Below are 72,089 nucleotides of genomic sequence, written 5' to 3'. Positions count from 1 at the left end.
GTAGTAAGAATTGCATGAAAACATCACACTCGCCCAGCTGAACAGATGATGGGTTTACTCCTAGCCATTCATGTACCACCTTCTGAAGAGAGGACGTTCCCTTCTGGAGGGTGTGACCAGGAGCTACAAAGAGGAGAGAGCTCCCTGTGCGTGAACTGACTGCAGCTCACTGAAGAGGCTTCCGTGATCGTGTGCGATCTGAACGGTTGTCCATATGATGCAAGTGTTTTATTGGTTTGTTGGTTTTTAATTATATATAAAAAATATCTGCTCATGGTTCAAAAATATAAAGATTTCTACAAAGCTTACTAGAAAAGAACGGTAGCCCAACATCCTCTCTTATTTCTCACAGCAACCAATTTCAGTTTTGGGGGCTGGTTCTTCTGTGTATTTGTTTCTGTTTTTTTAAATAAAATGGTTATATTGCTACTTTTTGACTTCTCAGATGTAGGCAAACCTATGGACTAGCCACTCTGGAGAACAGTGGACTAGCCACTCTCTTTCAGCCCAGTGTTCAACCATCTACAAGCACCCTAACTGTCCTCCTTCCTCCTAACAGAGTTAATTTTGGTTGTATCAATATTCTTTGTTTCTGTTGTTATGATTATGTAAACACTAATCACAGCTGAGGCAAGCAGTATATTAAGATGATTTTTTCCTTTCCTGTATATTTTATTGTCCCTGTTTTAAATAATTATCTCCCTTTCAATTGCTTAGTTATCTATACTTTCCATAAATTTAACCCCAAACACTCTGCTCATTGTCTAAATCTTCTCTCCGCCATTTCAGGTGTATCAGGTAGCTTGTCAGTTTTGTCGTTCTGAAGAACGCCTCTGGAGCCTTCTGACCTGCACCAACACACGTTGGCCATGCTCTGTACCTGGTCACCAGCATCCCGGGAGCCCAACCTCTCTGATGCATTGCAACCCCTGCTTTTGATTCATGACCCTTCCTTTCTGAAGGAGTATATTGTTCAGTACTTCCTGAGAAAGGATTCTTGAGAGGTAAATACTAAGAACTTGCAAGTCTGAATATATGTTTTTACTAATCTCATTCTTAATTAACAGTTGGGCTGGGTATAGAATTCCAGGTTCAAGAACACTTTCCTTCGGGATTTTGAAGGTATTTTTCTATTGTCTTCCAGCTTCCATTGTTTGGTTAAGAACTCCAAACATTTCCAACTTTTTTGCTGTATGTTGACCTGTTTGCTCTCTGAAAGCTAGAAGGACTTTCTCTTTGTTCCCAGTGTGATGTTCACGTAATATTAGACACATATTTAAGACTTAATAAATATGCAGTTTTTACTTGCTGGGCACTGTGCTACATGCTGGGGATTCCCAGAAAACAGGACAGACTCCAGACAGCACTCAGACTTCAAAGAGGTGCAGTCTAGGGAGAATCAGAGATGCTGCTTTCTAACGCAGACATTTGCTACGGATTTAGACAAATCCTCTAGAGGATGAGCTAGGAATCAGCAGAGATCTTTGGCTCCTTTGCATCTGCAAAGACCATTTCCTGTTCAACACATACACTTGCATGAAAACCAGTGCCAAGTCTGAAATAGGGAAATATAGATCAACTATCCAGCCATGAAGCAAGGCTTGGCAAGCAGATTATAACAAGAGAGTTTCCTAATATCAAGAAGGGAAAGGATACAAAAAACCTTTGCCTTTATCTTATGACAATAAGACACAAATATCATTAGATATCATTTGTATCTAAGACAAATTTGATAGAAATGAGAGAAAAAAACTGGTAGGATACAATTCTGGAAGGTTTCTCCTCTTTATCAATCATTCACTGATACTTTCTTCCAGAGTTAAGTACCAAAATAACCAGGAAGGCTTCTTCTTCATTACTCCATTATTAGAATAAGCATCTGCTGATGCCAATAGGAAGCAAAGTTGTAAACACCTAGCCACATAGAACAGAACATAGAACAGAACTCTGTAGTCATCTCTGTCTCCATTGCCAAAGCTTCCAGAGATATTAACAAATCCGGGGGGGACATAATGCCAGAACATTTAGACCACCTGTGACTCATGAGCTTGTCCGCCAGTAGTAATTTTTTCCAAGATAAAAATAGGAGATGAGGTTGGGGAAACATGAAATTCAGAATTTAAGGATGGGGGGAAGAAAATGATAGAAATAAAAGTGTAGAAAGAGAAAAGTCTGAGGTTAACCTGAAACAGTCCACCTTTGCTTGGGATGTGGAGAAAGCAAAATGCAGCATCAACAGAGAACCAGGATTTCAGACGTTCACTGTGGCACTCGGTTATTAAGGCTAATCAGAAGGTCACACATATCAGAATCATCAAAAGGGCTTTACTTAGGACAACAAATGCCTGGGACCTACCCCAGATATACCCTGTCAGAGATCTTTTTAATAAGCTCCCCAGATGATCCAGGTGCCTACGAAAGTTTGGCAACCACTACTTGACATTGACCTCAGAGTGAGAAGGAGCAGTAACTGTAATACGCCACCTGCTTGGAGGGGAACAGCAGATGGAGGGAGTTTCCATATTGGATTTGTGGCTCATATCCAAAACAAGGTAGGTAACCAGCATCTAGTCTTTCTTTCTTTGTCTCTTATCTCTCCCCATCCACAGGTAGACTTCAGGATGCCATGCTGTTATTCTTTCCCAGTTTAAGACTGCTTATGTGCACGTGTGTGTCTCTGTGCGTGCATGCCTATATGTGTGCATATGTTTGATGAGGTACCATTGGAACTGGGAGAAAACCCTCTTAGTCTTTAGTGAACAAGAATAGGACTTTTACTTAATGGAAGAAGGCAATTTATAACTTTCTATTCATTTTCTATTCTACTCATTTAGAAAACTCAGAAGATTTTGAGTTGGGTTTGTGGGGGCAGGACAAGGTTGACTTAAAACGATTTAACAACCTGAAAAACGTTCGCTCTGGCTACCGGTCCTCTACATCACATGGTAAATAAACCACTGTCCTCCCTCCCCAAAGCCTAGGGAACTGGAGATCCAGGTGGACTGTAGCCCACCAGCCATGCTGATTCTCTGGGTGAGGTGGGCCCTGAAACTGGATCCATGGGGACAAATTCTGCAATAATATTAGCTCTGACTTGTAATTCCTCCTCTCACCATACAGCTGAGCCTAAGAAGAGAGGAAACTATGAGGTTCGCATCCCAGCTCTGCCCACAGTCAGGCCAGTGCACTGATTGGAAGTGACAGAAATCCAATTCAAACTAGCTTAATCAAAAGAGAGAATCCATCCCTATGTAACTGGGAAGGCTAGGGATCAAGCTAGCCTGACTATTTTGGGAAATGAGTATTCTGGGTCTCCTCCTCTCTCCTTCTTTTCTCCATGTGGCTGCATTCCCTTGAAACAGAAGTAGATGGTTTCCTTCAGGCATTGGGGGTGGGATGGCGGCTGCAGCAGATGCAGGCTTACTTCACTCAGCCTGACAACTCCACAAGAAAGAGAGAACACACAGCTTCTCGGGGTCATTTATAAAATCCCAGGGAAGACCTCTCATTGGCTAGACTGGGGTCACTTGCCCATTGTAGGACCAACCATTATGGCCAGAAGGAACAGAGAACTGGCCAGTCCTTGAAGATGTGGATGGGGTGGTTATGGGATGGAGACTTCAATCAGAAGTCCCACAGGGTAGGGAGAGGCAATTCCCCAAATTAAGAGGTGACAGCTGCAGAGGAAGAAGCAAAGAAACACTGAGCAGATACAAGCATCCATTATTGTCATCTGCCAGCTTGTGACTTTGGCAAATTAATTAATTCCTCTGTGCCACATGCGGTTGTTATGAGCATTAAATAAGATAAATGATACCAAGCCCTTAGCATGTAGTGATAATCAATACACAGTTACTATTACTGCCAACCAAATTCCTTCTAAGAATTTACAAACCATGCAAGTATATGAGCATAATTAAACCCAATTTTATTTATATGATCGAAAATCCCCAGGAATTCTAGTTTAAGCATTTTATAAAATAGCGTGGTGAGAAGACTAGCAACTACCTTGAAAGCTAAATTGCAAGTAAATAGGTAAATTGGCCTATTGTCCAGTAGAATTGTTGCGTATCACAGGCAGATTGCAGATTTTAAGAAATGAAACCTGGAGAAAGCTCCTTGCACTAATGAGTCTAACAGTCCTATATCACAGATTAGGGCACTGGCTTTGTGAGAGGCGGGCGAATCGAGCCCTAGAACCAGGCTTGGCCCTCAAGCAGGACTGCTGGCTCCCAGCTGCTTCCCCCACTTCAATCTCATGGGCGGCTTGGCCAGGACAGGAGAGCAGACACAAGGGCCTCAGGGCAGCCACTCAGTTCCTTTCAGAGGAGCCGCCTCATCCATACCGATGGTGAAGATCAGTGAAGACAAAAGGCATCTGCAAGCTCCCCAGGCCCTGCAGCTGTCAGCCTCACGACAGCCAATTCCACGGAGAGACTGCCTGAACGGCTCCCCTCGTCTGCAGCACACTCTCCAGGACTCTCCAGGACAGTGAGCCGGTGCCCATGGGCTGGGCGCCTCCCTGTGTAGGATGTGCTCCCTGCCGGCTGCTCTCCCAGGGCTCCACCTCCACCACCCACTGGCTCCTGGCTCCTCAGCCCTGAAGGAAGGCAAACGTGCTGTCTGCTCGTCTGCCACAGCCTCTCCTGCCCGCCTGCCTGTCCCTCCCTAAGGTCTTGTCAACTTCGACCATGTTCCCTAAGTTTACTAACCTCGTTTTATTCTGACTAATCTTTTCCTCCCAAAAAGCAGAGCCCCATCTTCATTCCCTCCTGGATCAATTCAGTGCACACAAGAGAAAATATGTATTGTACATATGCAGTGCAGCAAAGGACACAGACAAGGAGACTGATTTGGATTAAGTGGGTCTACAAATCAGCTAAAGGTACACCGCCCTTCCCCGAAAGACCACCCTTCTACAGCTATTGGGTACCTCCGATTATAAAGCCACCCTCTTGCAGTTCAGTCTTGATCACCTGGTGGGGGGGGGTCACCTGAACACCCCCAATGCCAGGTGGGAGCAATTTTCCCAGGTGCTCAAGGTCGCTGGCTCCTTTCTCAATTTGGCGGTGTAACAACCTAGGAGGAGAAAACCTAACACTGAAAAAGAAATGAAACAGATCCTAAACCTCCCTTGGACACCGCAAGCATCCATCAGCAGTTATTCTGCTAACATCATAGCTGCAGAGTTGGCCAAATTAGATGAGGTGTGTGTTGGAGAATATCATTAATTATTTTCATGGATTCTAGAATAAGAACTACCTGAGTCTGAATCCTGGTCCTAGAACTTACTAGTTATATAACCTTGGGGAAATTAAGCATTTCCCCCCCCTAAATCTCAATTTCAGATTTATAAAACAGGGATAACGTGTCCCAGGGACATTATTTCATAGTATTAAATGAGATAAATAAAGTGCAATGCATGGCATATAGGAAGCACCTAGAACATGTAGTAGCTGGTAGCTCTACTAAGTGACAGAAGGACATGCAAGGTGCCACGTATGGGACACATCAGAGGGCGCACAAGCTGCACAGGGCAATGCTGCATCGGGAATCATCAGGACCTTAACATGGGACTGCTCCCTACAAGGTACAGGAAGAGACTTCCAATCAGAGGCACTGAAGGATTTGGAAATTCATGTTATTATTAATATACTAAATATTTTAAAATAGTGAATACACAAAAAAATAAAAGAAAATGCAGTCCAGATGCCCCAGGAGGGTTTGTGGTGAGGGACTGTTTATGACTAAACACCTGAGGTTAGCCACTCTGAGATGGGCCTTCTACCCGATGGTGAGAATTCAGACTTAATTCTGTGGGTGATCGGGAGCCATTAAGGGTGACACGTGGTCAAAACTGATGTCCCCTCAGTGTTCTTTAATGATGCTTGGGACTCCGGGATTCCCTCTCTAGGTCTGTATACAAACAATAGAAGGTTCTCTGAAAGAAGTTTCTCCATCTTAATGGTTACCTTAATTATGTCTCTTTGAGTTCACACTCTTTTTAAAAGTCCTCTTGTCATTATAACCATGGTGATGTGGTTGGCCTTTTTCCTCAGTGAGTGTAGTTGTTCCATTTCCATTTGAGAATAGTGTTAACAATAACATCTGGAGGGGGAAAGGATCTGCTCCATCCCAGGGAGATGAACAGTCAGGAGCAGGAGGTGGGAGAATTACTAATGGCTTGACCACAGGCACCTCCCCCAGGTATACCTGGGGGCCTGTGTAGATTCAGTGAACCACTGCCTTTAAAAATCTCCTAGTGGTTGTGAACTTTGAAATCAGTTATGTTTGGGTTTGAATCCCTTCACTGTCACTGCCATGCTGTGTCACCCTGGACAGATCACTTAACCACTCTGAGACTAAGTTTATGAAAATTGTCATAATAATGTCAATGTTATAGGACTATTGTTAAATTAAATGAAATTATTAAATTTTACATGTTCTGGGTATATAATCGGAGCTTGAGAAAGGGTGCTTATTATGAAAGGACCTTACATTTTTATTAGAGATGCAATCCACTGGGCATTTTGTTCATGATGGGTGTCCTGGTATAAAGCAAATGCCACATCAAGACATTTTATATCATTAAAAACCTTAATAATTGGATAACTGCCTACTACTCTGTAACATAGGGAGACTAGTTTTCAGGGAATAGAACTCAGGGCAGGTAAGATTTGAGGGTGGGATGTGGTGATGTCAGTGTGGAGGTCGGAGGACATCAGACCCTAGAGGAAGCATAGAGCCTGGAGGAAGTTTCAAAGGGATGAAGGTGACAAAGAAAGGAGAGATGAGCTGTATGGGGGTGGTGGGGAGGGTCACGAGAAGAAAAGGCCCCATCACAGCTGTCTGAGCTCCCCTCAAGGCCCAGGGTCACAGCCCACTTCTGGGACAGTCAGATAAGCACAGTCATCAGGATGAAAAAAGATAGAAATGAGCAACTGTCCACACCAATTCATATGGAGAGTGGCTGCTGGCCAGCCGCTCTCCAAATCACCTCTGTTCTTTTCATACTGTTGGAGGAGAGGTCAGCCCCACTGTTACTAAAAGCTTCTATTTTGTGCCGACAAGTACAATTTTCATGCACTTATAATACTGATGGGGAGACAGGATATATGAGAGTTGAGTGATGTTATGATACTTATCTTTCTAAGGATGGAAGGGGCTAACTTACAATATTATAAAGCAAGGGTTGAATTACTGGCTATTCTTCAGGAAAGAAGGAAGTCATAAAATAATTTGCTGTGTAAAAGAAAATTTATTTTCTAGAATGAATAGTGTTTTGAGACTCCCCAAAATGTTAACAACAAGGCTGGGAAAGGGAAGAATTCACAATACACTGGTTTGTTGATAGATACACTTTTTTGTAAGTTGTGCTGTATCTCAATAAAAAGTTCACATAAAAAATTACTTAGATGTCCTGTTACCCTGGTATGAACTACTAGCAGTTTCTGTTAACAGACAAGGAAATTCTCGCTGAGGCACAAGCAGCTCACAGACTGAACTATTTTAGGGAACCCCCTAATTCAGACACAAAGCTGAGGTATAGATAAAAATAGCTTCAGCAAACATAATTTTATTAAATGGTTTCTGTGCTCGAAGATTTGCCTGTTCCTTCAAGTTGTCTGTCCACATGAAGGCATCTAAGTAAACCTTAGGTTGCTTTAAAATAGCACATCCTGCCGAGAGCGATTATCCATGAGGTGTGGGAGAACACTCGCCCAGCTTGGAGCCTGTGTCCTATTTAATCACCCTGTTTCAGATGTGATTAAAAAGAAATCCATGCTTAGCCAAGAAAAAAGGCTCAAGAAAGTGCCAAGGTCTTCGTAAAAACACACTGATGCAATCCTTTGCCTGAATATGCAAAGCCAGTTGGTGCCAGTTTCGACTGTAATTCAGAGAAGTCAGTCTTTGAGATTAAAGCCTGTCTGTGGAACTAGCCTCAGCCTGCAGGCACGCACGCGCACGCACACACACACACATGCACACACACGCACACACACACAGAGGCATCAAGTGTCTATTAAGGATATTGCATGATGCCAGGTCTGGAAAGAGAACTGCCACTCACTGCCTATATCAGAACTGTGATCCTCAGGACACATGAGTCTAGGTGAAACTAGGTCAGCCAGGTTCTTATGGGATTAACACTGGATATTCATAAAAAGTATCTCCAGAATGAAACTGACATGATATTATATAGCCATTCAAGCTTCTGCCCCTTCTCTGATTATTTTATTTGCTGCAACTTAGCACTTTATATGGATAATTTGTGCATTTCTACATATAACTATGTTTTTATTTTATGTAAGGCAAATTTTATTATACATCATACACTTAACTATTATAGGACCCAAAATCAATAGACTTAAATCCCAGATTGTAGTTCAAATAAAAGAGCAGTTTGTCAAAGAAATACAACTCTTTTCAGACTTTCTGCTAGCTTATTTTCTTCCTAAATTTTGTAAACTATCCTTTTCCCATCTTCTGTTTTATTCAAATCTACCTTAGCCCTAAATCATGCCAACACACACACACACACACACACACACACACACACACACACAAAACTTTCCTTCCCAAATTAATGACTGTTAAATATATATTTGGTTCCTGGCACACAGCTCCTGAAACCCTTGTGATCTCTGGAGTGATAAGAGTGTCTTTAGTATGCTAATTAGATGAGTGGTGGCTGGGGGCCACGAGATAGATCCAGGATGGGGGTTGGTGGCCAGAAAGACCGAGGCATGATTAAAGGGTTGGAACTTTTAGTCCCGTCACCCCACCCCCAAGAGATTGAGTTCAATGATTTAATCAGCCATGTCTATGTACTGAAACCTCAGTAAAAACCCCACCATGATGAGGCTCGGAGAGCTTCTGGTTGGTGGGCACATGGAGGCGCTGGGAGGGTGGAGCACCCAGGGTGGGCACGGAGGCTCCGCATGCCTCTGCCCTCTCACCTTCCCCCCATGCATCTCCTCCACGTGGCTGCTCCTGACTTGCATCCTCTATAATCAACTGATAATAGCAAGTGAAGTACTTTTCTGAGTTCTGTGAGCTGTTCTAGCAAATTATCGAAACTGAAAGGAGAAGGCTGGAGGATCCCCAGACTTTGTAGCCAAGTTGGATAGAAGATGGGTACCCTGGGCAGTACGACAGGCATCTGAAGTGGGGCAGTCTTGTGGGACTAAGTCTGTAACCTGTGGGATGTGGGCTAAACCCGGGTAGTTTCAGAGCTGAGTTGAATTGCAGGACATCCAGTTAGCGTCCAGAGAGCTGGACAACTGGCTATTGTTGTGGAAAACCCACACATTGGGTGTCAGAAGGGCTGTGGACTGTAAAAACAGTTCAGCAACTGTAACTTTTTCAACCCCTTCTCATCATGGGGTCTTCACCCCAAAACAGTCAGCCCCAGCTTTTCAGTATAGTCAGTCTTTTCCTCTGTTCACGTGTTTTCCCTTTTATATAGCATCATAAGTTTATCTCTTATTCTTGATTTTACTAATAACTAACAATAATAGAAATAGAAAAAAAACAGAAAGCTAATAGAAACTGGTAACTTACTACATACCACACACTATGTTATGTGTTTTATAAAAACTACCTTTAGTTAAGCTTCAAAAAAGTCCTTCAAGGTGGATATAATTATCTCATTTTACAAATGAAAAAATGCTGTTTTATCATCAGTCCACTGGCCTGACTGCCTCTTCACAAACGGGCTGAGGGGGCAGAACTAGGTTCACTTGCTCTCCTTCCTCACCATCCAGTCCCTCCTCAGTCCCTGCCTCTACACTCATCCTCCTCTTACAGAAGATCCCCAGCCATATCCTCATCATCAGCCCAATACCGGCTCTTTGGCTACCATCCTCTACAATTTCTTATCCTGTTTTGAATTGTGAACCCCTGTCACCCCCTTGATTCTCCACTTTCTCTGGGCTCCTTCTTGCCTCTCTGATCTTTCCCCCACCTCCTCAGGTGTCTTCTTCTATCTGCTCCTTAATGGTATGCATTTCCAAAGGCTCCTTCTTTCTCTTCTCTTTTTCAACCTTTTTTGAACATTCTCAACAACCTCCAAGGCTCTGAGACTCATCTATACCACCAGCCCTAATGGCTCTCCTGAAATCCAGACCATATTTTCATCTGCCTGCAAGATACAGGCATATGGATTATTTCGTAGGCACATCAGATTCCACATGTACCAACTTTCCCTCCAGCCTGTTTTAACAATGCATTTCTGACATGATTAATAACATCACCAACCACAGAGCTGCCAAGGTAGACATCTCCATGTAATCATTTACTTCTTCCTTTTGCCAGATATCCTAATTACAACACATCACCAATCCTGTAAATGGTCCATCACTTCATTCTGTCATTCTTATTCCCACTGCCCTTGTTCTAATTCAAGCCTCCAATATCTCTCACCAAAATAACTACTCGAATGCCCCAAAACTTCTGATTTCCCATCTTAGTTAACCTTTATATCACCACCCCCAAAGACCTGTTTATCTCATGCCTCTTGTTTTATTTATTTATTTTTTGGCTGCACAGTGCACCATAGGGGATCTTAGTTTCACAACCAGGGATCCAACCCATGCCCCATGCATTGGGAGCATGGAGTCTTAACCACTGGACTGCAAGGGAAATCCCTCATGTCTCTTGTTTTAAAACCTCCTATATATCACCCTTACTTACAGAAGAAAATTGAAGCGATCTAATACGGTATTCAAGATTCCTTGCATTTTGCTCAAAGTCCAGATTTTTACCAATATTTCTGTGACTCCTGCCCTATTTACCTTATTGTGTAACTAAAACAGATTTTGAAGCTGGTCATCTCTCATATTAGACTTCCTTGCCTAGAATTCATTCAACTGACTATAGATAACATTCTGAGACAAGAATCCCTCAAAATCATAATTTAATGACTTGTGAATATCAGCATCACTTTCTTACTGCAACCTCTAAGAAACTAAAAGGAAAAGCCTCTTAAGAAGTCTTTTAAAACATATAGGTAGTTTCTACCCTTGTTATCATCTACTGTTTTTATTTGGGTAAAAACACATACCTTAGGGAAGCAACCTTTGTTGTACTTCAGGTAACTTATATGAAGGGTACTGACTCTTTGCTTCTAAGGGGATGTGAGGTCAGCTGGTTCCTGCAAGGCATCCTCCAGATGGTGAATGGGGGCACTAAAATCGATTAATGAGAATGGACCTTATCTTGTGACCTTAACAATGTCTTTGTATATACTTGAAAACTGTAATAGGAGAAAGTGCTTGATGCCAATAATACCACATGGCTAGAATGATGTGCTCCCCCTTCAAAGTACTGAGTTTCCATGTGAGAGAACAGAAATAAAAATGGAATTGGGGGTGTGTTAGTCAGGGTTCTCCAGAGAAACAGAACCAATAGGAAATATATATTTGGAGATTTATTATAGGAATTTGCTCACATGATTATGGAGGCCAAGAAGGCTTCCTCTGCGAACTGGAGACCAAGGAAAGCCAGAGGTGTAATTCAATTTGAGTCTGAAGGCCTGAGAACCAGGAGCTCTGGTGCGTGAGGGCAGGAGAAGATGGATGTCTCTGCTCAGCTCAAGGAAAGAGCAAATTTAACCCTCCTCTGCCTTTTTGTTCTATTTGGGTCCTCAACTGACTAGATGATGCTCACCAGCTTTGGTGAGGGTGATCTCCTTTACTCAGTCTGCTAATTCTAATGCTAATATCTTCCAGAACCTTCCTCACAGGCACACCTAGAAAGAATGTTTTACCAGCTGTCTGGTATCCCTTGCCTGGTCAAGTTGACACATATAATTAACCATCAGAGGGGGTAATAGAGTATCCATTTCATAAAAAATAAGAATTTGTACAACTTACTAAACACACAACAAAACAAACAAAAAGATTTAAATGACTTAATTGAAATTTTTCCTTCCACCTAGAAATTTTACCAGTATTCCTTCTTTCGTGTTACTAAGAAAATAAAATCATAAATTTGTTTTGGCTGAATGGTGTGATTAGGTGATTCTTTGAAGAGATGTATTTCCATACATTAAGGAGGAGAGACTGCTTTTCAACATTTCATGATCAAAAACTCTTTCAACATCTCCGTATGTGAAAGGGAGGCTCAGCCCTAGCATCAGCACATTGGGCATCTCTAGAATAGGATGTGAGCTTGTAAGCAGAGGGCAGAGAGGCAGAAAATACAAAATTCTTCCAGCGAGACTTCAAAACGGACATTTATATTTTAACATAAGCATGTCACCTGTTCACAGTAGATATTTAAAAATTACTGAAGTCCCTAGAAGACAACATTCAGGAGGAGCTTCCTGAAGGCTGGCTCCTACCAAACTCGCTCTGGCCCTCCATGTTGGCAACAGTTGGCATGGCATGTGAATTAGGCAAAGCATTTGACCTCACCAAGATCCAATGGGCATAATGTTGAGCAGACGGGGGCTGACCAAGACCTAGTGGGCCGAGTAGAGGCCATCCAACAAACAAGCATTCGGGAAGGGACTCAGGCAAGGGCAACAAGACTCCCCTCTGAGAGTGGAGCGGAGGAGGAGGGAGCGAAAGAGAGTCCAGAGTGTGCAGCTGCAGTAGGGCTCCAGCTGAAACAGCTGTCAGGGTTTAAGGCAGAGGCCAGGTGACAGGAAGACAAAGCAGAACCCGATCGTTGGTGTCCTTGGAACGGAGTCAAAATGGGCACAACAGAGGGGAATCACGCACACCACTGACCCACGATGCTTTCCCTTGCAACTCCCTCTGATGGGTGTGCTCTGAGTCCAAGATGTGCTCTGAGTCTTCCTGGGAAAGACAAGGGCAGGAAGTCAAGCAGGGAGTTTTAACACCGCCATTCTTAATCAAGATTTCCCTTTGCCTGCTGCTTTCTGGCTTATATTTTCCCCAAACCAGGAAATATAATTAAGGGCTTTGGTTTACAGCCTCTTTCCTTTTACAGTTTGTGAGCCCAAAAGCTAGAAATGAATAAACCTAAATGGTAACAATGTCCACAAAAAAATAAATTTACTAAAAAAAGTAGATAACATCGACGGGAAGGTGAAAATAAGATTTGCCACCATAAACTGCTCTCCAGGTACTGTTTGGAGCTATTATATGACACCAGTCCCAAGCACCTTCCAGGTATCGCTGTGAGGGATAGCTGCAGAATGAGTTACGTTTTCCTCTGAAATATGACTTCACTACTACAATGGTGTTTGCAGGAAAGGCGTTCAGGGAGATCTCTATCTTTTGTTTTCCAACTAGAATTTATTTCCAATTCTATCTTCAAAGTTTCCAAGTGAAGGGTTGTTAAGAATAGTATTTTGCCATGAAGAGAAACCCTTGAATTATAAGGGAAATTTAAGGAAGTGGAATATAATTTTCCTTCCACCTATTATTAATTTTTGCTGATTCATCCAATACTCCTCTCTGCAATGGAAGAAGTGACATTTCCACTGTGACATAAGGATCCCCCTGTGGAGTCTGGAATCTAATTTTGATAGTTTTTCTAATGACTATTAGTCATTATTTCTCCATTTTTTCTGCCAACCTTATCATGGTGAAATACTCCATTCGAGAACTCTCTCCCCCATACCTTTGCAACTTGTATTATGTTTGGATTATTTCCCTTTGCTGATAATATTGCCAAATTCTCAGAGATCATCTACATGTTTTGGCAATGTGAGAAGAGGTTGAAACTGCCATTGTTTTTGCCCTAACTGGCTGAGTCAGCCGATGGGAATTCTGATTATATGCTCTTAGGCCAAGATGTGAAGCTGGTTTCGAAAACTTTTGGAAATATCAATCCAAGAACATTTCTTTCCTGTTTATGTGTATCAGTCATTTTATTTCCTACTGAGAATTATTTATATCATTCAGCGTTTCCAAGTACAGAAGAACATGACTTTGAAATCCCATGGTTTCTGGAAATCTTTCAGAAAGGAAAAGGAGATGAAATGAACCAGTAATCAGGCAGACTTTGCTTCTTTGCTCCCTTCTTTGCTCTTTGAAAAGCAAGCACTTTGTCTTTTTTTTTCTGTTACAACCCTTCCTTCTCCCTCTAACTTGTTGATATTTCATATATTATGATTCTTCTCTCATAAGTTTACACATGATCGGGACACTGGTTGAAAGACTACAGTCTTAATATACTATGTACTCAATACAGCATGGGAAGTTATCAAAAATACACCACATACAAATATATATGTGAGTCTGCATATATATGAAGGCGGGGGCAGAAGGAGAGAGAGAGAGGAAACTATTGTTGACTTAGGGATTGACTGTCCCTCAGACGAAAGCAGAACATTAATGAAGATTATCCTTCTCTCCTATGTTTATACAACTCTGGATTCTACTTAAATTGAAGAAATAGCCATCAATTTATCCACTCATTCTCTACACAATTCTTGAGCCCCTGGTAAGATCAGACACTATTCTGGACTCCAGGGCTGCCATGATGAGTAAGCAGAGCAGTCTCACTCATGGAGCTTCCATTAGAAGGGAGGAAGATGGACAATACACAAATGAAAACTTTAATGTCAGAAGGTGAAACCAGCGCACCGCAATGAAGAGTAACCCCCACTCTCCACAACTAGAGAAAGCCTGTGCACAGCAACAAAGACCCAACGGAGCCAAAAAAAAAAAAAAAAAAAGCAACAGACGAAAACTATGGGACTTCCCTGGCAGTCCAGTGGTTAAGACTCTTCGCTTCCAGCAAAGGGGTTGTGAGTTCAATCCCCGGTCAGGGATCATTTCACTGAGCATAATACACTCCAAGTCCATCCATTAAAAAAAAAAAAAAAAAAGGGCTTCCCTGGTGGCGCAGTGGCTGAGAGTCTGCCTGCTAATGCAGGGGACACGGGTTCGAGCCCTGGTCTGGGAAGATCCCACATGCCACGGAGCGACTAGGCCCGTGAGCCACAACTGCTGAGCCTGCGCGTCTGGAGCCTGTGCTCCGCAACAAGAGAGGCCGCGATAGTGAGAGGCCCGTGCACCGCGATGAAGAGTGGCCCCCGCTCGCCGCAACTGGAGAAAGCCCTCGCACAGAAACGAAGACCCAACACAGCCATAAATAAATAAATAAATAAATAAAATTAAAAAAAAAAAATTTTAAATAAAAAAAAAAAAAGGAGAGAGGTGGCATGACTAAAACAGACTGATACAAAGATGAAGAAGATTCAGCAGGCTACCTTAGATTGTCATCTGGAAGGGCCTCTCTGAGAGGTGACATGTAACCGGCCTGACAAGAGTCAGCCATGTGACTCATTTAAAGGCCCTAAACCAAGAACAAGCTTGAGCTGTTTGAGAAACATCAAAAAGTCCACTGTGAATGGGGTAGGAGTGGATACTAAGGTAGCAGGGGGTGGTGGAAAAAGAACACAGGTGGGTAATGGTGGGAACCCCATCATATGGGCTTAAGTCAGAGTAAGCAGAAGCCATTGGCAGGATATGAGAAGAGGGTGATGCTATATGATTATACTTTTTCATAGCTCACCCTTGCTGTTGTGTGGAGAATGGTATAGAAGGGATAAGAATGGAGAAAGAAGACCATATAGAAAGCTTAATGTGGTTGTTCAGGCAAAGATGGTAGTGTGACAGCAGGAAAGACGGAAGGAAGTAGGATCTGAGATGGGTTCTGGAAGCATGTTGCTTCCAACTTTTTAGCTTCAGCAACTGTAGTTAAACAATTTTTTAGCTTCAGCAACTGTAGTTATTGATGTGTTTTCTGAGATGGGGAGGATAGAGAGAGAAGATAACATTCTGTTAAGTTTAAGATGCTGATAGACATCTACGTGGATTTGCCAAATAGGCAACTGGATAAAAGTGTGTGGGGAGAGGTTAGGACTGGAGTCAGAAATTTGAGAGTCAGAGATTAGAAGACATTTGATCCTGCCCAAAGTGTCTATTGAGACATTTGGGTCTTGCCAAAAGATCCTTGAAATTTGGTCCCATCAAAAATGTCCATGAGCATATTTGGTCCATGACAAATGGTTTTTGATATTTGGGCCTATCAAAAATGTCCACACTTAGAAAACGTCCCTGGGTTCAAATAGCCCATAACTTTATTTATACTTTCGGTTTATAGGATTAATACATAAAAATATTATCATGCTTTACTGTCCAATAATTGCGTTGTGGCTATATTGCCAATAAAAATCTTTCTTGCCTCGGTAGCCTATGTGGTAACAGCACGTGGGGTTAGGTAGATGGATAGGGGTCAAATCTTCCAGTAGCGTGGGATTTATAACAACTACGTGTACTGAGAAGAGTCCTACAGTCAGAGAAATGCACAAAGGACAAGCTAAGGATGTGACGTCCCAACACATGGTGCATGAAGATGTCTCTGAGCATTTAGTTGGATGTGGCTGGGTGGTTCCATAAGGGCGGAGTACGACAGGAGGGGCTTGGTCAAGCTGCTACAGAAAACAGGCAGCTAACTCGGTGGTGTAATTATTAACACAGCGCCTTGCAGGAGTGAGAACTGGTGTGGCTCCCTAACACCACCGTAGTAGACGGGTGTAACACCTGCCATGAGGGGAACACCACTCATCTAACTAAACCCCTTAAAACTATCCCATTGCCCAGGGTTAATGTGCAATGCTTCCCTTGAATCGAAGTCCAGAGGTACGATTGCAATAGATGGCAAGAAGCGTCTGCCCCAATTTGGAGAGGTTTTAGTGGGTGTGACTCCCACACTTACTTGCCAACCAGGGAGGATTACCCTGCCCTTGGCTGGTGCCTACTTACTGGCTGATCCAGTAGACATTAGTAAGGTCTCCCCCACCAGTAAACCAGCAACCATTGGTCAGATGGCTACAAAATAAAATAAAATAGCCCTCTTCTGTTGCTTGGCAATATGACATATTTATTTGAAAATTCTCAGCCAATGTGGCAGAAATAGTATACTCACAAAAAGAAAAGCCAATGCTATGTTATAATGGTTTTTGTTACCATTTCCATTCCGTTAATGCAGATAGGAGTAAAAGGTACTGGTGCTGTGAAAACAGGAGAAACTGCATGCCCAATGTACAACTGGTCAGGATTCGGATAACATTACCGTCATTCAAGATGGGACAGAAAAACATCAGCACAACGTTGGTGTTGAAGGAGAAGTAAAGAAGATCCTGAATAAGTTAAAATGATACGCAGAAGAACCAAATGCAACACCATCACAGGTACTTCAAAGAACTCTCCATGTAACTCGTAATGAAGAGGTCCTACTAATGCTAAATTCATTCAAGAGGCAAGTTAAGTAAAATTCAAAACAGACTTTGACCTCCAAACCAAACTTCATCGTATGGAATTAAAATTCCAGAAGAGGGCTTCCCTGGTGGCGCAGTGGTTGAGAATCTGCCTGCTAATGCAGGGGACACGGGTTCGAGCCCTGGTCTGGGAAGATCCCACATGCCACGGAGCAACTAAGCCCGTGAGCCACAACTACTGAGCCTGCGCATCTGGAGCTTGTGCTCTGCAACAAGAGAGGCCACGACAGTGAGAGGCCCGCGCACCGCGATGAAGAGTGGCCCCTGCTCGCCGCAACTAGAGAAAGCCCTCGCACAGAAACGAAGACCCAACACAGCAATAAATAAATAAATAAATAAATAAGCTTTCATTAAAAAAAAAAAAAAATTTCCAGAAGAGTATGAAGTGACTAGATTCGAAGAACCAGTCCTTATGCTTGATTCCAGTGCTCAAGATGACAAAAGAATTCTTATTTACACAACTTATGAAATACTGGATATCGAAGTGCCAGTACCACATTAATCAGTGATAGCACCTTCAAGAATGCACCAACACAGTTCACTCAATCATTACTGTGCCTGGTGAACTACTGGGTTATACTACGTGGCTGATTTATGCACTAACAATGAAAAGGCAAGAAGAAACTTACAGATATATATATGAGAAAGTGCCTGAATTTGCACAGGAAAGAAATCTAGACATTAACCTTTCATTGTGCGTGGTAGATTTCAAGATTGCAAATATGAATGTGATTCAACTACTCCTACCAAATGCTCAAGTAAAAGGATGCTTGTTTCACTTTTCACAATCACTGTGTCGAAAAATATCCTCTTTGTGTCTAACACTCCTGTATGTGGCAATGGAAAGTAACGCCCCTGAGTGTGCATCCATGTTGTTGGAACTTCCGTTTGGAGGATGTAAATGAAATTTTGACTATGTTGTGGAGAATGCAGAACAAAATTTAGATGACCTAATGGATTATGTTGAGAGAGTAAAGGCGTGGCAAAGGCAGAAGACCAGGAGCTCCAAGATTTCCACCAGGAATTTGGAATGTTTGTACATCAGTACTGAATGGTGATCACAGGATGAACAATGCAGTGGAAGGCTGGCACAGCAAATTTCAAAAGCAGACGGCAGTGCACCACCTTTCAATTTGGAGATTTACTGAAGTGTTAATAAACGAACAGTGAAGTAGTGAAAAAATTATCTCACCCAGGTTCTTGTCACCCACTCAAATACAGCCACCAACTTCACCACAATACTGACAAAATCAAGTTCATATAACCAAAATTGTTAACAGATACAACCAATATAAAGCCAATAATCAGGTCGATATACACTTGAGAGCAACTGCTCATCAACTTAAGCGTAAGCCTGCTGAACTTCATGCCGAGGAAGAGCAAGAATAAATGTGAAATCCATAGTTCATCGTGAAGTACAATAAAAATAATGTAAATAAAATTCTAATGAAATTAAATGTTTGTATCATTTAATGTATCATGGACCAAATGTCTCAGTGGACATTTGGGACAGGACCAAACGTCCTGCAAGGGAGTCAAACTTCTGGAGTATTTAAAGCTATAGAATTAGATGAAATTATAAATGGTAAATGGAGATAAACAGAGATTCCAGATCCAAGACCCGAGATGCTCCAACATTTACAGTGGAGGTGGGAGGAAACAGTGCAACAGAGACAAAGTTGAGATCTGAAAGGCGGGAGGCAAGAGAATATATGTGTGAAGGAGGAAGCGGACAGTCATGTTGAATGTTTCAGAGATTAAGAAAAACAAGGCTGGAAAAGTGACCGCTGCCTACAAATTGGTGCTGTTGAACTTGCCACAGAAGGCAGTGGACTGGAGGAGCAGGGATGGAAATGGGAGAGGAAGAGAGAGGAACTTGGGTATGGTGTTGAGAAACCTCACAGGCAAGGGAGTAGCTGGAGATGTTCTGGGATCCCAGAGTTTGCTTTGTTTTGAAAACTGTGATATTAGGTGTGTTTATTTACATGCCTCACCAGTCAGTTTTTTTCATGCCATGTTTGAGTCTCTTTTTGCAAATTTTAATAGCATAAGATAAGGTGGTGGTGATAAATGTGGTGTTTTAATGTATATTTCACACAGAAAGCAGAGACTGCTGCAGCCCAATCAAAAAGGAGAGTGGGAAACTGTGATTTTGTATAGTAGTCAGTGGGAACACATCTTTTCTAAGAAAGAAATCATCCTTGGGCCAAAGAGCTAAGATTTAAACAGAGTCCCAAACTGTGTAGGTGCTTCCGGAGAGAGTCACCTGCTAATTTAATTGCAGAATGATGATCTGGTTAACAAAATCTACGAAAACCGCTTCTCAGCAGACATGGCTTCATGCCAGCTTTAGTCCAGAAGATCATGCTCATTTGAAGATGTAAACTGGCCTTGGGAAGATGCTCAGACACAAAATCTCAAAGTCTGGCCCCCAAGCAGATCTGCAGTTATATGTTTAGGACATTCTTTGAAAGCCATGTGTTTCCTTCTTAGACTAAAATCATTCAACTGCTGAATTTCTTATGGAGAATTCTGAATCTTTGTAGCTGACTTGCAAAATGTGGAGATGTCATGCCTCTTCAGCAGCAATCTATAATAATCTAATAATAATGTGATAAAGTGGATGCATAATAATCTAGAACAATTTCAAACTGCTTCATTCTTCCTATAAGCGAAATTTTTCTTCAATAATACGTCCATGTGATTAAGGCCAGTAGATCAGCTCCTCAGTCTTTACACAGGGAAATACTAAGTGAGCACGACTGTGCAGGTGGGACAGGGCAATGATGCGGGGGGCCAGTGTGAAACAACCAGCTCTGGTGAGGTAGAGGGATCCCTGATTTATAGTGCTTGCCAATTTCCACAATGTAAAATTCCCCCCCCATGGCCAATTTCAGTCTCCTGATTTCACACTACCCAGTGAAGGGAGATTTGGTCGTAAATGTCCACAGTCAGTCCTGCAAAGTCTGTGGGGGCCAGTTCAGCATTGGATGGGGCAGAGGCCAGGCAGATGGGAGTGGTTGCCAAAGAAACAATACCCTGGCCTCCCATGCCTGGCAAAGTTGCAAGTATCTTACTGAGCAAGAGCTAATGGTGCCTTGTTTCTTTAAAAAGCAAGGTTTTCATAATGACTGGTGCACTCACGGAAGTCCACCAAAGGAATGGAGAGAAAATATGAGCCCACGCTGGAAAGCATTCTTAGATGTGAAAGAAAGCCTAATGTGGGTTCCTTTTTTTTTTTTTTTTTTTTTTATTTATTTTTGGCTGCGTTGGGTCTTCGGTTCGTGCGAGGGCTTTCTCCAGTTGCGGCAAGCGGGGGCCACTCTTCATCGCGGTGCGGGGACCGCTCTTCATCGCGGTGCGCGGGCCTTTCTCTATCGCGGCCCCTCCCGTTGCGGGGCACAGGCTCCAGACACGCAGGCTCAGCAATTGTGGCTCACGGGCCCAGCCGCCCCGCGGCATGTGGGATCCTCCCAGACCAGGGCTCGAACCCGTGTCCCCTGCATTAGCAGGCAGACTCCCAACCACTGCGCCACCAGGGAAGCCCGGGTTCCTTGTTTTAAAAAAAAAAAAGCAAATTTAGCACAAAAGCAACTGATAGTTCCTAGAATATTTATTTTCAGGCATTCCATTTAGATATGAACCTTGCTGTATACCTTTCTCTAGTGAAAGATAGTTACAATACAACCTCACTGTTCCTCTCTTCAGAAAATGATTCTAATAAAATCACAAACCTGGAGCATCTTGGTCTGCACATGGTCGTTGACACAACATGTGCCTGCAAGACACGAAAGTCTACGAAGCCAGACAAATATAAATAGAACTTATCTGCAAAGATTTGCACACACCCTGATCCACCCCTCTGTGCAATTCTGGATGTGAATCCAACATTCGCAGACAGGAAATCCTTTCCTGTATCTGACCTCTGTGTCTCACTTTTTCACATTCAATTAACTCCCTTTGTCTTGCCCTAAATGAGAGTATAATCCTGCCACCTTTTCATATAATTAAAGATATTGAAAAACCTTATTACTTCAGACCCCACTAATTTACAAATTGTGATCATTCCAACAAGGCCTGCACTGCAAAAAATAATTAGATAAGCACATAAATAGAATAAACAGGATTATAGGTATATCACTAAACCTGCTTGGGAAAATTGTTTCTAAGCACTTGAGAAGCTTTCATTATAAATCTGTCCAAAGTGATGGGCTTTCTACAAAACAAGCCCATGGTACACACTGTGGATAAGAGCGTCTGAATGGGGCTCAGGCCCTTAACTCAGGGAGAGAGGCTCTTTTAAGAGCTCTGGAGAATATTTCTCAGGAAATTTGAGAGTGGGCTAGGAGGTTGGGGGCTAGGAGGCACTGAAGGCAATCGGAGTGCATCTACTGAAACATGTTTTAAAAATCAGGTCTTTTGTGACTATGCAATTACTTCTCTTTCCTGTTATTTTCATCTATATTTTGTCAGCTTTCTTCATTCCCTTGCAATTATTCACTGACTGGGCGAGGCTCCGAGCACAGGGTACACAGACGAATGATGCACAGTTGTTTGCCTTTAATTTTTAAGCAATTATTTGCATCTACAACTTGCAGGCCCTGTTCTAAGCACATTACAAATAGTGACTCATTTAATTTACATTCCTCACTAAACTTACAGTACAGCTGAGGAGACAGTTTATAGTAAAGGAAATTCATGGCAACACCTATGAGGGGAGCTTGATGCAGCCTGGAAGAGTCTGAGGTCACACCTGAATGCACCCTAAGAGATAAGAAGGAATTTTTCAGGCGAATAACTGAGGCCATTTGTAAAGCCAAGGATGGGGGTTGGTGAGGCCAGAGACCCAGGGGATGCAGCGTTGCACATCTTGGTGGCAGGTGAGACTGTACTTTCTCTCTAGCTCATAGGTACCCATGAAACTGGCAAGAAACACAAAGCAGGGAAGAAGGACAGGGTGTGTCAGGTTGGTACTGACACTTTAAACAGGATGCCTAGGAAAGGCCCCTCGGAGAAGGAAGCCTCAGAGCAAGGAGCGGGAGGAGGGAGAAGCTCTGGGCAGAAGGAAGGAGAGCCACAAGCCCCAAGGGAGCACTCAGGAGAGAGGGAGGAGGAGGGGTGGAGCCAGCAAGGGAGAAAGAAGTAGGAGCTGGGGTGGCTGTGGGCCTGTGTGAATTTCTGTAAAGACTTCCACTCTGAACGGAAGTCATTGGAGGGTTTGGACAGGAAGTGGCTTAATCTACTCTTGATTTGCATTCTACAGCAGTCATCTGCCTGCTATTCTGAAGTTTTCTGAAGGGGCAAGGGCAGAAGAAAGGAACAGTCAGGAGGCCATCCTCCTGCAGCAATCCAGGTGGGACATGGTAGGCTCGGACCAAAGCAGGACTACAGCAGGTGGAGAACAGTCACGTCCTGGGCACCATCCCAAAGTAGCATCAGCTGAATTTGCTGATAGACTAGATGTGGGATACAAGTGAAGGGGAAGGCTTGGAATTTTGACCACAGCAACTGGAGGGCTCAGGCTTCCCTCAGGTGAGGTGGGAAATTGTGGGAAGAGTGCGTTTTTCAGGTGTGACAGCCAACTCTGCTGCCTTCCAGTGTGCATGCCCTGTGTATTCTTCCCCTTTCAATGTAGGGGTGACCTGTAAGTTCCTTCTAACCAATGGAATACAGCAAAGGTGGCCAGATGTGGGTGACTGTGTACATGTGATTAAGCCCATGAAATTGTAGCTCGACCTGTCAGAAGACTCCCTCTTGATGGCCTTGAAGAAGCAAGTTGCCAGGCTGTGAGCTGCTATACGGCAAGAACATGAGGGCAGCCACCAGCTGACAACCAGCAAGAAGCGGAGGCCCTCAGTCCAGAATTCTGGAAGGAACTGAATGCTGCCAATACCAGGTGAGATGATAAGCAGACGTGCCCCCAGTTGAGCCTCAGGTGAGACCACAGCTCCATCCAACACCTGGATTAGAACCCAGCTAATCTGTGCCCAGAGTCCTGACCCACAGATGCTCTGAGACAATAAATGTGTGTTGTTTTAGCCACTAAATTGGTGGTAATATTGTTGTGCAGCAATAGACAACAAACATATCAGGAGAAAGATCGATTTTGTCTTGAACATATCTAGTTTGAGACATAGGAGATTCAAGTGGAAATGTGAGTAGGCAAATTGATATAAGCATCTGGATTCAGGAGAGGGGTCCAGGCTCGCTGTTTACAGGCAGGATCATCAGCTATGGATGGTACTGAAAGCTTACCTTCTCCCTGTGTCTTCTACAAGCTCGTGTGTGTCTATGTCCTAATCTCTCTTTTTTTTAAAACAATAAATTTATTTATGTATTTATGTATGTATGTATGTATGTATGTATGTATGTATTTATTTATTTTTGGCTGCGTTGGGTCTTCATTGCTATGCGTGGGCTTTCTCTAGTTGCGGCGAGCGGGGGCTACTATTTGTTGTGGTGCGCAGGCTTCTCGTCGCGGTGGCTTCTCTTGTTGCGCAGCACGGGCTCAGGGCTCGTGGGCTTCAGTAGTTGTGGCACACGGGCTCAGTAGTTGTGGCTCGTGGGTTCTAGAGCGCAGGCTCAGTAGTTGTGGCTCATGGGCTTAGTTGCTCTGTGGCATGTGGGATCTTCCCGGACCAGGGCTCGAACCCGTGTCCCCTGCATTGGCAGGCAGATTCTTAACCAGTGCACCATCAGGGAAGCCCCTAATCTCTTCTTATAAACACACCAGTCCTACTGGACTAGGGCCCATCATACAACCTCATTTTAACTTAATCTCCTCTTTAAAGACTCTATCTCCAAATAAGGTCACATTCTGAGGTCCTGGGGTTTAGGACTTCAACATACGAATTTGGGGTTGCCAAACTCAGCCCGTAACAACCACCAAGAGCTCAGCTGAGGTCCAAGCCGCCAGCCAGCAACAGTTGCAGCCTGTGAGTGAGGAGTTAGGGTGCCTCCAGACAACTCTGGCCCTGGGATTGGGCCACCACCCCCAGACTCACACACTGAGATTCACTCTGCCCGTGTCAATCCCCGACCCACAGAATCTGTGAGCTCAAGATACGTGTTTTATACCCACTGAGTTCTGGGGTCCCAACGGCTTGTACCTCAGCAGTAGTAACTGAAATATACTTGGGGAGGTGGTCACGTAACATCTCAATCTTTACAGCCATCAGGCACACTTTTTATGGTGGGGAAACTGCTAAACGATGACGAGTGATTTGAACCCAGGCGGCTGACTCCTCCATGGTGGGTCTGGGATGATCACAGAAACTCAATTCAGTGCCGGTGACCATGCTGATTTTCCCAGGCCAGTCCTGGTCTTCCCTGGATTTGCTGTCTGAATGTCCCTGCCCTACACACCCAGCCAGCTCAGAGGACACCCAGTGAGGACGTGTCCTGTGGCGGTTCAGAGCGTGCACGGCACACACTTCAGCAGCAGCCACGGCCCCCAGAACAGCCCCGCCTCAGCATCTGCAAGGCTTCCACATAGGTCACTTGCTCTCCAGAGCTGCAAACACATGCGGCGGAGGTGGGGGGTGGGGTGGGGGTGGCCCAGGGATCCCTGAGTGCAGACGGCCAAGGACACGCTCAGGGGCCAGGGTTGCCCACTCTGCAGGGCCCCAGAGAGTCCTGTGTTGTCTCCTGACCTTGTTTTCTGACCACGCAGGCTATCTACAAGGCTTATTTGTCAAAGGGAACAGGCTCTTCATTCCAAGGGCTGGTTTCTACTGACATGAGTGGGCAGCAAGGCACAAGGGGAAATCCAGCTGAGGTTTATTTTTAACCACACTAGCCTATTGGCATTTTTTAGAGAAATGGGTCAAGCATTCTTCCCCTTGCCTCTCTCCTGCTCAAAAACATCTGGAGGATACACTACTTCTATTCAGGTGCTCCCTCTTAGGGGGAAAAGTCTTAATTTTTACCTATTGCAATGGCAAAACTGAGCTAGACCCACGGTGCCTCATCTCCATTTGCTCACTGGCTGGTGTCTTCTTCCCGACAGGAATAGCAGCCTCGGGCAGCTGCTGTGCATTTTAAGTGCCTCCGTTGGGGCACTCACTACTTCTGCTCCACCAACTGCGGGTGTGACGTCAGTTCAGCAGGAGGGGCTGTGCTCTCCCAGCTCCTCAGTGGCCTTGCCCACTGCCATTCTTCCCCTTACTCTGCAGGCACAGTAGAAATTCTCCTTCCGTCTTACACTCATGTGTTCCATCCTGTTGGTGGTTTCAGAGCATCCAGTCCAAGTCTGACCTACATCACAGAGTGAGACAGCCACCAGCTCACATGGGACTGAGACTAAGTAATTTTGCTGGTTTCCCTGATGCCAAGGGAGATATATCACAATGATTAATAATTTATTTCCTAGATAAAAGCTTTTGCTGTTGTCTTTGTTCTACAGGGGAGTCCAAGCTTTTATTGTCCCAGGTTCAAGCACTAACTGGGGGGGGGGGGTGTTTGCTGAGAACTTGGATAAAAACCCACACTAAAAGATTCATGGTCACCCTTCTCTCTGTCTGCCCCCAGAAAGGAGCAGTGGAGGCAGTGACTGAGGCTACACCAAATCACGTTAGAGGGGAACGTGATCTCTGTTTTCAGAATTCCTGCCTACTCTACCCATACTGGGGGTGGCTGTGGCTTGGGAATGCCTGCTTTGTTTCATTACCCTGAGAGGGTATTTTAAACTATTTTTCTCTTTTTCTATTCTGATATGTTTTTCCCAATGTTTCACTTCTTCTGTCACCTCCTTTAAGCCAGTTTCCCTTAAATAATCAGGCAAATTAGATCCCAAACTGTTTTTCCAGAGTGTGGGTCACTGGAGAATCAGGTAACAGTAAGCATATAGCTCTCGTCACCAGCTTCTGGGTCAGAGGGCTGGACTAGAGCTGGGAGGTTGCACAATCCTGCTCCCCACTCTTAAGTGGGCTTTGGCTCAGGAATACAAATAAGGGTGAATTCAATAGAGTGAACCAAGCTTTCACTCTTGGAGAAACTCTAGAACCGATCAAGAAAATGAGAAGAGAAAGGATATTTTCACTTCGTAAATTTTTATCTGTATCCTCTGAGGCTTGTCGAATGGGGTTTCTCGGTAAGTTGAACAATATAGGAGACGTACACTGTTTAGCATTTAGATAACATGTGAACAGAGGCCTGAAGTGCTTTGCAGACCTTCGCCCCTGTGTGTGCTCTACATTCTGGAAAGGTGGTGCCCAGACAGGCCTTCTGAAAACGCAGAGAATGAGAACCTGAGATGTTCTATGCAGCTGTACACAACATGCTTAGCTAGTTGGAAGTCGGGATTGATTTTAAGTAATCTGATTCTCAGGTCACAGGTCCTTGTCAAACTACAGCTTAGAAAAATAGTATATTGATTTTCTGAGTCAAAAAAAGTTATGTCAATATAGAATTAGTCACATACTTGTAACATCTTCAAAAATGGAAAGAAACACATTTTGGTGTAGGTACATCAAATGTACACGCGGTCTCTTTATCAACTGCTCCTCTTCTTACCACTATCAGAGAAACACATCTAGTATTGTCAAATTATAGTTTGAGAAACTACTGTGTTATATAAACAACACATTGTGTATCAACACGTTTTTGTCAAACCCTAGAGTCTCTGTGCCCTTTATTAGCTGTTCACACAACCTTACAAGGCAGAGTTCAAATGCTGGCTTGATCTTGTCCTAATTATGTTACCCCGGGCAAACTGATTCACCTCTGCGCTCCAGTGTCTTCACCTCTAAATTAGAAAAATAATATGGTGTGCCTCAAGAAATCAAAGTGAGGAATAAACCAGGTAACGCATGTGTAGTGCTAAGAACCTAGGTAGGTTCGGCACTAGGTAGCACCATACACCTGCTTGCTGTTATCATCACTATTTAATAGGTGAAGAATCTGAGAATCACTCCAAAGTCCATTTCAATTCTGTCACAGAGAGGCTATGTGATCTGGTCATGGTCACACAGCCACTTAGTGACAGAGGCTGTTCGAGAGCACAACACTCTTTTTCCCAGTCCTGCCTTCTTTCCATCGCGCTTGTCGATTCTGTGGGCACATTTTGTTGCAGCTGCATTCAAAGGAGATGCAGAATCTCCTGACGTGGCACACACCCAGGGACGAGTCACAGTTGCCTGGCACACTGCAGTCACCTCCTCCTTGTGCTTCTTCAAGCACTCCAGGCTGCTCCCCAGAGCCTTTGCAGGGGTTCTGTCTGCCTGGAACCTTCTTCCCACAAATCTGCCCAGGGCCCTCCTTCCTCTCATCACTTCCCCAACCGGTGCCCCACCCCTTCCCTGCTTTTGTCTCCCTCCACTGTGCACACCACCTTCTAAAAGGCTACTCACTTGCTTTGTTTGTTGTTAATCTCCCCAAGCAAGGTAAGCTCCAAAAGGCAGAGATTGGTGTTTGTTTTGTTCCCGCTAACAATACAAATTACAGTAGTATTCAATAAAGGTTTGTTGAATGAATAAATAAATGAAGGAAGGAAGGAATGAAAGGTGAAATTGGTTATAGCCAGAAAAAAGTTAGAAACAACAATATGCCATTGGCATGGAGGACAGAATAGACGCTAAAAGGGAAATGAAGGGCCTGATTCCTCTTCACATTTATGGGAAGGCAGTTTATATACAAATGAACTATAGTCCTTAGGGGGCCAGGAATTGCCTGAGGTGAGAGGCCTACCTGCTGGTCTGAGAAAGAGGAAAAGTGTAAGACTCACATGAAACCCAGAGGGAGCGGGATATTGGGGCACCCAAAGGGAATCCAAAAACTTTCAAAAAAGCCCCTAAATGAAGGTAAATGAAACCAAGGAGACATAACTTAAGTAATAATAAACGATGTTTCTCAGGGGAATACAGAGGTCCTGGATCCAGAAGGGTGTTCTCTCTCTACACCTGGTGTTTTTCCTTCTCCCTGTTAGCCTGACTTTCCAACCAAATCAATCCATGTTATAAATAAAATGTCCATCACACAACTCCCAGTTTGACACAGCAGGCCTAGACACACTATATCACAAGGGACAGATTCACTCAATCCTATTTCCAAATTTCTAGGTCAGAAAATTTGATTGGCTCACACTGAGTTCAGAACAACACAACAGAGGCCATCTCTGAAGATTTACTGGTAGGGGGAATGGGAGGTTTAAGGGCCAGGCAGGCTCCCCCAAAACATGCACATCAGAAGGCCTAGGCAGGAATATCCCTAACATCGTTAGCCACCGTGAACAAACTGATGGCCTTTTAAGGTAGAAAGTATAGGTGGCATCCCATGCAGCGGGCGTGTGGCTTGGGATGATGCAGATGGTGGGGTGCTGGCAGAGGAATCAACGTCACATTACAGCAATGGGCAAAAAGGGATTATATACAATTTGTTCTACTTAAGATTCTGTGCTTGAAAGGAGTGGTTTGGTAGCTTAGAGGCTCCCAGGTATGCCGATTACTGAGCAATGGGCAGTATTTATAACCTGAGATCTTCAGGGCAGTAATAATTAGCACAAAGATTACAACAGGCACCATACGAAGAGAACCTAGACCAATTACGTAATTTATTTGCCTTTAATGAGAACCCCCACTCATCAGGCAAGCTCTGTAAACAGAGAACTTTGTGAACTCAAAGTGTAAGTAGAGGGTAGATCCTAGTTGAAGGGGAGGCAGAGGGGTCATGGGAGTGTTTACTTCAACCCAATTAAACACGTATTTATTGATAACTGACTGCCCTCTGGGAAATCCTGGCTATGAAGAGCACCACTGTATAAAGGGAAGCCTCATGGCCTCAGGGTTCACAGCCCAGTTCTGCCACTTCTACTCACGAACTGTGGGCAATTACCTACCTCTCTGCCCCACAGCACCCTCACCTGTAAAATGATAACAACAGTATTGCCAGAAAGGGTAAGGAGTAATATAAATACGGTAACTAGGGAAGTCTCCAGTTTATAGCAGGTGCTATATAATTATTAGCTATTGTTATCACTGTTACAATTACTGAGAAGTCTCTGAAAAATGGTGAAATCAAGCCCTTGAAAGGCCATCTCCTTATCACCTTCGCGATTTTTAATTTTTGCCATTTCTGTACTAGTGCAATAATTTATTCAACCCTTTTTCTTTATAAATTTATTTATTTATTTTTAGCTGCTTTGGGTCTTCGTTGCTGTGCACGGGCTTTCCCTAGTTGCGGTGAGCGGGGGCTACTCTTTCGTTGTGGGCGCGGGCTTCTCACTGCGTTGGCTTCTCTTGTTGCAGAGCATGGGCTCTAGGCACACGGGCTTCAGTAGTTGTGGCACATGAGCTCAGTAGTTGTGGCGCACGGGCTTAGCTGCTCCAAGGCATGTGGGATCTTCCCGGACCAGGGCTCGAACCCATGTCCCCTGCATTGGCAGGCAGATTCTTAGCCACTGAGCCACCAGGGAAGCCCTATTCAACTCTTTAAATGACATGACTGGTATGTTATTTATTCAGTTACTTATGTTACTTTATTATATCCATTAAAGTGAACACATAAACATTGAAATGAAGATATGCATTTGTGTTCCATTAAATTTGCCTCATCTACCACATCTGTGTGTATGTGGAACAAATGATTGCTATCCCGAAGCATTATCAAGCTTTCAGAGGTCCTCAATGACTACTGAATTTATTCCTGATGCTTTGGCCTGAAAACTGCAGCTTTCAATGTCTGACTCAGATTTACCTTTCAGCATCATCTCCAATTAATCCTGTATCAAACTCCTACAATTCAGTTAAACTGAAGAACAGGCCACATATCTATCTCTGGGGTCGTGTTATGCTGTTCCCTGTACTGCAGTTCCCTCCCCCAAAGTTTGTCTGTACTCAAAAAAATTCTTGGAAATTGCTGATTTACATAAAAAATTTCAGAAATGAACATTTCTAACTGACTTTTAACTGGCAATTTCTTTTAAGTCTGAATCTAGAAGTTTATTCACCTTTTCTCCTTGTCAATAAGTTAGTCATCTATAGCAAATTACAATAATATAATTACTTAAATATACTACTTAAATATACTACTAGAACAAGTACAAAGAAATATTATGAAAACTTTATGCCCATACATTCAACAATTTAGGTGTAATGGACAAATTCTTGAAAAACACAAGTTATTTAACAAAATGATTCAAGAAGAAACAGAAAATATGACTAGCTACATATCCACTAAGGAAATCAGATTTGTAATTAAAAATTTTCCACAAAGAATACTCCAAGCTCAGATGATTTACTAGTGAGTGCCATGAAAATTGAGAAAAAATAATACCAATTCCATGCAAACTCTTTAAAAAATTTTTGTAAAGGGGATTATATCCCAGCCAATCTTATGAATGCGGTAGTATCTTGACACAAAACCAGATAATAATAAGAAAAGATGAGAAAACCATAGATCAATATTCCTCATGAACATACCTGCAAATATCTTCATAAAATACTTGCAAATCAAATCCATCAATATGTAAAAAGGACAATACATCATGACCAACTGGGATTAATCCCAAGAATGCAAGATTGGTTCATCAATCAAAAATCAATCAATGTAACTCACCATCTTGACAGAATAAAAGATAAACATCATATGATCAGCTCAACAGATGCAGAAAAAACATTTGACAAAATTTAACACCCATTTATAATAAGTACAATCAACAAACTAGGAACAAAATGGAACTTCCTTAATATGATCAAAGACATCTATGAAAAACCAACAGCTAACATCATATTTACTGTCAAAATGGAATTATTTCCCCATATGATCAAGAACAAGTCAAGGAAAACTGCTCTCAGCCTTTCTACTCAACATTTTATTGGCAGTCTTAACCTGTGCAAAGAGAAAATAAAATAAATAAAAGGTAAACAGATTGGGTAGGAAGAAGCACAACTCTAAATCACAGATAATATATCTGTTTACAGAAATAACTCTAGGAATTCCTTTAAAACCATTCTCAAATTAATAATTTTACAAGGTCACAGGATAGAAAAGTAATATTCACAAATTACTTGTAATTCTATATGCTAGCACCAAACAATTGGAATAAATCTGTTTTAATGCCATTGACAATAATATCCAAAAAGTGAAATATTTAAGGACCATTTAGCAAAAATGTGTAAGAACTGCACACTGAAAACTACAAAACATCACTATAAAAAGTAAAGGTGAAAAAAAAAATAAAGGTGACAAATAAATAAAGAGCTATTATCAGGTTCACAGATCAAAAGACTCAGTATTTCACAGATGTGCATTCTCCTCCAAATTGATCTATAAATTCAATGCAATTCCAGTCAAATTCCCACCAGGATTTTTTGTAGAAAGGGGCAGGTTTAATCTAAAATTTATATGGAAAAAAAAGATCATGGAATAGCCAAAACAATTTGAAAAAAGAAAGACAAAATTTGAGGACTTAACCTGAGTGATTTGAAGACTTACTATCAAGCTGCAATAACCAAGGCAAAGTGACAATGATCTAAAGATAGAACTTTGGGTAATGAAACAGAATAGAGAGATTAAAATAGACACATTATACACGTGGCTGATGGGTTTTTGACAAAAGTGCTAAATTAATTCAAAGGGGAAAGATGGTGTTTTCAACAACTTGTGCTGGAATAACTATACAATCAAATATGGACTAAAACAACTCAATTCTTACCTCACAATATTCACAAATGAACCATAGGACTAAATATAAAGTCATTAAACCTCAAAAATCAAACATAGGAGAAAATCTTTGTTCTGACTCCATCTGACTCAATAGTAGGCACAGATTATCATGGGTAGAACACAAGAGAATAAATCATAAAATTTTAAAGTTGATAAGTTGGACTTCATCAAAATTTAAAACCTCTGCATATTTAAGACAATGAACTCACAAGCACAGATTGGGAGAGAATATTTATAATATAGATATCTGACTTATAGAAAAGGCAAGAGATTTGACAAAACACTTCAACCCAAGAAGACACAGGATGGTGAGAACCATGTGAAGATGCTCCACACTGTCAGTCACCAGACAAAGGCAAACTTAAACCACAACAAGACACCACTCACCTACTAAAGCATCTATCAAATGAACAAACAGGCAAAATCCTGATGATTTTGTGCAGGTGGGGATGTGGAGCACCTGGAACTCGCACACATTTGGAATGCAAATGGTGCAGCCACTTTGGAAAACAGTTTGGAATTTTCTTATAAAACTTAACATAGGCTTATATTAAGTTAAACATACACTTATTCAAAGACAACAGGCCCAAAATGGAAGCCACCAAACTATCTATCAACCTGTGAATGCATGAACAAATTGATACATATCTATATAGTGGGATACAAGTCATTTACTGAAACAAACAACAAACTACTGATAACATGCAATAACATGGATGGACCCCAACAGATGTAAATAAATGAAAGAATCCAGACACAAAAGACCACACCCAATGTATGACTTAATTATATGAAATTCCAGCTGAAGCCAAACTCATATAAAATGACAGACAGCAGATGGGCGGTTGCCAGGAATCAGGAGGCGCAGAGGATGGATGAACTGCAAAGGAGCACAGGGCACCCTGAGGTACAATGGTAATAGCCTAGATCCTGATAGGACTGGAATCCTAAAATTTTATTGTACATAAACTACACCCCACTAAAACTGACTTTAAAATTTCAGAGCAGGTCTGAGAGCTCTTAGGAGCAGAGAATTCTCATTCCTAGGGCAGGCTCTCCCTGGGTGTTATAGGTATGTTAAAGCACCACGGCTCACAGCAGGACAAATCAGTGGTATTATTATATCCATACCATAGAGAAGCAAACTGAGGCACAGCGAGAACAGAGTTTTTCCAGGGCCACTGGGCCAGGACTCAGAGATTTTCGTTTGCTGGGTTTTGACTCCAGCGCTCCCCAGAGCTGAACAGGGGTGATTTTCTGCTGGTGTTTACAAAAGCACAGAAGAAGACGCTCAGGTGGGATGTCACCCCCAGGTTTCTATAAGAACATTAATGTGTGTGTATGTGTATGTGCACTTATATGTATATATTATAGAAATATATATGCTATTATTTCACTGAGTCAAGCCACTAACGTTCAAGCCAGGTAAAGAATTCTGTGAAGTAAAACAATACCTCTGACCACTTGATTCGGTAGGTGGACTTTTTGGATCTCCTTCATTTAAGGTATACCTCTAGCTGCATAGCCAGTACTGGCTGGTTCAGCAAGACAAACAGTTCTTGAATCATATAGAATCCTAGAACTTATATACTCCTAGGGATGAAGTATAACCCTGTCACTTTGTGTTTTTGAAAACATGTCTCCTTTACAAAACTGCCTTCCACAGTCACCCAGGAAGTTCATCTCAGCCATTCTGACCATAAACAACTGTCAGTATGAGGAATCTGGCAAAACTGCTAATAAAACACATAATCTAGATGACTGATAAGTAATTCTTATTAAAGTTATATTTTCTGAATTTTTAATGAAATTTTTCAAAAATATGCTGAAGTTGAATATATAGTACAATGAACCTGCATAGGCCTATTTCCCAAATTCATCACTGCCCCAAATATGGCCATACTTATTTAATCTACCTCATTTTTTTCCTTTTCTTTCTTTTTTGATGCATTTTAAAGCAAATCAGAGACATCCTCATTTAATTCCTACACACTTTAGTACGCATCTCTTAAAAAGAAGGCTATTTAACATAAACATAATGCTATTTTTGCACCTAACAAAATTAACAATAATTCCTTGGTAAGATCTAATACAGAATCCATACTCCAATTTCAAAAATGGTTTCAATAATGTATCTTTAAGAGTTTTCTTTTTTTTCAAACCAAGGTCCAGTTAACATCCACACAGTAACAGGTTGACATGGTTTTCTGGTGCGTCCTTAGACCAGCCCCTCCTTCTCCCCCTTCTTCTTTTCATGGCCCTAACGTGTTGAAGGAACCAGGTGAGTTGCCCCAGAAAAGCCCCACATTCTAGATCTGTCTGTCTGTCTCCTCATGGTGGACTTTAACTGTCCCTTGACCCCATATTCCTGTAAGCTGGAAGTCACTCAGAGGCCTTACTTAGATTCAGGTTCACTGTCTTATCCAGAATATTTTGTACCTGGTGCTGCATGCTTTGTGGTGACCTCATCAGGAGGTGTAGGGCCTGACTGTCCCCAAACTGTCATTTAAATATTGAACTAGTTGGAAAACCTCTTAGCCAAACACACCCGCTCAGAGTGAGGAGCTGCACCACTGAGGGTTTAGGTCATAAGTGTCTCCTGTCAGCTCTCAGCAGGGCTGCCAGTCCTGGGAGGGGAGAATGCCCCACCATCCAGCAAGACAAGGCCCCGTGTTTGGCCAAAGATTCATGTTACTTTACATGCTGCCTTTCATGATTTTTACACGGAGCTGTTCACCCAAGAAGGCATCCACTTACCCTAATGAGCAGGAGAAAAGACAAGCTGGATAATAATCATTTCTAATTGGATACAGATCCAACAGATTGATTCATTATTTCCACCCATGGCTGTCAATGTTCCACGTGGCACCCCTATTAAACTAATATCCTGACTGTCTGTACTGCTGTAGCTGTCAGATTAACTTAGTCCCTAATTGGCAGCCTCAGTCTCCTCCCCATGAAATCAGCTAGAGGGTTTGTAAGTGAATGTGTGCATAACCCTGCCCATCCCCTCCTCCATCCGGGAATCCCTTGCCATGGCCTCCTTCTACCCACACCCTGAGTTTGCATCCATGGACAACCCCCTGTCTCTCTGATCCCTGTAAAGGGCATGCTTTCAGGGTAGCCTCATCCATGCCACCAGTCAGAAGACAGCGCTCTGCCCTAATCATTCAGACTAATGCGTTAGGGACTGACTGTTCTGTTTCCTTAACAGAGAAATAGAGAAGGCACAAACAAATGATATTAAGCAACCAATTTTCAGTCATCTATAGGAAACACATTGCTGGAGGTGGGCGTGGTGGCAGGACTGTCTGTCACCCACCCAATGGCCATCTTCCCTCCTCCTTTACTCATAAAGCAAGTGGTTTATTTGGCAGCAAAGTGCTCAACTCAAAGACTACATTCCCCACCTTCTTAGGGGTGGTGTCAGCCACAGTTTCTGGTTTGTCTGCGCTAGCAGCTTTTTCAGCCTGATGAGCTGCACAGTTAACAGTAATATTTTACATGGTTCTTTCAAAAGTGCCCTTAGTTTAGACAAAGTGTGCAGTCACTAGGTAACTGTGACCCAAGAGGTGTAAGAGGAAGTCATCTGGGGAGCAGCTCCTGGAAAGCTCATTAAAGGTGTCCCATTCAACTGGGATGTGCACCTTTGTGCACACTCCACCCTCCCCTTCTTCCTGCATCCTGCAGGAACACAGAAATGAGGGTTGGTACTCCAGCAGCCTTTTCAGACCATAGGGTGGCCTTGAGGATTATAAACTCCATGAACTAAGTAGGGTAGAGCAGAAAGCTTGAAGCCAGGTCCTGATGAACCTGATGCTGCCAGCCAGTTCTAGGATAGTTATTCCTGAACTACTGTCAGTTTTCTTTACCCTGCTGCTAATTCATGCTTCCTTCTACTTTAATGAGTAGACCAAGGTCAACTCTGGTGGCTTTCCAATGTGTCCACTAGTGCAGGTGCAGCTACACTCCCAAGATTTCCCTTCCCTGTCTGTTTCTGGTTAGGGTGGGCCACCAGGGAAATTTCTATGTGGGATCTGGAGGGGAGGGAAGCAGCATCCAGTCTGTAGCTCCCACAGGTTGCCACTGATCTGCAGGCTCATCTCAATGGTATGGGGCAGCGCCAGGTTAGCTGGGGTGTTATTTGCCACTGAGCCCTAACTCATAGGGCCCAGCTTGCATTAAAGAGAAGAGTGTGGTTTTGATTTAGGTGGAACCAAATTTCAACCTATACACCATTATCACCAGCTCTATGAATGGGTTGCAGCACATGATTTTGCGAGCCTCTATTTTCTCATACGTAAAATGAGAATAATACTATCTACTCTCCTGATAGGAGGGTTTAATGAGGTAACATATTTTAAAAAACAAAACGCAGCTCTTGGCAAAAAGTAGATAGACTAACATGAGCCTTTCTTTCTACCTCCTGGTTCCACTTCCTCCTTTCCTTTACTCTTTTCCAGATTTCTTTTTATTTTTCTCAACTTTTTATTTTGAAATTTTCAAACCTACAGAAAAACTGAGGAATCATGTAATGAAAACCCATTCGTTAGATTCGCCAATAGCTATCATTTTTCTACACTTCCCCTCTCTCTCTTTCTTTCTCTCTCTCTCCCTCTCTCTCTTTTTCCCCTCTCTCTCCCTCTCTCTCTCTTCCCCTCTCTCTATATATATGGATAAAGTACTTATTTTCTGCTACAGAGATATTTCAGAATGTTATCCTAAACGCAACAGGCTTGTCTTACCTCACCACACATCACTTCCACACTTGTGCGATTTAACACTGACACGAGCCATACCTAGGGTCCGTATTCCAGATCCCCCCATTATCCCAATCCTGGCTGGTACAGCTGTTTCCTCTCCATCCAGCACCCATCAAGGATCACAATCTCCCTCCGTCCATCATGTCTCTTTAAGGCAGAACAATCCCTGACTTTTTTCTTTCCTTCTTGTCCTTCATGACATTGTTTTTTTCAAAGAGTTCAAGCCAGTTGTTTTGTAGATGTCTTACGGTATGAATGTTTCTATTTTTTCATGAGTAAATTAATCTTAAACATTTTGGGGAAGAATATTCCATAGTGTTTTCGTTGAACTCATCACAGCTGAGGACATATAGCACTCTTAGTAACCTTGGATAAAAGTTTGCAGCACTCTTAGTAACTTTAGGATAAGATAACCTACGGTCACAGGGGCAGCTGTCCATTCCTGTGTCCTAAGGGATCTTTGCTCCATCATTAGCAAGGAAGGAGGGTGGTGACAGTTGGAGACCATGTAAATATTCTGTTTCACAACTGCCCTTTCACCCAGCTTTTAGCCTCCATGATGGTCACTGCCTGAATCATTATTACACCAGTGGCTGCAAAATATTTTCCAAGGTTCTTGATTCTGCTTTAACTCAAACATCAAACATCGTTCCCCACTTGCATCCTTGCCTCTCTCTCTGACATCCTCAATCTCTTGCTTTCTTCTGACAGGTTTGTTTCTGACATTCTTGAATCCACCATGGCTGCTTCCATCCATAGCTAGAGCCTTGATACCTTACGCTGTTGTCCTTCTTCCCTCTCACCATCTAATACCTTGGAGGAGTGGCCTCTGTGTGCTGTGCCTCCCTCCTCCCACCCACAGGCACACATCTATTTTCCTGCGGCCTGTCTGCTGCACCCTCCACACTGGGGAAGCACTCTGGGCTGCTGTAGCACAGGACAGCCTTCTCAGACTGACTATTTCTTTCTACTCGTTGTGGTTTAAATTTTCTATAATGAGAAGGAATTTTTTTAATTGGTAAAATTATGTATATATTATATTTCTTTTCTAGCAAGTCATTTTAACTTGTTTTCTCAACTTCCTTCTTTTTGAAGTGTCTTCAGCATTCAGAAATTTCGCTCAACTCTTCAGTCTGAACGTCTCCCTGTTTTCAGTAGTTATGAAACTGCTCTGCACGAATTCCCTTTGTCTCTTTGTCTTCTTCTGCATCTTCTCACTGGGGTTGTGTCCTTTACCTTTTTATGTTTCAATACTTGAGGCTAATCGCCTCCTAACTTCAGGAACACTCATTTCTCTCTCTAGTCTCTGCCTGCAGGAGACCCATCTGGTCTCAGGGCCACAACTTGTGCTCAACAGGTCAAACAATTGTACGGACAGGGCTCCTTTGACCAGCACTGTGGCTTCCTTTTGGTGGGTTGTTTGGATTTGTTCAAGTCTGCCGCAGTTTTCATCCCTCCCTGCCGTCCTGCACCTGCAGGCTTCGCAGACCTGAGGTGCCTGCCTGGCCCCATCGACTGGGTGGGGCCAGGCAGCAGCCAGGCAACAGCACAGCCATCGGGAAAAGTGCTTTGCCAAAAACACGAGCCTGCACAACAGAGACCTAACTGGCTGGTGAGGAAAGCTTCCCGGAGGACGTGACAGTTAGCTGAGTACTGAGATGTGACGAGCAGTACCCAGGTGAAGAAGGGAAATGCTTTCTCACCACGAGCAGTGGGATGGTGGGGAAGATAAGCGAGTTGATGGGCAGGAACCTAGGGTGTGAGGAAGGCAGTGGTAGAGAGCAGTGGAAGCCTGTGATGGCTTTACCTGGGGGAGACGCATCATCAGATGGTGCAGAAGTCAGTTAGGTAGCAGAGTGCAGAATGGCTGCAGGGAGGGTAAGACTGGAGGCAGAGAGATCACTTCTGCGTTCGTTATAGTAATCCAGGGAGAAAGGACGAGGCTTTGCGCTAGAGAGAGGGTGCTGGGCATGGAGAGGTCAAGTTGGGTCTAGGATGAATAGTAACCATTTGACAAGCTCATCCAGTCTCCGGACTTCACATATGCAGATGAGTCTCAATTCTATTCAATGACCTTGGCCTCTCTTGAGAGATTCGAGCCTAACTTTCCAGAAGCATCCCAAACACAATTTACCTGAAATTATTATAGCCCTGTTGGACCCTGGACGACTGCTTGGCATCCTGATTTGTGCTAATATAGCCAAAATCCTCTTGGTTCTCCAGGCTCTATGACAAGGTTATGGCAGGACTAGTTACACAGAACAACCCAAAGGATTTTGCCAGAACCAAGACAGTTTCACTGGCTGAGGGCAGCTAGTTATAGGCAACTAGAGGGGTCATGACCTCATCAAAGTGACTGACTTCGATGCCTCCTTCTCACCTGGTTCCAGTGAGGGGTTGTGCCATGTAAATCCCTCTTCTTCCACTACATCGTCCCTTTCAACTTCACCACTTCCTCCTGGATTGGGGCTCCGTTATCTCACCTCTTAACCTTTCACATCATCTCATAAGAATCTTTCCTCTTCAGCCCTGTTTAGTCGCTCATGTAACACAGATTGAGTAGCTACTGTGTGCCTGGCCCTCTGCAGTCAGACAAGCACACCTCTGCCCGCACCAGTCCCTCTGCATTTGGAGGCCACTGGGATGTTAACAGTAATAATCCCCGTGGATGAGTCCAGGTGGGTTTTGGCAGTCTCACTTACAGATGAAGGAACTAAGAACTCAGAATCACTAAGGGATGCCCTGGTCACACAGAGAGTATGGTCACACAGAATGTAGATCCAGGGGCTTTATGATTTCAGGTCACATGTGCTTCTTCCATGTGCTAATGACCAGCACTGCCATCACCACCTTGCTGTATAAGACAGACTCACAGTACTCTGCTCTGCAGGTGTTCCAGAACTCCCACTGACCTACAGCAGGTCCCAACTTCTCTCTCTGATGGTGAGTGAAGTCCTCCAGAACAATCCCCCTCCTCACAGACATGCAGGGATGTGTGGGCTCATCCAGAAAGTTTGCCTTTCCTAAGTGTGATTCCCATCTCTGCACTTTTGCTGAGGTGCTTTTCTCTGCCTGGGATGCACTCGGAGTCCCTTCTCTGTCTGTCTAATCCTACTCCTCCTTCACAGGTCAGTTAAATCCTTTCTCCTCCATGAGGCGTCCACTCCTTGGCCTCCCTCCCTCGCTGGAGCAATCTTATCTGCCCCAGTGACTGCACTGTCCCCGAGCTCCTTCTTACCTCTGGCCATGTCTGGTCCTTACTTAGTGTGGTGGACATGTAGGTGTGCCCCCAGATTCCCCTTCCAGGAAAGAGTGGGGTCAGCAGGCAGCCCCCAGCTGGCCATTTCATCCCAATGCAGGACACGTGGCAGTTTGGGTCCTTGCTTCACAGGTGCCGAGACCTCACACACCCTGCACTCCAGATGCCGTCTCAGTGTTGGCTTCCAGAGAACCCAATGTGGGATGGTCGTGAACATTCACGTGGAATCCCGGGCAGGCGTGCAATGCTTAAACAGCTCCTCACATGCAGCACATTCTTACATTGCTCAAAACTATATCTGAATGATGAATGAGGCCGAAGATAGACCTGTCTTCTACGAAATTCTATTCTTTAGTGAATATATTAGTGCTCTGCACTGAATGTTTGCATCCCCCACCTCAGAATTCACAGGTTGAATCCTACCCCCAAAGTGACAGTGTTGGGAAGTGGGGGCCTTTAGGAGGTGATGAGGTCATGAGGGTGGAGCCCTCATGATGGGATTAGTGTCCTTACAGAAGACATTCCAGACAGCTCCCTCACCCCTTCTGCCATGTGAGGACACAGTGAGAAGACACCGTCTATGAACCAGAAAGCAGGTCCTCAACAGACATCAAATCTACCTGTGTCTTGATCTTCGACTTCCAGCCTCCAGAACTGTGAGAAATGAATGTCTGTTGTGTATAAGCTACCAAACTACAACAAGTACTTTGTTGTGGCTGCCTGAAAGGACCAGGACAATAAACAAATACGAATAATAATTTGTGATTAGCTATTCAATGTCCCACCTTACAGATTCAGCTCTATTTGAGTGTACACAAATATGAAACATCATAAAATATCTTCAAGTATCAACCATATGTGCATACTTAGTTAAAAATTAAAATAATATTGAGTGCCCTCTTTTTCGCACCCAAAAAAGTACATCCCTGCCCTCCTGTCACAGCCTACCGTTTCAGAATTGTTATTTGGGGTTAACTGGAACTGTTAGTACTTCAAGGACTAAATTCGGGAAGCCACTGGGGATTTATCAACAGGCAGAGTTTACAGACAACTGAGTGGTTTCTGTGATTGTGTTAACAGCTCTCAGGCTACGAACATAGCTCTCAATTTGTTTGCCAAGAATTCTGAGTTAGCTCAGAAGTCTGTATGATTGTCACCATCAATGGCAACTTTGCTGTAGCATGATCCAGCCCATGTTAACATTTTAAAGCCATGAGAACGCTAAGTACTCAGCTGTCTGGTAACCTGGCTGACTTCTGACACAATATCTGAACCAGAATTCAAATCTGTCTGAATTCACCTATCTACTAATGTCCTTGCAGCCTGTGCTCTGAAAGTCAAGGCTCATTCCTCCAGACTATCCCTGCCTCACGCCATCAAAATCATGTCAAAATCATATAAGGGACAGGAAAAGAATGTTCTCAAAAGCCACATTTAAATTTCCTGACTTTATTTTTTAAAATAGAAATATAATACCATCTCTAAACTTTTCTACAATAAACACAATGAATTTGGGCAGGTTTTAGCACAAGCAGGCTAGAAGTGCTTTTGCCTGGACCACTAATGAGTCTGCAGGCCGCTGACTCTCCCCGAGGAAACTGGACCCTGCCCGAGGAAATCACTGTTCAGGACTAGAGAGTGGAGGAGAGACTGGACCCCGCAGGGAAAAAGAGAGAAATAAAGAGTGCCCTGTCAGTGGTAAATGTCAAGTGTACTAGTTCTGCAGTGCAGCAGGCTCTCGTCTCTGAGAGGCTGGGTGTGTCATTAAGAGATTGGGGTGCCAGCTGAGACCGGGCACTTTATAAGCTTGTGTCCCCATTGCCATTACCCCAGCGTCATGCTGCTGGGTCTAAACAAAGTGATGGGGTGAATCACAGTATGAGAAACAATAGTGAGTTAAGAAGAAAAAGATCCAGATAAACACTGCCTACCTCCCCACTGCCCAGTGTTTCACTTTCCCTTCCCTTCTTGGCTCCAAGTTGTAACGTGGGACTCGGCCCCACACTTGCACAGCAGCATCCACAGTGACCTGCTGAGACGCAGTGGCCGCGGGCAGCTATGCTCTGGGTTCTGCCTGCACCAGCCAGTCCACAGGGAGTAGAGTCAAGCAAGGAAGCATTTTGATCTTTCCATTTCTTTCATTTGCTAGAGGGGCAGGGAAAATAAAAGGAAAAGTGTACCTTGGAGCACAAGGCACTGTCACAGGGAACAGGAAACTAAGAAACCCTCAGGGTCACAAGGCAGGTGGGGCTGCAGACTTCCTCTGGGACGTGCAGGGCCGACATGCGCAAAGACATATCGATCCTTGGTGGCCTGTCTCACCGGCAAGGTGGTCATGGTCTGCATATTAACACACAGCCCCAGACACTGCGGCCGACAGAATGGACAGCAGCATTTGGGTCCAAGAACCCTGAGAGCAAGTGTTAACTTCCAGTTTAGATGAAGAAAGCTATACAGAATGCAAAATGGTACAGCCACTCTGGAAGTCTGGTGTCTCACCATATTTACCATATGATCCAGCAATTGCACTCCCTGGTATAAGCCGAAAACTTATGGCCACATAAAAACCTGCACGGGAATGTTTACAGCAGCTTTATTCATAATTGCCCAAACTTGGAAGCAACCACAATATCCTTCATAGGTGAATGGATAAATAAACTGTGGTCCATCCAGACAACGGAATATTATTCAATACTAAACAGAAATGAGCTATCGAGCCATGAAAAGACATGGAGGAACTTTAAATGCATGTTACTAAATGAAGGAAGCCCATCTCAAAAAGCTACATATTGTATGATTGCAACTCTACAACATTCTGGAAAAGGAAAAATTATGAAGGTAATAAAAAGATCAGTGCTTGGGGGGTAGGAAGGGATGAATAACTGGAGCACAGAGGATTTTTATAGTATGATATTATAATGGGTACATGCCATTATACATCTGTCCAAACCCATACTGAATGTACACACCAAGAGTGGACCCTGATGTAAACTGTGGAGTTTGAGTGATGATGATGTGTCAATGTGGGTTCATCAATTGTAATCAATGTACCATCTAGTGGGGGATGTTGATAGCAGGGGGAGCCTATGGGGGGAGGAGGGATATACTGAGAAATATCTGTACCTGCCCCTCAATTTTGCTGTGAACCTAAAACTGCTCTAAAAAATAAAGTCCTGAGAAAAACAAAAAAAGCTACATTAGACCCAAATGTACCAAGCAAAGATTTTAGGACTGACACCTAATTCCACCCATTCCCAAGAGACTAAAATATATTACATTTGAAACCAAAATTTGTAATTAGACTGCTTTTCACAGGTTAACAAGAATGTTCCGATATATTAGCAAAATTAAAGAAAACTTTTTTTTGCATTTCTTTTTGAGAAAAACACACTGTTGTATTAAAATCATATCTTGATTTAATTTTAATATAGTTTAAACATCAAAAACAGAAGAAACGAAAGTCTTAAGTGGATCCTTCTAATTTAGAGAGAGTTTCACCCATAGCTCATATAGTATGTCTTCCTGGAAGATATGGTTTGTATGCGGTCATTTCTAACTTTAGATGTAACTGCCAATGTTGGTGCCATGATTACATGTTTCGACAGAATGTCAACAACTCAAAATAATTCACTAGGCATATAACCAGATGTTTAGCTTACAGACCCAAATCACTCCCCCACAGACATTAATTGGTATTCCAATTAATTCTGTGTGGTGATGTTAAATATACATTTGGGAACAAAGACTTTCTCTGCAGAAACTCACGGTATTCTTAGCATGGAATGATCTGACAACAGCAAGCTGCCATGAATTTAACCAGTTTTTCTTTGGACAACTGTTGGGTTGGCATTTCATATTTGTTTGTAACTGAAAATAAGAACAAATTCCTTTCGGCAAGTTTGTGTAAATTCAACTTAATCTGCAAGCTTATGGGAAAGAATGTTATACCATCCCCCAGTAATTGGCAATTAGGGGTGATATCTAAGCAGGGTTAGGATGGTGACACAGAAAACCTTATTTATTGGGTTTTTCACTTACATGTAATCTGCAGTGTTCAGTTGTAGACTATGCTGGACTACCACTTAGTAGTGGCATCCTACTGCATGTGTGTGTTTGTGTCTCTGTGTATATTTGTACGTTGGGGTGAGTGGAGAATCAAGGACAAATACCACTAAAAAAATCTGTTAAGAAAAAGAAAATAGGGACTTCCTTGGTGGCGCAATGGTTGGGAATCCGCCTGCCAATGCAGGGGACAGGTGTTCGAGCCCTGGTCCGGGAAGATCCCACATGCCACGGAGCAACTAAGCCTGTGCGCCACAACTACTGAGCTCACGAGCCACAACTACTGAAGCCCACGCACCCTAGAGCCTGTGCTCCGAAACAAGAGAAGCCACTGCAATGAGAAGCCCGCGCACCGCAACGAAGAGTAGCCCCCGCTCTCCGCAAATAGAGAAAGCCCGCATGAAGCAACAAAGACCCAACACAGCCAAAAATAAATAAATAAATTACTTAATTAAAAAAACAAAAAAAAAAAAAAAAGAAAAAGAAAATATAAGGAACTAGAGACACTATCTTTAATGGAAGAAGTCATTCAGAAGGACCAGTTAAGAAGAAACTTTAGACAGTGTTTCTCTTAAAATGTGGTATTGGCAACACCTTCCCAGTATCACTTCAGGTACTGATTATAGTGCAGTTTCCGAGGCTCTAGGATGTCAAAACCATCACCTGAAGAATCTGGGCCCCAAAGGTGCACCATTCACTAGAAGCCATAGTGAGCTTTTCATGCAGTCTCCTGGTTAAGAGTCTGCATTAGTCCATCCTGAGAATGATGTGAAGGGAAAGCTTGTGCTCAGGTGACATTTCCCACCTTCACCATGCTGCTTCACTCAAACCACCCAACTCTAGAAAGTCATTCACAAACTGTTTTCCATAGCTCTCTGACATCCCAAGATGGGGCCTCAGAGATTATCTGGGACTTAGTGGAGGAAGGGGACAGGTGGGGCGGAAGAAAGAACTGGTTGGGCTCTGCCCGCCACCCCTGCCCCCAAACACACACACCAGGTTTTAATCCTCATTAACTTCCCTTTTGTGTAGTTTATATATTACACTTTGAAAGAAAGAGTTGTATAGTTTTGAAAAACATATGAAACTGTGCTAACCTTTAGCAACTGTTTTCTCTCACACCTTGTCTCCATTTGTCATTGAGACAGAATGGGTTCCTTTTCAGGTTACTTTAGGGGAAATTTTAATAACCTGATACATTTTATTCTTCTTCTTCCATTAAATTGAGCATACTACTAGAGGTAAATATGGAAGAAGGCCAGTCTGAGTTTATTTGAAGCCTGAATGATAAGTTATTTAAATGAAATTCATGTCACTATTTTCAGACATGTACAGTAAATGTAACCAGTCTAAGCAAGGGAAGTATGATTTGAAGGAACTTGCTTATCCTAAAAATCACTGACCCACTGGAGAAAAATTAACAAAGATACAAACACTCACACTTTTATTTAACTATATTAAATATTAAACTTAAGTTTAAAATTAAAGTATGTAATGTAAAATATATTCAATATGTATGATAGATACTATATTTAATTCTGTTCCATATTATTCTACTTAAAAGCCATTTAGGAGGAAATGGTAGAAGAAATAGATTGAGGATGATTAAACTGATCATACTACTAGAGGTAATAGAGGTGGGGAAGGCAGGAGGAATAAAAAGAGAAAAGTGAAGGAAAATACAGGCTCCTGAAGTTTGGAGACGAATGTTATTTCAATATCCTGCTGTTTCCTTGGGCATTGCATCAGAGCAACTTACCATCTGTTACCCTGGACCTTTAAATAGGCCCGTTAATCACCATCGAACTAGGCCCCCCCACTTCTTGTATCAGCTTTGGGAAGTTCTGCTCTGAGTGGTGTGCCTGGAATAGCCCCATCAAGTAGGAAAATTATAATCTCAGAAGCTGCTTAGACGAAGAACTCTGTCACCTCATACCCCAGGTAAGAATGAGCTGAGGTTAAATTCTGACACCTGGGGACAAAGAGAGTCCTTATTCATGTTTTAAGAAAAGACAGAGCTTATTTCTACACAGCCTTTCAGTTACTTCTAAGGGGTCATCTACAGCACTGTGTACTAGAAAACACTTCTAAAAATAGGTGAAATATTTTACTGGTTTTGATTTTTTTAACTTATTTAGCAAATCCTTTGATTGCAGGTAACAGGTCAACTAAATTTAGCCTCAATCTCTGTTACTGCAAATTCTGAATTAATCTACTAAGAATCTCACCTTTTACAAAAGGGTAAAATGAGGCAACATCACTGTCAGTGCCCACTGGAGAGTTTACTTTTTAAGAAGACAAACTTTTGAACCAACAGACTTTAACCCGGATTGGATAAAAGTCCCAAGAATCAGATGCTGTCATTGGCTATCAGCTCACGGGGGAGGCTATAAAAATGTTGGCTGAGAGACTGACCAGTTGTATCTGCAAAAATGTCAAAATATTTTAGTTATGAAAATATGATGGATTTTACTATTTAAGTGGGTGTTAGGACATCTGGAATTATTTTCATAAAAAGGAAAGATTACACAGCAAAACATTTATTTAATTGTTCCAGCTTCTGGTGTTTACTATTTAATTGGCTAGTGACTAAGATTTCCAACAGATATGACAAACACTGATTATATTTTTTAAAAAACTAAAGATTTAATATATGAGTTTTTAAAATAGTATGTAAGTGAATATAGATATAATAGAATCTGGTATTAGAAAGGAGCTTAAGTATCAATGAGTTGAGCTTTAGGCTCAGCTGACATTCCCAAGGTCATATGACTAATAAGTGGTAAAACAGTTTTAGGGCTAGTTTCCAACAAGATTAGCCTTTTTCTCATATACATAAAAATTCTTGAGCCTGTCTTCTTCATTTCTGTTTTGGCTGCTCTAATAATAATAGCAGATATGACTTTAAAACTCTGTATTAGTCTGCTCAGGCTGCTGTAACAGAAGTATCACAGGCTGGGTGGTATAAGCAACAGAAATTAATTTTCTCACAGATCTGGGAGCTGGAAGTCCAAGATCAAGGTGCTGTGAGGCTTGGTTTCTGGTTAAGAGCCCTCTTCCTGGCTTGTAGATTGCCACACCTCACTGTGTTTCACTTGGCCTTTCCTCTGTGCACATGTGGAGAGAGAGTGAGCTCTGGTGTCTCTTCCTCTACTTATAAGGACACCAGTCCTGTAAGATTAGCGTCCCACCCATATGACCTCATTTAACTTTTATTACCTCCTCACAGGCCCTATCTCCAAATACACTCGGAGTCAGAGCTTCAACATATGAATTTGGGGAGTCGATAACAAGCACTTATGTGTTCCAGCCACTGCTCTTGGTGTTTTTTATTTACTTATTTATACACTATTTAGCAAATTTGTATACTTACTAATTGTATTATCACAATATGTATTATCTCCATATCATAGGTGGGGAAACAGAAGCATAGCACATTTGAATAACTTGCTTGCAGTCACGTGGAGTCAAGTAGAGTAATTGAGGCAGGTGTGGAGTGATGGCAGTCTGGCTCTTGAGTCCATGTGTGTTCACCCTTCGACCATATAATCTCTCTTCACCCCTCTTTTATAACATGGGCTACAAAACCAGATCCTGGCACTGGTTCATTTGTTACTGAAGTTTATTTGTCAGACTCCAGTGGTAGTCAGTTTCCTAAAACAGATCCCATTAGGTCGACATCCATCCATCAGTGGCCCCATTTCCCCTATACTGTAGGATCTACCGTAGGACAAAGTTTCCACTCCTTAATGCTGCACTGAATGCCTCCTCCATGATGCCGTCTCCAATTCCCTCTCCAGCCACACATCCCACCAGGTCTCCTGAACTTGAATCATTCTTTGAACGTGCCCCCATGTTGCTCCCCTCAATCTACAATGACCTCCTCTCCCTTCCTTTCCAGGAAAGAGGCTACACCTTCCTGGACAAATTTTCATCAACACTCAGGGAGCACAGATGACACTGTCCCTCTTGTCCCCACACCCTTCCCTCTATACCTGATCTTCATGTCTGCTGCACATGTCATTCTTATCTGTTTACATGTTATTCATCAACCTTTCCCCGGTAGACAGTTTTCCTGGAGGGCAAAGGCTACGTGTGTGTTGCTTCTGAATGCACTTGACAGCCAGTATTTGTTGAATGAATAGTCACTCGAGTATTATGGTCTGTGTCGAATGCTTTTTTGGAGTTGACCTGAGGAAAGCCCATTGGAATTCAATTTTGTTGACATCTTCCCACCAGCCTGGAGTGGGAATAGATGCCATCTACACTGAGGACCTGAGTAGAATGCAGGTCACTGCTTCTTGGCATGTTGTTAACGTATCACTAGAATGACTTAAACAGAACTCTAGTGAAGAATCTGCACATTTTAAAAAATGAGAAGAGTTACTCAGTTGTTCTAAAAATATGCTGTCTCCTTTATTAATGTTGCCTTCGGAATATATTTGTTCTGTTAATTGTCTCATAATTAATTCAAATTCTGGAATAAATATATTATAGGTTTATAACACAGAAATAGTAATATTCAATTGCAGGATCACATTATGGTATAGAAAACTGAAATCTGTACCTATAGCATGCAACTGATGAATCTCCCCTGTGCAGTATATCTTATTTGCCAATGATATTAATTTATAGCTAGGCAGTTCTTCAGAGCTTTCAAAGCATTCACACATATTTTTTATTTGATTATCATAGAAATTATATGAGATATTTGAGCAGAAGAGGAATTTTTCTTCCATTTTACCTCTAGAGAAGCTAGGATTTAAAGCGGTTTGTAGGTGCTGGAGCTAGAGCTAAAATCCAATCTTCCAGCCCCCAATGCATTTTCAGTTCCTCTACCCAATGCTGCCCTTAATCGTGTATAAGGATGGTAAAGCAAATGATAAAATTTCTCTTGCTTTAGAAATATGTTACATTCTTAAAGACAAAACTCATATACAGAAAAAGTGCTTGTGTTCAGGTTGATCAAAAATAAATGGGGGGGGCTTCCCTGGTGGCGCAGTGGTTGAGAATCTGCCTGCCAATGCAGGGGACACGGGTTCGAGCCCTGGCCTGGGAAGATCCCACATGCCGCAGAGCGGCTAGGCCCGTGAGCCACAATTGCTGAGCCTGCGCATCTGGAGCCTGTGCTCCGCAACGGGAGAGGCCACGATAGTGAGAGGCCCGCGCACCGCGATGAGGAGTGGCCCCCACTTGCCGCAACCAGAGAAAGCCCTCAAACAGAAACTAAGACCCAACACAGCCATAAATAAATAAATAAATAAAATAAAAATAAAAATAAAAAAAAAATAAATAAATAAATGGGTACCTTGTTTAAAATGTGAAACAAAGTAACTTCCTTGCTCAGAAAACAGACACCTGAAAATTAGTTTTAATTAAATAAAGTGATTGGTGGAAATAAGAATCCTTAACTGTTTTACCCTCATTTAAAGAGGAACTAAACTGTTGGTCAACAATGCCTTCATTCATTCATTCATTCATTCACCAAATTTTGGCATGCAGTGAACCACGGCACTTCACGGTAGCAGATGCTCCTGTTTCAAGTATTTCAATATCTGCCTATATACCAAAGCACAACAATATGAAGTGAGGAGTCTGAAAGGCAAAACAATAATAAGTTGACCATATAATTTGCAAACAGGGCCATGCTTGGTTCATACGCCTGATTTAAATAATTGTAAGGAAAGAAAATACATCTTTGGCAAAAGATAAAGCAGCATGTGTAATCAGGTGACATGCTGGGCAACAACTCCCTTCTTTGCCTATTTGTACCATCTTTTTCCTAAATATCTCACCAACTACTGGACCAGGAACTGTTAGAGCACAGCAAACATAGTAGCCCCAGCAAACTGCGCAGTACCTGCACACATGAAGGCACAGGAGCACAGGCGTATTGGCTAAATCACATGCCTTCTGACTGAAATGAACAGTAACACAGAAATCCACAATGCATATGCATCTTAGCAAAAAGAGAAAATAACATATGTGGAGCTAACTGCATGTCGAGGGCTACCAAAGATGCTTTAAAGTGCTGCTTTATTTCATTTCTAAACAACTCCACGAGGCTAGGATGAAGCGCGACCTGTGAATGGAGATCAGACCTCACCTAGCCCATCATTCTATTCTACCAAGGATACTGTGTGAAAGCAGATGTGGCTGAGTCAACATCAGAACACGAAACTCCTGACTCCAGCGTCTTGCTGCTTCCCTGAAGGAGCCACATGCTTCCATGTAGGTCTTAGTGCTGCAGTAACATTCAGGGTTTATCAACAATACTTTACTTTTCCTCCAAACTCAAGTATTGTGTCTACAATGAAAAAATGCAATTAGGTAATTTTCTAAGATGGTTGTCTAAACAATCAGAACAGCAGCCCAAAAGCTCTTCATTCTTCAATCCCAAATTACTCAAAGAAATGCTCTGACATTTCACTGCCCTGAGTAGACCCAGACTGATGGATGCTTAAAGCCGACTAGCTCTAGCTAATGCCCACTCCCTTTTTTCTCAAAGTCAAATTTTTGGTCCAAGTAGCCTGTGTATTTATACCAGGGGGGTAATGGTCTACGTAATTAATAAAGTTTGCTTTTAGTTGAGAAGACAGCAAATAAATGAGGGGTCTGGGCGTGAAAGGCAGCCAGCCCTTAGTCATGCAGCCACTTGGCTGCAGCAAGGTTAAAGCCTGCTTTGGAAGTCTTGGTGAGGTCAGAATATTCTGTACAGAGGTGTCAACATTTTCTTAAAACTGCAGATAAATATTCACAAGGGTCAAAAGTGATAAGAAATGTCACAGCAACCTTTGTCTTCAAGGGAGTTGCAAAACAAGCCAGAGAGACCAATAATTCTCTCAAATGATGAATAAAAAGGCTTTGTCCTGAACAACAGAAATTTTAATTCCAAGTGGCCATCATAGATCCGAGTATTTCTGGTTTCTTCACAAGTGATAGAACCTATACATGTGGCTAAGACAGACTTAAGTAGATAAATCTCTCAAGACGCCATTATTACCTGAAACCACTGACTTTATTTTTTGCAATTTTCATTCTTAAAATAATCGAGTAAAGGCAGCTTACCCACTGCCAAGGCAAATTTGAGTGACAAGAAATCTGATGATCTATGTGACCCATAGCACATACTTAAGAAATTCATCACATTTCTCCGGTACTTATTGTATTAGCAAAGTCATAATATCTAAAGTAATGTTTCTGTGATTTTAGTAAGATCAATCAGGGGTCAAATCCTTCCCTTTAATAATACGCTCCAATATAAAAGGTTTATTGAAATATGAGATACATTAAATATGAAGCACTGGGCTTTACACATTCTCTCACTGAATCAAATCGCAATTAACATTCCAAGTGTGTCCCCCTGTACAGTTTAAACGATGTTGACAATTTCCAATTGATAGGGACTCGCAGGGCTAAACAAATCCAGAGTCCTAAAATTCCAACAATCTGTTGTTTATAAGGTTTGTCTCTGGCTCACTGGGGATTGATACCTTTGCTCTAGTAATCACCCCATTTCCCTGCTACACAACAGGTGACTGCACCTTCTTTGTGCTTGGGGTTGTGTTGTCATAGCCTAATGGTAACTTCTTGTTCACAGGCACCGTTCAGCGCTACGTCTTGCTGTTGTGGCTGCTTCATCCATCCTGCCTGACAAATGCAGCCCCCCAGAGGACAGCTGAGAATGGTCACTCATTCCCTTCCCTGCTGATGCAATGATCCTGGAGTGCTCACTGGTAAACAGAGTCTATGTTCCATAAAATAAGCACACTCCATCTAGATGGTATTGGCAGATCAATTCCTGGCGGTAGAAACACTTGCTTTGGTTCAGATATCGTCACCCAGAACTCATTTAATATTTGCCCAGTGGTCACTGAAGCTTTATATATCAGAAAACTCAATCAGGAAACATCAGGTTGCTAGGTGTCTTAGTGCGATGACACGTGTACCTGTCTATATACAGACCACAGAAAATAAAGAAGAGGCAGCTTCCAGGATAACAGGCCAACTTGGCCCATCTGTTTTGTTGAGTATGTCTTTTAAACAAGAAAGACTGAGTACTACAGCCTTTCAAATTCATTCTTAATTTACTCTTCCTTCTCCCTTTATCTTCATTTTCACAAATGGATATAGGGGAATGATTGGCCTGGTTTCTTAGAAGTATCTTAGAAACTTGAACTAACTTGAAGTACTACAGCCAGCCCCAGGCCCTCCAACCAGCTTCCAGGGCTTACTGGTAAGTTTGTTTAAAACTTCCTGCAAGAATACAGTAGTTCTTTTGGAGTTTGGATCAGTGATGCCATATTTGATTGCTAATTACAGTTCCTGTGGAACTCTTTAAAAATATAGATTAGTGGGTGTCACTACTAGACAACCCAATCCATAGAGAATCTGTATGTTTATAATTGCTTAGAGAGGGGGGTCTATCACTGCCAAGGGTGTTCACCAGCAAGTCCCTACCACAAAGACAATAATTTACTTCACTTGAGGAAAACATCTTCCTCCTTTCTTCCTTCCTTCCTTTCCTTTTCCTCTATTTTTTTCTTTTTAAATATATAATAGGAAGAAAACAGAACTAGTTGCAGGTGTTTTACATACATTTTCTCATACATCCACCCAATAGTCTTTTTTTTTTTTTTAAAGTATTTGTTTATTTATTTGTTTATGGCAGTGTTGGGTCTTCGTTTCTGTGCGAGGGCCCTCCCCAGTTGTGGCAAGCGGGGGCCACTCCTCATCGCGGTGCGCGGGCCTCTCACTATCGCGGCCTCTCTTGTTGCGGAGCACAGGCTCCAGACACGCAGGCTCAGTAATTGTGGCTCACGGGCCCAGTTGCTCCACGGCATGTGGGATCCTCCGAGACCAGGGCTCGAACCCGGGTCCCCTGCATTGGTAGGCAGATTCTCAACCACTGTGCCACCAGGGAAGCCCCCCCAATAGTCTTTTGAAATAAGATAAAGATGAGGAAGCACATAAGGAAGTAGAGGCTCAGAGACGTTCATAACCTCCACCATCACACAGCCAACAACCGGCTAAGCAGAGATTCAAGCCTAGGTCTGTGTAGTTTCAGAACCCTCACTCCTTCTATTCTATTAAGTTGCTTCAAATATGAAGAAACTGTGAAATATGTTTTGTTTAGAAAGGCAAATAGCTATAGCATTTTTGTTCTATTTTTTTCTTTCTAACCTTTCTTCTATGTGTGACCTTTGTCTGTTACGTATACTATTTACAATCTGTTCCACTTAATGGCCTATCTTCCCATCAGATCTCATGTTATAGCCATTATAACCTCCTCTTTGTTGCTGTATAACAGTCTGTGACTATTATACATACATTAATAGTTTACTTCAATACTCTTCAGCTGTTAGAAGTTAGGTAACTTTCAGTTACCCACTCTTAGAAGCCAGTATGTCTGATGGACTTTGCCACAATGAACTGAATCTGTCCCAGGCTGTAGGTGGTTTCAGGTCTGCTCCTTTTATCAATCTCATTCTGTAGAAAGCCAGTGCTGGTACTTCTCACTGGATGGCAGAAGTACAAGGGGCCACGTCAGATCACATTTAGCGTCTCCGTGAGTGTGGATCTAAAGCTTTCCACTGGCCAAAGCAAAGCCAATGAGATGGGATTCATACTTTGCACATTCTGCTGGGAGGCCCCACAAGGAGGTATGATTCCACTGCTGGAGAGGAGTGATGCTTCGGGAACACTTATCATCTACCACACATGCTCAGAGAAGGTGATCAGAGTAGAATGCACATCTAGCAGCAGTACTAAGAGTAGAGTTGATGCCATATTGGGTTAGATTGTAGGTTGGTATGAGAAGTACTGTGGACTGAATGTCTGTGTCCCCAAAACTGAAACGTTGAAGCCTAATCCCCTCTGTGATGGTATTTGGAGGTGGGACCTTTGGGAGACAATTAATTTAGATGAGGCCATGAGAGTGGGGCCCCCATGATATAAAAAGAGGAAGAGACACCAGATCACACTCTCTCTGCCATATGACAGTGAAAAGGTGGCTGCCTGCAACCGAGGAAAAGAGTTCTCACCAGGAACTGAACTTGCAGCACCTTGATCTGGAATTTCTTGCCTCCAGAACTATGAGAAATAAATGTTTGTTATTTAAGCCACCCAGTCTTTGGTATTTTTTTACAGCAGCCCAAGCTCACTGTACAAGTAGAGATTGAGAGAAGCAGACAGATTTAAGAGCTATTTGTTAAGTGTATCAGTCAGTGTCCTGGAAGGAAACAGATGGTACAGATGGTACATTAACAAGGATTAATTGACAAGGTTTATAAAAAGAATATTTACAACAGTATAGAAAGTGTTAAGAAAACCAACAGTGAAGTAGTGAAAATAAGCAATAGTAGTTATGACCTCTTGGCCTGAAGCAGATTTGTCCAGAACCACTGATGGTCACATCCATGGAGGAAGGTCTACGTTAGAGAGCTTGACTAAAAGTTCTCAAGCACTGCCAAAGCCATGGCTGGTCAGAGAGGGAACAGGGGGGTTAAAAAAACCCCTACGCTCTTTCCTTCTATGCCTCTTCTTGGCTGTATTCATCAAGGAGGCCAAGAAGACCAAATGATACCATCCATGGAGGTGAGCATCTCAGAGCACAGACAGGGCAGAAAGCAACAGGAAATGGGTCGGGAGGGACATGAAGACAATCACCAGCATAATCTGTCCTCTTCACCATTTAGCAAACAAGTTCTCCTTCTTTTAGATGCAAAAATTTGCATACCCAGCACAAGGAAACTCATTTTCCATCAACCACTGTATCCTTATGGAATGCTATCAATTTAATCATACTTCCACCAAGAACCAAAATGATAATATTAACCACACCCAGAGCCCTTCATGTAAAGTAGCAGGAACAGAAGGCAAGGGGGAGGAAAGAAGGGATAAACATACAACACAGATGATACAGTTCCTCCTTTACAAGACCTAAATTCACCCTCCTAGCTTCCTTCTTTCACTGAACATGGACGTTCCATGTTCCCCCTCTCTTTCAGCTGGCATGTTGGCTCACAAAACTGTTTGCTTGCTTGTCTGTTTGTTTGTTTTTGCCTAAATCTTACCAATAAAGGATGCAAATACTTAGTGGTCCTCCATTTATTGAGTTCCTATTGTTTCAACTGACCATTATGATGCAACACAGTAGCAACTCAGCAAATCCCCAGGTTTCAGAGACAATCTCCTAGCCTTCACTGTGTGAAATCAGCCAATTTTTGAGATTAATCCTATCGAGTCATACAGTGATCTCCTCCTATGCCCCTCAGTTCAGTGAGGTGAGGAGTACAAATGGCTAGGGGCAGCCTTAGCTTCTAACACAACAAAACCATGGCCGTGTTCCCAAAAGCATTCCTCCCTTGAACACTAAGTCTCCAGATCCAGTAAGCCCAAGATTGCAGAGATGTGAAGCAAATTTCTGAAAGTGAGTTATTAGGTGTGATAGTGAAACAGCATTTCAGAATCTACTCCTTGGCTCCTGGACCCAAAGAGTTTAGCTGTTGGGGAAAAGATCGGTCCCTGGTTTAAGGCATGTACTATGTCCTGCAGGGCAGTCTTAACCATGGAGGGAGGGTACTGTCTCTTAAGGTATTAGGAAGGGTACTGTTGGTGCCATAATTTAGCCTTATGTTATTTACCATAGTATCATCCCAGCTGCTTCCAAGTGATGAGGAGACCAGTAAACCCATGCCAAAATTCCTCTGTCAAAACATGAGTTCCTCAATCTGAGGCAATGGTTTCTGCAATAATGTGTTAATGAGTAAGGCCTTCTTTATGTCCACAAATGAAGATGTCAGCACAAGTTTTATGAGTAGGGTTGGTAGGTAAGTATTTGGAATGTCTGTGAAGACAAATCAACTGCCCTTCCATGATGAAACAGTTCTAAGATAATCAATATCCAATATGTGGCCAAGTCTCCCCTCTGGGAACTGGTGCCACATCAAGGATTCAACACTGGCCCCTTATGTTGGCAGACTGGGCACTCAGAAGTGGCCAAAGCCAGATCAGCCTTTGTGCAAAGGGAGCCTATGTTGCTGGTCTCCCACGTGATCTCCTTCGCTTGGCCAGGGCCACCTGTGCAAAGCACTCTGGCAAGTGTGCAGTGCCTGCAGGGAAAGGTCCACATCTGTTACGCAAGAGGTCCTCTGTCCATCGATTGTTGAGGACCCACTCTGAAGTGAATGCCCTGATTGGCCTTGATGTGAAATACAATACCTTCATTCTCTGTCCATCCTCACTCCTCTGTCCCAGGCCTCCTGGTCACCAATCTTCTAAATAGCCACTGTCCAAGGATCAGATCTGAACATCAGGCCATCGCTCCTTCCATACGCTAGACAACCAGACTGCTGGGGTGTGTCCATTAACTTCCTCAACCTCAACTCTTGGCTGGTGCAGATATACAGTGACCATCTCCCTATAAGCCAGGCCCATACTTTTTCCTCCTCTGTCAACTCATGATAAGGAATTCCCTAAGAGGTCTTTGATTATGTTTGAGAGAGAGGTGGCAAGGCCACACAAGCAGGTACCATGGGAGTCAATCCAAGGCAATGTACTTGTGCCCAGTGCACCTGTTCAGGCTCAATCTTGTGTATACAATTTCCATGTTATGATGGAATGCCTCAGTGCATATTCAAAATCAAATTTTACGATCTAATGCTTCATATAAACCCCAATTTTGACAGGTTGTGCCTCATAATTGCTGATATCCCATGGTCAGATGTTCAGTTTCTACCACAGTCTAGGAGCAAACCAGGGGCAGCTTTTCAAATGTAAAACACCATCATCAGAAGTGGGAGTGGTCTTCCCCGAAACCCCTAGGCCTGTGTGTGACTCTACTATTGAAGCTTTCTAGAGCTTCCACAGGCCATCTCCCTCTGCCATAGACACTTCTAGGTACCACTGAGTCTACTGGGGAAGAAGGTCGGAGTGGCAAAACAGTTTCCACCATACCTCAGGCGTTTCCAAAGCTGAGGAATTGAGGGGCCTAGGATCAGGGCAGCAAAACCCGACATGATATACGTCACACCAAAATCCAGAGAGACCCACTGAGGACTATGCCCCTGCACCTGGCCTCTTACATTGGAAGAGACACCCCCACATTCAAGACAAGTGGACCCTAAAGGAGCTTTCCCAACCAGGCAGGCATCTGGCTGGCCACAGTGATAATCCCTCCATGCTGGCAATTAGGCTGCTTGTAAACACTGCCTCTCAAGTCCGTTTAGCATAAAGTAACTGGTGTAACAGTCCAGTGTGATATTCTATCGGATAGTCAAGGCATCTCCAGACTAGTGTCAAGAAGCAGGAGGCTGGGCATAGTCCTATGGTATGGCAATAAAGGTTTATGGCTTCCCTGGCAGATACAGGTAAACTTTGCCTGATTATCTTTATTGATGGGCACTGCAAAGAAAGCATTTACTCAACCAATGGGCACGTGACACAAAGCAGTGGCCAGAGGCTATACTGATTTATTCCAATGAAGAAACCACATCTGGTACAGCAGCTGTGATTATTTTTTTTTTTTTTTTTTTTTTATTAATTTATTTTTTATATTTATTTTTGGCTGTGTTGGGTCTTCGTTTCTGTGCTAGGGCTTCCTCTAGTTGCGGCAAGTGGGGGCCACTCTTCATCGCGGTGCGCGGGCCTCTCACTATCGCGGCCTCTCTTGTTGCGGAGCACAGGCTCCAGACGCGCAGGCTCAGTAGTTGTGGCTCACGGGCCTAGTTGCTCCGCGGCATGTGGGATCTTCCCAGACCAGGGCTCGAACCCGTGTCCCCTGCATTGGCAGGCAGATTCTCAACCACTGCGCCACCAGGGAAGCCCAGCAGCTGTGATTATTATCACCACTGATTAAGTTTCTGATAATCCAAGTCACTCTACAAGATCCATCTGGCTTTTCTACCAGCCAAATGTATGAGTTAGAGGGAAGTGTGATAGGAATTCCCTCCTCTGCATCTTGACATCTCCATGAAGGCACAAATCTCTGTTAACTCTCCCTGATAATTTGATTTACTATTTTGAGGATGAGGGCATTTCCAGGAATTTCCATTTGGGTCCTTCCCACCATAATAGTCCTTACTGCAATGGTAATACTACCTATGTGGGATTCTGACAATTATTAAATGTATTAATAGCCTCCAGAGCTTTGGAAATAGCCACAAGTTAAGCCCATGGCCTAACTGGACCCTCTGTGAAACAGATTGATGCTGTGAATCTATCACCTGCTATCGTAAACCCCTTTTTGGTCAACAGACCATGGTGATAATTTGTGTCTTTAGGGATTAATGTCCTATCAGAGATATTACCTAATAATCCCTAGAAAATCTGGATACTTCCCATTTCCCAGTGCAGAGTTGTTCTGTTAATAGATCACAGGTATTTCTGGGGGAGGCTTGGAACAGCCATGGTCTGCCTTATGGATGAATGGCAAGGTTTCCCAAACATCTGGTAGAGATAGGTAGAGGAAGAAATCCTTCAGGGAGCTATGGGACTTTAAAGGGGGCTGATAGGGGGCACAGTGGGTGGATGCAGGGGAGAGAGGGCAAGAAAAATCCAGATTCCCAAATGTGATGTGTTGAAATTAAGATGCATTGAAACATCCAAGTGGCAATGCCTAATAAACACTTAGATACATGAGTCTGAGCCAGAAATTTCAAATGGGAAGTATTAGCAATTAGAGGGCAACTGAAGCTGTCAACCTGGATATGAACTTAGTGAAAAGGCAACATTTAAGGTTTATGTAGAAAAGAAAATCCAGCAAAGAGGCCTAAGGAAGATCATCCAGAGTGGTACAAGAAAAATCACATAAAGGGGATATTGTAGAGACCAAGGGAAGAAAGTGTTTCAGGGAGGAAGTGGTCCACTGCATCAAATCCTGCTGGAATTTCAAAAAAAGAGGAAGAAAAAATGCCTCTTTGATTTGGTGACATGAAGATAACCAGTGACCTTTGCAAAAACTTTTTCTGTGGAACTCTGAGGGCAGAAGCCAGACAGGGTAATCACCCAGTGCTACAAAACACTGCATATATCAAATAATTCTGCCCTTCGAAAACCAAATGACTTAACATTTCTAGAGCTTATTTTATGTGTTTGACTTTGATTCCTCCGTTATCATATTTTTATGGTCCATATTCCAGTGACGATTACCCACTGATGATCCTTTTGTTTAGCCTGTTCCAACAAAGATTTGGCTCAAGCCACAGCCACATACCTATGAGGCCTGTTCTAAAGGGTTCAGCTTCCTGAGTTGTTTGTCTTGTGTGCTTTTGTGATGGATGATGAAATAGTAGCAGGGAGACAATGGTAAGGCTCTTAGCATGCTAAAAAGAATGCTCTGTTATTAACATAGCATCGTCTATCACAAAGAAAAACCAGTCTGGAATTCTTTACTCCAAACATCACAGCCTTAAATTCCTCCCTAGAACTATAGCCAGAAATTCAGAAATTTGTATGTTTTGTTATGTTTAGGTTTCCTGGGCACTTACTTTGCTTCTGAAATATTCACTCGTGCCGAGCAATCCTGTCTCCCTTCTATGAGTTCCTTCAGTCTTGGCTCTGTGTATCTGTTGGCCTTTGACACTGAGATTCATAGCTGATTTACATTTGGACATGAAATCAATGTATTAGGTTCCTTTTGAAGTTTAATTATTCCAAAAAGATAGGCAAATCAGAGTAAACTTGGAATTGAGTAAGCATTACAGAGTGGAGAGACCACAGTATTTACCTGTAAAGACCATTAATGCCTAAGCAGAGAGAGTTTAGCTAACTAAGCATTAAATGGGGATTTAACTACCCACAATTCTGTGATCAAGGTGAGCCTAAAATAGCACCAAGCTAAGAAAGCTAAACATTGACTGACAGCACCAGGAGTCTATTAAAATCGTTTTCTATATAATGACTCTGAGGGAACTTAATAAAGAGATTCATTCCCATGGCTTCAGCCATTTGTTTGGACATAAATGGCATACTTATAGTTTCTACATCTCACATTCATTACAGAAGTGGTTTGGTCTTTCTGTAAGCCTAAATTGTTCCCATGCGATAAGAATTTACACATGGTATAAATTCCACGTTTTGACTCCTGGTTTGTAGATTAGTCAGTATCCAGGCAGACAAATCCATCAAACTGCTGACTTCTCTGTACACACAGCTCCTCACCTCAAGTGGGAAATAGAAACACGTTTTGCATATGGAAGACAGAAGTGTGAAGAGGATTCATCTAACAGATTTAGAAATGATAATGGATTACAACTGAACAGAGCACCACGGTTGGCTGATCAGCAAACAATGATCCAATATCAAGACTCCCCATGTGGGCTGCACTTAAGACACAGGAGGATTCATTGACCAGCATCCTCCCCACCATGTCCCCGTGTCTGACCCGGTTCTCCCTTAAGTAGTAGGTACAAATAAAGAGCAGCTATTGCACAAGGAGGGAATAATGACCAAAAAAAACTACCCCCAAGCAGTGTGCTAACTGCTCTACAGCAGCACCTCATTCAATGACACGGCAGGAGCCCTGCAAGGTGGAGATCAGTGACCTCTGAGCACCGGAAGCTCAGAGGGCTGATGCCTCTCTGAGCAGAGCTGCACCTGAGCTCACAGCACCAGACCCCAGAGGCCATACTTTTCATCACCCAACTGTGTAATACATCTGATTTCTGCCAGTGTCCTGCATTTCTTTGTAATGTCCAAATCCTGAACCTTCTTTCATAGCTTATTTAGTTACTGGCTCAGCATGAAGGTAATGTGGAGGAATTGAAAGTGATCTCTGCATTAAAAATAATCTGCATTACGATTGCAACACTGTCAAGTTACATGCAAGGGTGAACAAGGTCTATAAAAAAAATAATTTTTACGTTTAGTGAGGCAGAAATTGATCATATATATTTTCTTTTTTAATTAGGACATTTTAAATATTTTTAGAATATCTATGTAATTATTTTTTCTAAATTAAAAAGGCTGCACAGTTTTATATAAAAAACAATCTTATCAAACCAAAATGTCCCTTTTTGAGAACTTAATAATTAATTTTGAAGGCGACAAACTCGAGTAGGCTCAGAGAAGCAGCAGCATAAATACTGACATAGACTAATCGTGTGTAATTTTGGCCAGTTGCCTGAAATTTTCTCAAGGTGAGTGTGGAGGTGTCAGGCTAAGCAAACTAAACAGAGCAGAGCACACCAAGATGACAGCTCTATGGGAGAAAGTAAAATGACTCATCAGAGTAAAGGAGCTATAATGAGGGAAAAGAGAAAAAAAACTTTTAAAACTACAGTGCTAGGAATGTCCCCATCATTAGAAAAGATGCAGACAAGTAAGGATGATGTGAGAGTGGGTGGCATGTGCAGGGTTTTTCTTCCCCATTTTCATATTTCTGAAATGTGTTAAATATGCATGGATCTTTAAGAACAAAAATTTTAAGTCAGGCATTCAATTTGTACAGTGCTGAAATGAATGAATGGACCTTCTGACTAGAAAACACCTGAAAACATGTGATCTTACTCATAGTGCTAGTACTTGTACTGACAGTACTAGCAGTGTTCACAAATCGCCCAGGGACCGGACACTGAGCCGGCTTCACAGGCAGCTTCCCGCTAGTCTTCAAAGCGGTTCTGTGAAGCCAGGTGCTACTGTTCTCCCGGCTGAGGTCGACTCTCGCTCACCGGCAGACGGCTGACAGTCTGGGCAGGAATACCACCCCAGATCACCCCCAGAGCTCACCTCCTAACCATTGTGCTAGACTGCCTTCTGCAAAATACTGGAAATTTTCATCTTTAGTCACTCAGAGGAAATAATCTTTAACAGTATTTTAACGCAAAACACTTTGAAAAACCAAAATGTTTAAAACACACAGCAAAGAGGTTCTGTTTCACTGCTTTTAGCAAATTCTGGATTAGAAGTGAAACGTGAATTTCTCAGTGCAGTTTTCATATTAAGGTGTGGCAGAGATGTTTAACGATTCCAGAGGCACCAATATGCAGAGGAATATTGCTTAAACAGGACTAAATACTTTTTCTTTCTTTCCAATGTGTTGCTTTGTCTTAAACTGGCCTATTTAATACTTCAGTAACCTCTTCAACAATCCGAACAATAATGGAGATGGTCAAAAAAACAAGCTGTCTCAAGATGGCCATGATAAGACACAGCTATATGTTTTCTTCTGTTTTTCTTTTTTTATTATGAATGGTTTTCGGTTTTCCAAATGCATCATGTGTTTTCTTATCAGATTTAGACATAATCATTAAACAAATTAGCCACTGGCTAAAGTTCACGGCTAATAGTCTGGGATTTGGTTGGGGAGATGCTTTGTGCATCTAGAGAATGATCAGGGTCTAGTGAATGATGTATTTCTTTCTTTAGGATGTACTTTACAAGACAGGAAAAGAGTCACAAGAGCAACTGTGAAAAACCTTTGGTCTGGAGACAGTGCTTGCCTCAGCTACTAGAAGCCGTCTGATGTGTAAGATGGTGATGCTGTTAAGAGTAATGCCCTCCTTGGAGGCTTGCTGTGAGGGAGAAGTAAGAGACTGCACTTAATAGGCCTATAGTAAGTGCTCAGCAAATCTGCTATGTGAGCAAGCCTTGAAGAGCTTTGGAAAGGAAGAGATAGGGAAACCCACTGAATTCCACAAGGTGCCATGATCTATCTAAATGATAAAATGCCATAAATATTTTAAACAGATCATTATTTGCTAAATATTCACTCCTGAACAAACTACAAATGTTACAATGTTCATTGGAAGAGCTACTGTACAGGATAATTATATGATTCCTCGGTAGTACTTAAAAGTGAATTACAGGATGCAGTTTGCATGCTCTCAGAGGGCTAATGAGCTCTTCCTTTCACTGTCCTCTGAGTTGCACCCAAAAATCTCCTGGCATATTCTATCATTTAAAAGCAGATAAGACCACAAGGAAGATTAAACTATATTTTGCTCCCTGGTGACACACAACGATTAGTCATTGTCCCATGAAGCAACTCTTGACACTTAACCCCTCTGGTGACATTTCAATAAGCTCCACGAGAAACACCACTCTCCTCTCTTAACTGCAGTTGCTTTGATTTTCATCATCTCCCCCAAAGAGGTTTCACCCAGAGGAACCATGCAGTCCCTCACACCGTATGAAGTAGGACTGAAGTAAGTCTTCACTTGGCTCTGATTGATCAGAGACTTTCTCAGTGTACAGAGACCCACAGAGGTCATCTGGTTTCTCTTCTGTCTCAGGAAAACCCACCTTCACTGTCACTTAACTGATTAAAGATATCATTAAAATTCTCTTCATGGCCTTTTTTTCCAGCCTGTTGCAGTTCTCCATTATTTCCATTTTGTAACCTCCCCAACAGCTCAAGTAACCTGATCAGACCTCTACACTACTCCTGCCCAAACACAACCTCCAACTGTTTTGTGTTGGTGTTCACATTATCCAAACATATTAATATCTGGGAAGGCGAGTGTACAATGACAAAAGGAACCTGAATATTTCATTTCTTACTTCTTTTTTGATATCACTAATCTTTTGTAATTTGGAATATGGCCTCCCCAGTCTTTAGAACTTCTAGGTATTTCTCATGAGGAACTGTGAATGATATTTACATCACAATAGTCTAATTCAGCATTTCCCAGACTATAATGTATAGAATTCATGCTGAGGGTATGCTTTGTCAAAATTATTCCATGCTCACTTAACTGTATAAAAAGCTGGAACAAATAAAGGTAAACAGTAATGCCTCTACTGAAGGAGTTCTCAGACTCCTGAGCATGTTAATATATTATGAACACTCAAGAGGAGTAGGGAATACACTAGTCAAAACATGTGTCTTTGTGTGTTGGAAAGGGAGGATATATTAAGCTTTTGTAAAACCAGGGTTCCAAGGATTATATTCTGAAAAACATTGCTCCAAAATACGTAATTTTTTTCTAGAACAGAGCTGGATTCAGAGATAGTCCAGCGGGGTAGCTCCCTAGAGAGCCAATATGAAAGGAATGAGAAAGAGACTGGGGCAGTGCATCAGCACTGGGATTGCAATGAGAGGAAAACATCACACTCACCAGAACTGCTCCAAAAGAGAATGTTCAATAGGCCCGGGAGAAATATTCTAAGACACCTGAAGTGAGAAGTGAGATAACCAAAGAGTAGCTTGATTAACAATAAAAGGTCTCTGATCTAGGGACACACTGATTAATGCTACCACAACCCTCCTTTGGCAGATATTTCTCCTTTAAATAGAGGTTGACCAGATGCTTAAGCAAGGGACCCAGTGACCACCTGCTCTGTACCCACAACCCTGATCTAATCTCTCTCAGTGTTAAGAGCAAAATGGATTCTGGTTCTTATATTTTCCTCTTCGTACTTCTAGTTGCCAGTCTCTCGAGGGACATATTTTATGTGAAAAAAGTGACAGAATTACTTTAAATTTTAATACTAGTAAATATCTTATTTGTAATCACATTTGTAGAAAAAGAATCAAATAATACCTCTTGAAGGCTAAACATGAAAATTTTAATATGCTGGCACAGTCTATAAGATAAACATTAATCTTCTCCCATAATGAATAACATTTCATATATGTCATGTATATCCAACCATCTTCCATTGCAAACTTGCTTTTTTGTTAGATTTTAGTCCCTTGAGCACAATACCTTTTGTCTTATTTTTACCTCTTCACTCAAGGCCAAGCCCATAATCTGCATTCAATGAGGATTTCATGATAATGAAGATGGAAAGAGTGATGATTTAAAATTTGAAAAATCTATCTGAAATTCTAAAAAACATTTCAATTTCCCAAAATGTTTTTCACTTTAGTGAGTCAGAGAAAACATCAATAAAATGAACATCTATACTCAGAGAAGAATTTTTCCCCAATTTATACGATTCAACTAACTCATCACAAATACAGTGAACCCCCTCTGCAGGTTTTTATTTGTTTGTGTTACAAGTAGAAAATTATTCCCTGTTCTTACGGATTTTTACTGAAGATGTTTTGTTTGGGGTCCCATTTCATTCTTGGAAAGCTCACTGCTTTTTTTTTTCCTTTGGCCACACCACGCGGGTTGTGAATCTTAGTTCCCTGACCAAGGATAACCAGGGATAGAACCCGGGCCACAGCAGTGAAAGCACTGAGTCCTAACCACTGGACCACCAGGGAACTCCCTCACTGCCTTTTTTTTTTTTTTCATCTGAGTGTTTTAGAATTTTGTAGACTTAGGCAGTGTCTCTTATGTAAAAGTGGCTTTTTTTTCATAGTTTCTATTATTTCTGTAGATAATTTGTGTGTAATTTTGTTTTCATGGATACTATTTTTAACAGAAAATTATAATTCTCTATTTCCTCATCTTTAATTTGGTGGGTAATTTGCCAGTGGTGAATTTATTAAGACAACAATAGGATAAAAAACATTGATAACAAATCTCTCAAAATAGGACTGTGAGATGGGTTATCAAATATCTCCAAGAGTTGTTAAAAACTCCTGTAGCCATTGTTCTAATCATTGCTTGACATTATAAAATGGATAAAACAGAAGTTCATTCATCCTAAAAGTGTTAAGGGAATTAATATGGCATAACATGTAAAGTGGATAACATAATATTTAACTCAATAATTCAATAAATACGATCTATTTTTATTTTGGTTAAAGGTATCAATATATGCGACAAATCCAGGTGTGAAATCTCAATGTAGCGAAACACATGAATCTCTTTTCCTGATAATGTAAACACTATAAAACCCAGCATAACAAAACAAAACAAAAATTCACTCAAATAAAATATTTTAAATATTTCAAGATATTTTAATTTTGACAGACTGTTGACCAGATTTGGGAATATGACTCATTGATGACCCTACACCTTCCTCATTATACGAAGGTGTACCTCACCATCTCTTTACTGGTTCTTCAAAGGCACTTTGTCCATCACTGCCCACATGCTTTGGCTTCATTCATTCTAGAGTTTCTATCTTTTTTCTATATCACTATTTAAAGTCTTCAAGATCCTTCTTTCTACTTCCACGTTCAAATCCCATAAGAAACTCTCTGAAGTGCCTCCTGACTCATATGCTATAAGCATCCCTCACATTTGGTGTGCCCTTATATAATTTAAATCTTGATATTTGATAATGCCATGTTTCATCTTGTTGGCGTGTTGTCATTTCTATGTGTTTAATTTTTTTCCTTAGTAATATATCATGGACCATGAAATCAGAGACGTCCCTTTAGACAGCAGTATGTGCGGAGCAATGTACAAATTGAAAGTATTAAGTACATAATGATTAATGTAGTGGGAATGCCATTTTAGAAAGAAACTGAGAACTTCTTTGCATTATTTGCATCCTTTTGGGTTCAGACTCCTTTAGTGCTGATGTTTCCCCCTCTTTGCAAATCACTCTTCCTCTTCCAGAAAACGTCTCTGGGTTGCACTATCTTTTCTCCTTTTATTTACTTTTTTCACATTGGGAAAGATCCTAACGTGATTCTGTTGTTTCCAATATACCTTGACTGGCTAGTTTTTTTGAACATAAAATAAAATGCAACCTTTGGAAGGCTATTTATCTGTCTTCAGAAAAGGTCATGGGAAGAATGCCACAGAATTTTCAAATGGTTCATCCATCAAAAATGCAGCTCCCCATTGATTCTTCCTGAATTGTCGATTTCCAAAGAGCCTCAGGGACAAGCCTCATTCTGTGAGAAGAAATCCTTGAAAAGGAAAAGGATGAAATGATAAATGACTTTTTCTGGTGTTTTCCTTCGGGAAAGATAGTAAACTTGCTCTTAGCTTCAGGCAATAGCGTTTCATGAACAACCAGGACAAAAAGAGTTTGTGGTGATAATGATAATGTCAATCTGGCAATAGAGTTTTAAAAGGAAAGTCACTCCCTAAATATGAGGCCCCTATATATGACCTGTGCTGGAGAAAACTAGCAAAGCCCAGAAGGAAACTGACTTACCTCAAAGTAGATTGTCAAATACAGTATCAAACGTTGGTTGAATGGAATATTTTTCAAAAGGAAGTAGAAATATTACAGCAAAATAAACCTCCCATCTGGGTCCATTAGCCAATAAATTAAAATAATCCTCAGCAAATCTCCTAGATTTAATCATTTCTAGCACTAAAGAGAATTATATTAAACGAGAAAAGGTGATTAAGAAATACACTAAAAGGGTCATAGTCCACGGGATATTACTGAACATTTTTCAGCCACTTGTCACATGGAAAGTGTTTTGGTAAACACAACTCTGCCCCTCCCCCCGTTTTCGCCCTCTTATTTTGACATAACCATCCAGGCGAATGTTAACATCACTCAATACTTGTGTATTTGTTCTATGTCCCACAGGTTCTGGATTCCAAACTGAACTTTATCTTCATGTACAAGCTTCATGGCAACTAATGACAGCACTGGGGTACAATGGTAAGGCCATATTCCATGTAAGGCCAAAAGCCCTGGGTCCAGCAATAACAAAGGACCCATGGTCTGTGTGATGCACACACGTGAACAGCACTTAAAATGAAGCATGATGAGTCCTGAGAGAGAAAGTGGAAAGTGCTGAGAGGACCACACCCAGGCTCTAGCTGTTATGGAAAGTGTGCGGCCCAGGTGAGCCCGAGGAGCAAATGGGAGGTAGCCAAGGGGTATAACACACACTGATACACACGCACACACAGAGACACGTGCCTACATGCATGTGCACGCACCCCACGTACATGCTTGTGTGCATCCAATCATGCACATGAAACACACATAGGCACATATAAAATACTTGTGCACACACAAATACATGACACGTGCACGTGAGGTGTGCATGTACACACACAACACATGGATGTATGTCTACACACAACACACACATACAACACACCACACACACACACCCCACAGAGGTGAGAGTGGAGGAACTCTCTGAAGCATTTTCCAGCCAGGAAACTCTGCATATTTGGAGAAGAGAAGTTGAGAGAAAGCATTGCCTGAAAGAACTTGGGTTATTACTGGATTTCAAAAATGAGAAGGAATGAGAGGAATTATTTTGCATGTTGTAATTTCTCATTATGAATTCCTAAATGACTGATATTGAGTGACTAACCCTGCGGCTGTTGGTCTACCATGGTGAGGAACAGGGTAGCAGACAATCTGTGAGTTTGCTGGGCCAGACTGTTTGAGAAGGAAAAGAGTTTGGCAAAAGGTCAAAGGTTACATGTAGGAAGAACAGAATTTTTAGAGACCAACTTGAGCCAATTCAGTTCTTTTATCAATATTAGGATTTTTAGCCCAAACGTTATAAAGATGTAGACATGTTATCCTCCCACCCCTGCAAACTGGTTTCTAAATGCTGCAGTTTTTCATTCTTGAAGTTCCAATTGGATCTTTTTGTATCTTCCATCTCTCTCTTCTTTATATTCATGTTTTCTTTCCATTATTTGGCATGTTTTCAAGATTAATAACAGCTGTTTTAAGGTTTTTCTGCTCCTTCCATCATCTCTTGTCATTTCTAGATCTGTTTTTATTAATTTTTCTCCTATAAGTACACATTTTTCTTCTTTCCATGCCTGGTAAGTTTTGACTGGATGCCAGGCATTGAGAATTTTACATCATTGAGTGCTGGACTGTGCTGGATTCCTTTAGAGAAAATGGGCCATTTTCTGGCTTTGAGGTTTGGTAGGCTAGATCAATAGCAGCCCTTACACTAGGGTTGCTTCAGCCCCACCTTAAGAAGGTGACCCTTCTTAAGACTCTAACCAAGGCCCTGCTTCTTACGTGCACTCGGCCCACTCTGGTGAAGCACATGCTCTTCCCAGCCCTGAGCAAGGCCCAGGAATGTTGAGACTGCTGCTTCCTGAGGTGGATTCCCCAAACTCAGATGTATAAGTCAGTTCTCAGTCAGAGGCTAGAGGAGACCCTCATGATCTCAGCAACTCCCTCTGTGCAGCTCCTTCTCTACAGAACTCTGCCCCATGGATTTTAGCCCCTTGGCCTGCCAAATTCCATCCTCAGTCTCCTCGATTCAGCCAGACCTCCAGGCTTTGTTCCAACTTCCTCTCCCTGGACAGTGGTCTGGAAATTCCTCCAGGCAGAAATCTGAGGCAATTTTAGGGCTCACCTTATTTCTCTTTTCTCAGGAATCTCTACCCTGTAGGCTGCCAGTTGCCCAATGTCTGGAAAGTATTGTTTTGTATATTTTTCATATTTTTACACCAAGAGAGCACCCCTGTAGCCTAGATGCTTCACCGTTTTAATGAATATAAAATTTCTGGACCAAGTTCTGCCAGATAGATAGATGACAGATAGACAGATAGATAGATGGTACAGATATAGATATAGTTTATATATAAACACACATACAGCTTTATTAGCAAGCAGACACATACAGTCACACAAAGTATCAATAGTTCTGAAATGTTCTCTCTCACTGACTTCAGTTCAGGTGCCCCAAACAGCGTCATATATAGAAGACTTTCTCTAAAGCAGACTTCACAAGTTCTTACAACCAGTTCTACAGGAGGCAGGATCTTTTCTTCCAAGAAATGGAGAGCAGAGATGGGACCAAAGGTCTCCTGACCTCAGGTACAGCACCCATGCGAAGGACAGTGGCTGGCTGGGTTTTACACCTTAGTTATGAAAAGACAGTGTGCCTGTATACCATTCCTCTCCAACAAAATATCTACAACTCCACAAATTTCAATAATCTAAAACTTCTGTCATTCTTATGATAATAAAGCAATTCTAAATTGTTAGTAGCAAATAGGATTATTGTGTTTATATTATATGATTAGCTAACCCTACCATGTTTATGAACACAAAAATTACAGTATTTGTGAGGACGGAAATACCCAATATGTGACAGAAATACAATATAATAGGAATGAATGAAACTGAATCTATAGATCTTTTATCTAAGATAAAGGAAAATAAATATTGGGAGGGGTAGAATAATCACTTTGCTACTTTTCCACTAATAACATTTAGCACTATACATCTTTCATCTGATTTTGAGGAAGTATAATACCAGAGGAACTGATAAATGGGTATTTTGACATCCAACTATCCAAAGTCAAAGATGGATGGATACTGCAGCTACATACTCAGACATTGTGGGAATTTTTTCAAGATTTCTAATTTCAATAGAAGTACAGTATCTCCTCGCAAAAGGGTGGACAGAGAAGTACACACAGGCTGCTTAGGGACTACCTGAACCACTCACTGGCCATTTTAGGGGCTTCTGGTCTTCACAGCTGTTTTTCCCAGGGTGTACATGTGTCTTCAGAACTGGATAAAAAAGTCAATGTCTCTCTCAATTGGAGGTTTTTTCAAAGCACTTAATTTACATGCAGAGTATAGTGTCTTTTCACTTCTCTGCCCGCCATGTAAATAAAAAAGCAATTCATCTAATTCTCTATGAACCAGGTCAGAAAACCCTGGACCACACACCAGGAACTCACAGTACCAGTTTTATCTTGAGTTCCTTCTCAGAAAACAAGATTAACTTAAGCAATGGTTTTGCTGCTATGATAAAGTAGTTTTCAAAAATGAAAATTAGTACTACCTAAAAAATAATCCACACAAATTCCCAAGACAAGTATGTCTGAAAAAAAGTTTTGTGCTGGTCAAATCTGCTGCTGAATGGAAGAAATACAGAAAGAAGGAAGGAAGAGAGAGAGGGAAGGAGGGAAGGAAGGGGTGAGGGAGGGAGGGAGGGAGTCACCTTTGCTAAGGAAGGACAGATAGCTGTCTTCCCACAAGGTTTGTGTGTCTGAATGACAATGCCTGGTTTGTATTTCTGGGTTTTCCCTACAGCTACATTCTTTAAGAAAAAGAGAAACTCTGCATCCTACTTTCAGTCAAACCATATATAGAAGAGTCTCACAAGGAGATTTTTGAGGATTATGAAGCAGAGTCTGGAAATACCTATTAGTAGAGGTCTGAAGTGTGCAACGAAAAAGTGTATATATATATGATTTCCCTTTTAAGGAAAAGAATTTCCTTTATCACTCTTGTCCTGAAAGCACTTTTTTTTTTTTTTTATTCAACAGCTCAGCACGCACTTGGAATATACCTTGATGCCTGATGACAGGTAAAAGGAGAGTCAAATATAAATATAATAAGCTTCCAGAGAGGGGAAGAGACGTTTACACCAAGAGTTATTTTGCTTTATTTTAAGGACATAGGGAATGCATTCTATGTTTAAGATTTGCTCAAATGTTTCTTTTTCAATTACCTTTCCTTCACCTCAGATAGACTATCAACAATATCCACTGTAACTGTGGTACTACTACAATTAATAGTGTTATTAATTATAGTATAAACAGTATAACAGTGGATACTAATTAATGACATCCACTGTGATGTGGTATTACAATTAATAACAGTATTACTAGTTATATAGTGTAATAGTATTGTATAACAGTGGATATCAATTAACAATTTCCACTGTGATTTAGTATTGCTACAATTAAAAATAGTATTATTACTTACATAGTATAAATAGTGTTACATTTGTGAATGTGGTATTGCTACCCTTCCTTCCAACTCCCTCTGAGGAAGAGAAGCAAATGAGATTATTAAACCAACCTGCCAATTAACCATTCAGTCTCTGAAAATGTTGGATGATGCCTGCCCTTATACCAAACTTTTCAAGATTAATTTATAGCTCTCTTTGTAGCTTCAGGAGGGAAGCTACATCTCATTTAGGGAAGTCAAGCGTTTGTTCTCATACAAATAATGAAAAGAGTTAATATTACAAGCATGATTGTCCCCTGAGAAAAGTTCCAGTGACACAAAAGACAATGTGACCTTTGCTTAGCGGGTATTTTAAAGGTGTGGAAACAGTCATTAAATAAGCACATAATTGTGGGTTGCTGATGACTTTTTTTAACCTAAATTACTCTTTTTCTAAATTTTCTACAGCAAGAATATATTAGTGGTTTTAACCTAATTCCTTTTTTTTCTAAATTTTCTACAACGAGCATATATTCATGGTTTTATATTTTTATACGAAGGGAGTCATGCTTAGTATGCGAAAGTGGAAAACAAAGAAAACTCACATTTCCCAGATTCAAAACATACAATGAACAACTATGGCAGA

Source organism: Balaenoptera acutorostrata, chromosome 3 (genome assembly GCF_949987535.1).
Source record: "Balaenoptera acutorostrata chromosome 3, mBalAcu1.1, whole genome shotgun sequence".
In the NCBI taxonomy this organism is placed as follows: Eukaryota; Metazoa; Chordata; class Mammalia; order Artiodactyla; family Balaenopteridae; genus Balaenoptera; species Balaenoptera acutorostrata.
The sequence above is the reverse complement of the archived record's forward strand: the minus strand, read 5'-3'. Positions refer to the sequence as shown.